We start from the raw sequence: 60,948 nt of genomic DNA, 5'->3' as shown, positions 1-60,948 counted from the left end.
GCACAGGGAATATTTGATAAGGTGACCCACAGCGCAAATGAAGTTGAGACAACCATACTGGTACAGGCAATATTTTGGAAGTTGACCCACAGCACAAATGAAGTTGAGACAACCATACTGGTACAGGGAATATTTGATAAGGTGACCCACAGCACAAATGAAGTTGAGACAACCATACTGATACAAGGAATATTTGATAAGGTGACCCACAGCACAAATGAAGTTGAGACAACCATACTGGTACAGGCAATATTTTGGTAAGTTGACTCACAGCACAAGTGATGTTGAGACGACCATACTGGTACAGGCAATATTTTGGTAAGTTGACTCACAGCACAAGTGATGTTGAGACAACCATACTGGTACAGGCAATATTTTGGTAAGTTGACTCACAGCACAAGTGATGTTGAGACAACCATACTGGTACAGGCAATATTTGATAAGGTGACCCACAGCACAAATGAAGTTGAGACAACCATACTGGTACAGGCAATATTTTGGGAGTTGACCCACAGCACAAATGAAGTTGAGACAACCATACTGGTAGAGGGAATATTTTGGTAAGTTGACTCACAGCACAAGTGATGTTGAGACAACTACACTGGTACAGGCATTTTTAGATAAATTAACCCACAACACAAATGTAGTTGAGACAACAATCCCTCAAAGACTTATTCACATCATCTTATAACCAGTTTTGCAGTTTACTAGTAAACTTAAATTCTCGCCTCTGATTTGACATCATTATACAGATTGGTGAGGGGCACAGTCTCCCTCCAATGAGAATGTAGCTCTTCATTGTTCTTTTCCCTATGCTTGCCTTGAATGAATCATTTAATAATTTATGACAGTGGCCTCTCTTTCAATGTTTATATATTTTATTAACAACTACATATGCTATTACTTGAGATGCAACTTCAGTATTGGTACATGATGTCATTCAATTTGTTAGTATAATCTTTCGCAATGCAATATTAGAAAAGGAAATGTAAGATTCAAATGAATGTCGGAAATCGTTTTTCTACAGAGAATGCTTAACTTAAGATTTTAATAAATCTTCCCTTCTAAATACCTCCCACATCACATGGGACTTTACATACTACACCTTCACCACATGGCACATCGCATAACTGACTGTATCCACATTTTAAATGTGTTCCACCATTCTGACAGGTCGTGGCAGATGTTCCACCATTCTGACAGGTCGTGGCAGATGTTCCACCATTCTGACAGGTCGTGGCAGATGTTCCACCATTCTGACAGGTCGTGGCAGATGTTCCACCATTCTGACAGGTCGTGGCAGATGTTCCACCATTCTTACAGGTCGTGGCAGATGTTCCACCATTCTCACAAGTCACGGCAGATGTTCCACCATTCTCACAAGTCACGGCAGATGTTCCACCATTTTTACAAGTCGTGACAGATGTTCCACCATTCTTACAAGTCACAGCACATGTTCCACCATTCTCACATGTCATGGCAGATGTTCCACCATTCTCACATGTTGTGGCAGATGTTCCACCATTCTCACAGATCGTGGCAGAAGTTCCACCATTCTCACAGGTCATGGCAGAAGTTCCACCATTCTGACAGGTCGTGGCAGATGTTCCACCATTCTGACAGGTCGTGGCAGATGTTCCACCATTCTGACAGGTCGTGGCAGATGTTCCACCATTCTGACAGGTCGTGGCAGATGTTCCACCATTCTGACAGGTCGTGGCAGATGTTCCACCATTCTTACAGGTCGTGGCAGATGTTCCACCATTCTCACAAGTCACGGCAGATGTTCCACCATTCTCACAAGTCACGGCAGATGTTCCACCATTTTTACAAGTCGTGACAGATGTTCCACCATTCTTACAAGTCACAGCACATGTTCCACCATTCTCACATGTCATGGCAGATGTTCCACCATTCTCACATGTTGTGGCAGATGTTCCACCATTCTCACAGATCGTGGCAGAAGTTCCACCATTCTCACAGGTCATGGCAGAAGTTCCACCATTCTCACAGGTCGTGGCAGATGTTCCACCATTCTCACAGGTCGTGGCAGATGTTCCACCATTCTGACAGGTCGTGGCAGATGTTCCACCATTCTGACAGGTCGTGGCAGATGTTCCACCATTCTGACAGGTCGTGGCAGATGTTCCACCATTCTTACAGGTCGTGGCAGATGTTCCACCATTCTCACAAGTCACGGCAGATGTTCCACCATTCTCACAAGTCACGGCAGATGTTCCACCATTTTTACAAGTCGTGACAGATGTTCCACCATTCTTACAAGTCACAGCACATGTTCCACCATTCTCACATGTCATGGCAGATGTTCCACCATTCTCACATGTTGTGGCAGATGTTCCACCATTCTCACAGATCGTGGCAGAAGTTCCACCATTCTCACAGGTCATGGCAGAAGTTCCACCATTCTCACAGGTCGTGGCAGATGTTCCACCATTCTGACAGGTCGTGGCAGATGTTCCACCATTCTCACAGGTCAGGGCAGATGTTCCACCATTATTATATGTAATGGCAGATACAACATGTCCGGTATTTCCTTGTACAGCTGTTACAAACAAAAATAATTATATTTATATCAAGATATATCAAAATATATTTCAAGTCAATATTCATATTCCACAGCAGGTGATATATCTAGACTTACTTTTCTCACAATGTATGCCCTCATAACCAGGTGGACAGATGCAAATGCTGCGTTCAATTGTATTGCCAAAGGTCACTTCGACTTCTACAATAGTAGTATCATTTAATTCCACATCTTCTTCAGTTATTTTCCATTGTTGAAATATGAAAGATGTACTGTCATCTTCATTTTGGTAGAATACATTGCCTGCAGTTATATCTGCATTATAGTTAAACACAGAATATATATTAGTACAATGCATATAATGACATCTAAAATACAAGGTTGAGAGCTGTTTTAGGATAACCAAACCAATAATAATTTGTTGTTCTTCACAAATTTGGCTATGTGTAACTTTCCTAACAATCTCAGAACTACTGAATACAGTACAGTGGGAAGATAAGCTTTTTGCAAATATTTTGTTACTGCTTCGTTAAGGTAGCAGGATAGAAAAATGTAAACACCTATAATCGGAATAAATTTTACAAGAAACCATACAATCTATATATGTTTAGAAAGCTTTTGACTTGTATTTTCCTACTATTAATATTTTGTGAACATTGTGTTTGTTTTAGCGTCACGTGATTCTGAAAATCAGTGGGGCTGATAATTTAACTAACGTGAATAAAATTTGTGTTAATTTGTCATGTAGTGCTATTGATAAAATGTCTGCATTACAGTAGTAATTACTTCTTTATTCAGCTTGATAATTCTATGCTTTGCTATTATAATAAGCCATTCTGTGTGTACAAAACCAGAACAAACGATGGTATAGCATCGTAGTGGCTTCAAAACATCACTTGGGATTCAACAACGTCTAACTATTTTTGAGTTATTTCCACATTTAATAATGTGCTTTACACCTAGGATGATATCTCAAAGTCATAATCCTCTAGAATTGATAAATTGACATCTTGACATTGAACTATGAAATTCAAGTTCAAAATCATTAGATTTTTGTGGCAGATGTTCGAACCACATCATTCACACATTACGTAAGGTCTCACAGTATTTTATTTGCAGAATAGACAATCAATTCCATGATTTGTTTTGTCTTTCAACCAATATTTTTTGTGGTTGATTTACACACTAAACCATATACATTCTTTGTTAAATTATGATGTCCACTATAGAAAATGTTTTAAACAGCAAATGCGTGTGGAAAGGCCTTTTAATGAATAAATTACAGACATACTACTAACATATACCCACACAAAAAGTGAACTCGCCATGAAACACCCAATGTCCAAAAAAGCACAAATGAATGTGTACTACAAGACTAAATATGCAAATATGTGATATCACAGACAATTGTGATATGTATAAGTCCAGGCATTCTATGCTCAGAATGACCTATCCTGCTCGGATTGCCCTTCAGGAAAATTATGTTCACCATGCTGGGAACATAACACATGTACAGTCTCGTGTACTTATAACTACCCCTACAACATTGATTATTGGCACATGGGGAGAGAGAGGGGGGGGGGGGTAATCATCATAATATATTATAATACATCATATAGTCAATCATGAAGTGAATGAGTATTGATGAAACACTTGACAAAGTACATACCTTGAATTTCCTGAGTCTGTAAAACAAACAAATAATATATGCTGCATTAGTTTTAATATTCAATATATTTAATATTAAAGAGTATAATATTAAGAGCAATGATTGATAGTGTGCCATTGTGGCAGGAAGATGTACACAGCCAATGTGTAACGCAGTATTGGAGTATTGGAGTATGGTAAACCGTATCTGTGCCAAAATTCATTATTTGTACCACCAACACTTTTTTTCTGTGATAAAATAAATTTCTCTTTGGGTAATTTGAAATTTAATACAGTGTCGTGTTTCCTTTTTTACTAAAATCCAATGTCTAGCCTTGCGGGCTTAAATTGAATAAAGCTCTGTGCCGTGTGGTTACTTATCGGGATTTGTGGTGGTGTGACAGTTGAAGAATTGAACTAAATCGATCAACACTGAGGACACATTGTGTTTCAAAATATTGCCTAAATTGTGATATAATGGTCGAGAAACTTAAAATAGAATGGGTGACCAAAACAATGGCGCATCGCCATACTTTTCAATTATAGGAGTACCCCCTATTTGACACATCTAGAAAATCAAGCACCCCTATCTCCCGTTCTATTTTTTCAACATGAATCAATTTCCAACAATAGGCTTTCCGTAAATTGCCCCAAAATCAAGATGTTGGATAGTGATATCTACCTGGTGCAGAATTTTCAACTGATTATTGTTTGTTTTGAAAATAGTTTTCTGGAGAGGTCAGAAGTCCACATGGATTTAACCGCCATTTTGACTGTTGTCATTGTATGTTCGATTTGCAAACCATCATATTGTCATGGACTACTAATTAACTATAATTTTATTTGTTTTTAGTGTATGCTTAGATACTTATATTCACTACAGCAGGTATTGCAGGCATTGGGCCCTCATAATTAATTACAGAGTGGGTATTGGTGAATCGTGGACTTTCATTCACATTGATGGTAGGAGAACATCAGCTATTGCAGGCCACAGAAATTGTGACACAAGGTGATAATTTTGGGAGCTCTGATGCCAAGTATATTCTGGCGAGATATTGTGTGTATGGAGGGTACTCTTTTGTGATCATTATGCTGTCAGTTGAGCTGGACACTGAGGCAGCAACAGAATGGGAGTAATTAATTGCAGTGCATAAAGCCATAAAGCTAAATGTTATCATTTTATCAGCAAGAGAAATTGTTTGATCTTAGCAGACAACACAGTGTTACATAAATTGTTAGACACAAACACTACACATTTCTATGACCAATGATATTAGAATGTTGGTGCTCAGTGAAATACTTTCCTGTTGTCTAAGCATGATTCAACACATCACCCAGACGTTTTTGACAAGTCTGTAGACGTGTTTTAGAGGTGCAAATTTCACAAATATGGGTTGTTCCTTACCACTCATTTCCTATTGTGCCATGCTTCTGTTGCATACGACTTATTTACCACTTCCGTGTCATTGAGAATGTTCTAGAACCGTACTGTGTCTGGGTGGAATATTATAGATTTTTTTTAGAAACTGGTTGAATACTGTAAAATGACTAATTTTCACTGGGTTTAAATTTCACTGATTTACCATTTCAGGCATATTCAGTGGGTTTTAAATTCACGGTTTCGTCATTTAGATAATTTGTTCTATGTTAAATTTTACATATTCACTGGTTTTTAATTTAGCGCATTTTCCAGTCAGCGAAATAAGCTAAATTAAAACCCAGTGAATAATTTCCCCCTTTACAGTAGGTAATAGAACACTGTAGGAGGCAATGGAAGGTAATGGAACATTCTAGAAATTTGTAGTAAGTTCCAGACTCATTATGTATGCTGATGTAATGGTCTATTTATAGACAGTGGGGTATATATAGGGGAGTTGTTCAGCACTGAGATCAGATCGAAGATCTCGTTGAATTGTATTGGAGTTTAAGTATCTAGTTATTGGAGTAGTGGAGTTTTACCGCGTTATTGTACTTGATGTTTGCAGAGTATAATAATACCAGTACCAGTTGAAACCTCATCTGTTGGCTCCGTGTTCGTATTTTATCATCGCCGCCAGGGAAGTCTTTCTGTTGCTGTTGCCATTTTGGTATTTGAACCATCACACCTGTACTATACCAATTACGGTAATATTACGTTGCGTGTGACAGCCTCCCAATGTCAATTACCCTACTGTAGGGGTGCTAAAAAGCAGGCAGGTTACACGAGGAACTTGTAAGCAAAGGCCACAGTTTTGTCCGATTCCCTCCCCTTGTGTTACTCTTCAAGTTTTTGGTAGGCAAGAATAATGGAAGGGATTGTGCCCAATCATAAACCTATTAGCCATTTGAATTAGTGCACACAAAAGTAGAATGGGCAGCATAATTCATGGACAATTCAGGGTGTTTTAGACCTCACAGGAAGCGATGGTACACATAAATATATACTGGAGATGTTAGCCCTAATACGGGCACTGGCTTGCATTCTGGACGAGGTCTAGGACAAGAAAGTGCACTGCAACAACTTAACTGCAGTGACTTATGTCACAAGACAGGATGGGCAGGTCGCCCATGGTAAGTTAGCTGTTAGGGGAAATGTTGCTCTGGTGCAGTAGGTGGAAAGCTAAAAGCATGTAACCTGGCTGGAGAGTGGAACAGTGCAACCAGTGTGTCAACAACTTTAGAATGTTGGTGTTAAACATGTCAGATATAGAATCAAAAATAGGCTTTAAATAATGGCATACAGTTTCAACAAGGAGGCAAACCAGTGCTGCCTACCTTGCAACAATAACAGATGAACAACTAACCAGTCTCAGAATCCAGGTATTAGCACTGAACAAGGGTTGGAGAGCGAATTCAACTCTAAAACTTACATGTATATCTTTCAGAAATGTCCACTCCAGTGGTAAGGTCATGGAACAATATTCCTATGCAGTTCTGGTAAAACCAGCTGAACTTTGCTGTTTGCTGTGTGACAACAGGATGTGGTGCATCTGTCCGCTGTCTCTTCCATGTGTGCAAAATCAGGTTTGGCGAATATTATCTGAGATGCAGACACCATTGGCTCAGGTAAAAACGAATTTCTCTAAGCACCGACTGGAGGCGAATTGACACCAATCATGGGTTAGGAGACTTAGCTTGGTCAGGACACGTCCAAGGCTCTGTAGATGTTTTTGACCCACTCTTTGATGCCCCATTTGTCTGATGAAGAAACTAGGGCACCTGAGAGAGCCAACACTATCTACTGATGTGAAAGATCAGGTTCAAAATAAGGCTGATGTTAGTTCATCTCTTCAATATTATATGTTAAGTAAAGAATTACACAGGCAACTTGAGCTTGACGATATAAAAAAGGGGCATGTGAAAGGTGATGTTATTGATCGTAAGAGGGATTATACAAAACAATAACAGAAACATAAAGACCAATGTCATCGTCAATCAGAGTTAAGAAATAAACAAATAAAGAGACAAAATATCTCACAACTGGAGAATGTAAGATATTCAAAGAGATTAAGTAGAAACAATGAGATTAAAAAGGAGAAATATACAAAAACTTGAGAAAGAGCGTAATGCGAAGAGATTAAGTTGAAAAAGTGTAGAACATTTAGCGAATTCTTGGTCTTAACTGAACCAGTTGCAACAACTACATTGTATTCCTTTGCGGGCAAGGTTTCAATAGTTTTGCTATGTTTTATTCAGTATCAATTTTGGTGATCATTTTCTGTGGATTGTACGAGTATATAAGACTTTGGCGACAACTGACTACGGCAACACGTCGTTTGAAAGCAATCTGATCGACCAGCTTTGAACCAAAGAGTCTATCGAAAAATTCACCTGTGAATTTTCATCACCAGAGAGAAAGGCTCGTGCACTGATTGTTAGAGTAGGTCAAACAGTATCTGGAACATACTGCCTGGTGACGAATCAGATTGACGTCATAAGTGATGCTTTATGCCATGTATGAGGCCAGGTTGGGCGCAGCTATGACAAAGATAAGCTATGCTTCAACAATATTCAGGAATAGCCACAATGCTCCTACTGATCCCCTCCCCTCTAGCCATTGCTGGAGGGCGTGGTTTAGAAGGTATTGGTTGTTTTCTTTCATGTTGGCCATGTGCCCAGTTGCACATCATCCAGTTTTAAAACCATATCCTGTTAAATAGTTGGAGCTAAATACAAATATAGATCCTTTTTCTGTGCAGTGATGTCTACACTTTAAGGACATGGAATATACAGTCCATATCACAGGTCAAGCAGACCTTTTTATTTGTCAAGAACCTGAGCTCTAGCTTTCTGACCAAATAAAGTACATGAGACACTTTCATTGTCATGGTGGCTTACATGGTGTCAAAAAGACCAACAAGTGGATTTTTCTGGAATCTGTGGTTATAATGAAAGAATCAATTTGGAGACTCAGTTCGCTACCACTTTAGGTGATACCATGAATAAGTCAGCCTACAAGTCTTTACTACAACCCTTGAGGCTACTAGAAAGGCATTGCAGCCATCAAGAACTGGGACCTGGATCAGACACGTCTCAAGAAGTAAGCCATTTGCCTGCCCCAAGGCTCATTCCACATCCAAAATGTTATGCGAGTACACAAAACGAAGTCAACCAAGCTGATCTTTTTTAGCCATATGACATTGTGACCACAACAAATTCAAATATGAGTGTGGCCTTGTGGTTCATCTAGCTATCATCTTTGTGTTGTCTCATTGATGACCACTTTCTTGTTTCTCACTGCTGCTGGTAGTGGGATATAGGAGTTGTTCCTCAGTGGCCGATACCGAACAATGTCCAGCCAGAGAGTCATAATTCAACCACCCAACCATAGCCTCTCTGATTCCAATTTGTCGCGTGCCTCTTGGATAGTAGAGAAAGCCCCACCTAGTGCATCAATGATCTCATGGACTTGTAGGACTGCCTCCTGCTAGTGACGGGTACACTGGATCTATGTACTCCTCACTGCCATTAGCATTGTCCTTCCAAAGTTGAAACTTGAGAGTGAGTTGAAACATAACTCCAAGAGCCAGAATCTCTTGCATTTTTAGTTGTGACTTCTCCATCATAGCTATGCATATGGTGTGCACTCACAGGATTTGGGTTGGCAGCGCACATCTCATGTAATTGTTCATATAGCAAGAGGGAATACTTTTATATATTTTTAGGTGTATCGCAGATTGGTGACACACAGATATTATTTTTACACTCTTGGATCACACCACCCCCACCAAATTGTTGGGAACGCTCAGAATATCATATACCTCGTACCTCGTCACATCGGGGCAATAATTTTCCGTACCACGCCCGGATTTCATTAATCAAAACAAAACTTGTCATTCTAAATTATATCGTGTATTTGTAGCCAGTCCGTAGTAAACTTGTAATTACACCTACAAGGTGTATGATCAAACCTGTATGGACTGGATAGGGGTGTGTGACCCGGGGTCGTGTGGCGGGAGCGCCAGAGCTTGCGCATCCAGTCCATAATAATATTTATGGACTGGATACGGCCTCATATTCACGATTCAATATGAGCCATTCGACTTATGATTATCTGAAGAGCAAATATTGTCCACCACCAGAGAAAATCTGCTGAGGAAATGTAATATTACAGGCAAACGAACATTTACATAACACAAGACTAAACAAATGTTAGACTGCACATTATGACATTGTACCTTTTGTCCATTCAACTGTGATGTATAGACAGTCAACAGCAAGAAAACATGAATCATATTCATCGCCATTATTACCAGGAATAAAACATGAAATGATGAACGAATCGAGACTCGGTATTGATATACAGTGATACATGTATTGTCATCTGATCACATACCAGCATTTGATATAATATAATCTGTGATAATAAAAAACTGTTTTGCATATAAAACGTAATTTCTAGAAACTGCATGAAAAAATAAAATACAGACATGTAGACAATACATTAATTTACTGGGACTTTTCTGCGATCTGAATCAGAAGGGAGTTTATTGCCTTTAAGTTACTAATCTCGCAAATTACAGCAGTTATAAATGCATCTTGCATTATGTTTACTCAGTTTTGTTGTTGATTGAAACTGTTCATGAATAATTAATTCTAATGACAGAGTCACTGTTGGTTACCAAACAAAACTGAAATGAGTCGGCCATTTTGAATCAAAACATGAAACAAATGACATGTATAATGCAGTTAGAAAGTTTGATTGTGACCAGTCATTGCATGTTACGAGACGTGCATGGCTCAAGAACATAATAATAGTTTGTATAGTGCCTAATATCCATCATGACGATGTCCAATGACACTGTCAGTTCACAAAAATGCTCTCTGAAACCATAGACCCTCTAAAAAATCTTTTAAAGGTTCTATGCTGAAACATACAAGTTTTGAGTTTAGATTTGAAAACTGGATGCAGAACGAACGTCTGTTGGTAACTGATTCCATAATGACGGAGAAGCATGCGAGAATGAGCGATCGTCATATGTAAGTGTAGATGCATTAGGGACGACGTCAAAAGATCGATGTCGGATAAAAAACTTATTTCCTTTAGTTTGGGGGTGGGGGTTTTGACCTCAAAAAGTTTCCATCCTACAAAAACGATTTTATTTTTTAATGAAGTCAAAAAAATCTTGGTATATTTGTAGTTCGTTTTTTTTTTCTATCCAATCATGGACAGAAATAACCGAAAAAGGAAAAAAAACAGAAAAAATGGTTTGGTTCGAGTGTAAATCTGTGTGTCAAATGAGGTGCATTTGTAAAATATTTTTACACCCACCCGACAACCAACTGCTATGCAATACTACTGTCGATTATCAATTTGTATTTAATGGTGAATGTAGTCTGACGCCATGACCAATATTTATCAATTAAGTTTCAGTGGGGGGAAGGGGGGGTTTGGAAAAAAACTAAAGGAATTAAGTTTTTTATCCAACATCGATCTTTTGACGTCGTCCCTTACTTGAACGAAGAGTTCTACCAGGTTGACAGAGTTAAATCAAGTCTGATATGTAGGTTGGTGTTAAACCATGAAGTGCCTTGTATGCCAGTAGTAGGATCTTGAATTGAATTCTGTAAATAACTGGGAGCCAATCATGTAATTGATGTAGAACAGGGGTAATATGGTTGAACTTCTTTGAACATGTGATGAGACGAGCAGCACAATTATGTGCTCTTTGAAGTAGATGAATTTGTGTGTCGGGTAAGCCATATAGTAAGGCATTGCAATAGTCATGAATTTGCATTTAATCATGGCTGCATTATATGTACGAATAGCTGTCCATGAATAACCTAACTGTGGTCAATCCACAAAATATAATAAAAGTGCAAATAACTCCAAAATTCATTGTAAGCCGAATCGTACATCTGATTAAATAAATGTACGTAATAGAGCTATATCTTTGATTTAACCTTTTCATCACAAATTCACAAAATAGTCCCAAATTTGTTGAGTAAAAACTGAAAATTGACTAAAATTTTGTCCTTTGGCTCCGAAATTAGGGTTCATTTCCAGAAATGTTGAAGATAAGAAGAAAGTGCAGACAAATTTGGGCAAGGTCATGAAAAGGTTAAACCTCAAAATAATTTCAGTCACTTAAAGTTCTATTTGATTAGCATCCAAATCCTCCCGACTCAAATGATATCCCAAGTGATTGTGATGACAAGATGTAGTCTATGCAACCAGGCCAATATCTGGGGGATCAACAAACAATTTCCAAATAATTAGGTTTTCACCAATTAATTTATTTTAATTTTATACATTGTATATGCAATTAATGAGATGGACAATGGAATTTAAAAAACAAATTTGTTTTTAATAAATCAAGTTCAATTCGAAAACAATTATAAATGCAAGTAATTACAAATTGAAAAGAAAAGAACACAGAAAAATGGAGATAATTCATATGATATATTAATTATTGAAAAAAAAATAGGCATCACCACAGAACAGTCAGAAATAGGACAAACACCATGCCCATTGGTTTATGTATGTATGACTTGCATGACAACAAACTTCCTTCTAAATAGATATGGGAGACAAATTTCTATGAATACATGAAAGTTACAAACAAAGAGTGTTTTGGTAATCTGGCTCAGATAGGCGTTGACAACTTTGGGTGCATTCCTCTTTTAAAGCTGCCAGACAAGCTAACGATTGTCAAATATTTGTTGTTGTTTACTTCTTGGATAGCTACGAGTTTCACCAATAGAAAGACTGTGAAAGAAATTTAGCTGCTGAACCAAGCCACGATCCTTGTTGCTCCTGCTTACCAGTTCTGACAACAGCTTTGTCAACACCTTTTATCGGACTGTCATCTTCGGGCAAATATTGTGGTAGGGCATTGTTCTCTTTATCGACAGTCGTTGGGTTGGCACCAAAAGATAAAAGCACCTATGTGTAGAATAGATGAATATTAACAAATCTTATACATTTAAATGACACTAATTTTTGATTGATTAGTGAAATGCATAATAAATGGTGCCGAGGTTGTCATACACTGGAACAGTAATTGGTAGTTGTCATACATCGAGACAGGAGGGGGGGCGCTGGCTCACACAAGGATAATATTTTAATGAGATAACAGTCCAAAATGACAACAAAAAACATTTTACCTTGTGCAAACACGTGTTCAGTCTCTGGATTCTATTTCATACCAGATCAAAACTCGTTCATATTCATACTTACCTATGAGAAAACACGAATCCCATACATACATACATACTTTAGAAATAGGTAAATGTTGCCTACCTCTTCCCCACATTCATTTTTCAAGACTTGTTCAGCAGACATTGTCTTAGACTTAGCAATAGCAGCAATCAATGACTAGAAACAAAAAATGTATGCTATCAAGTTTTGCCATGGCAACAAGTTTGAAGAAAATGTCCCAAAATTACAGCAGTTTCCCTTGCAAGATTGCAGTGTTTGTTTTGTCTTTCCAACCCACCAAGCTGACACTCCCTGTCACATTCATTTTCATGCGAGAGATGCAGTGTTTTAAAAAAACAACACCCTCTTCAAACGGTGAGTGAAAGGATTTATGGATTTGGATACAAAAATCATAGTCAGATTTGGAAAGTAAGAAAATGGTAAATTATATTTTAATTTATTCAAGTATAGTGGGACTTTTGTTATATAATTAACACTGGTTGAAGGAAAAGCTACATTCAAAAGTTGACAACAAAACTGATTGCATTTTTTCAATCAAAATTTCTTTGAACCATAGTTTAAAATGTTATGTCAAATTATAATAGTGAACAGCTCACTCAATGTGGAACTCACCTCAGGCTTGAGATCATTCTTTGCTCTCAGCGTGCATCTATGTTTAGAAAGGTCAAAGGTGAAGCTGATAACGCCTTTGACTTTTAGAATGTGTTCTTCACAAATCTTTCTGGATTGCTGAAAGTAATCAACATTTTATATTGTAAAATGGCTGCAAATAAATTCTATGAACTTAATGAATTTTTGTGTGTGTGTACATTTCCAGCAACCAACACATTAAAGCTTACTCAATGAGATTCTACTATCATGTCAACCAATTGCTTTAAAGTGCCTGTGCAATCAATGCCCACCCACACGTTTCCCATTTTAGATCTGTGTCCCACTGAAATGGGCAGTTATTGATTTTTTTGCTGAAAATGATTACTCGTAAGTAAATTTGAGATATTTCTCGTGTTGTAGCCACGCCTACCTATCCTGACTGTTTCCGGATTTCCGACTCTTGCCGAAAGTGCGCCACCAAATGCCAATATACTCCTGAGCCGTCATAACACTGGTCATTCAATACACTTTTAAACGATATACATTTTTTGGTCGGAGTTTCTTTTTTTTTTTGTGGAGAGAGAGAGAGTTTTTAGAAGCTGTTTATGATGGTTAAACGCTGTGTTGTGGGCGGTTGCAGTAATACGTATAGTAATAGTGTAAGTATTCACACGTTTCCAATAGATCCAAAGGTGCAATATCAGTGGATAACTGCCACTATGGTTCTAGAGAATTGGTGACTTTTACTAGTAGGACAGTGGAGTCACAGTAACTACCACTATGGTCCTAGAGAGTTGGTAACTTACTGAGGTTTTAAAGAGTCATTGACTTTCACAGAGGAAATTATAGTGATTTTCAGCTGATTCTGTTACATGAATTGATAAAATGAATGGAACCTGATTTTCCTTGTTGCTCTAGCTGTGCCTTGTTTAATAAGAGGTGTATCCAACACATTTAAAATACATTGTTCACAGGGTTCTCCACGGTTTGAAAATTAAACAGGGCGTGCCAATGTGAAGGTGGAGTGGGCGTGGCACTTGACTCTTGACCTTTTGTAACATGCATCATTCACATGGATGTTGAAAAAAATGGAAACCAAAAATCTATTGTACAATTACCTATGCATAATGTATATATATATATATATATATATATATATATATATATATATATATATATATATATATATATATATATATATATATTAAAATAGTTTCCTTAAATGAATGAGAACATTGAAGAGATATTATTAAGTAAATGTGACGACATACAATCAGCTAATTTTAGCTCCAAAATTCATCACGGCAAATTTATCACGGCTACATTAGTTGTTTACCAATAATGATAGCTTCTAGAAAAAGACTAAACAAGTTTGTTATTGCTGGGAAAAGATTGAGCAGCTTTGTTATTAGTCCAAGAAAATTGTTCAGCTTGGAATGTGTCTGAACCCCTCATTAGTATGCAAGAATGTAGGAGTGTTTCTGGAGTAAATTGTAGTGTATTTTACTTATGAAAGGTCAAAAAGTCCATGGAAATTTTATGAAAATGTGTGGATGTTAGCAGAACGATGTAGTTTGGTCACAGTTGCGCAATAAATGATGGACTATTCTGGGTGTAGCTATAAAATGTGTCACCGAAGTACTCACACGTGTGCATGATTCCAATAGTTTGTGCTGTGAAGAAACTCCATTATAAAATAAGTGTTGTGTAATTTGTAGTGAGAATGTATTCAAATAGATTTATGTTTATGAATCTTGTTTCTTTTCAAATTGTATTTATTTAATAAAAATTGTTTATGAAAATGTTTTTCATACTTTTTCGATGAATTGAATTTACAAATAATGAGTTATTATGTTATACCACCACTCGAATTATATGAATTTCTGATAGTTTAGGCTTTGTGTTCTTGCGAACAGGAAGACATTTACTGGTGTACAGTGGACATCGATACAAGCGAACGTATTTACAAAGTTGTGAAATCATGGTACTGTTTTGGCATTATACAACTTGCAGTTCCCTTTTGATGGATTTTGTGTGACTGGCCGTGTTATCGAGCTGTAGTATTATGTAAATCTGCCCCGTGAAAATCTGCAAGCAAAGTTTAAATTGCCATTTTCTCGCTGCGTTATAACGTGGAGTCGTCATATGAGTATGCACAATTGTTCGTCACCTGTTCCCCAACGCATTTAAAAATCCCTTTTGAATTTGGGGGACTTTGTGTGACTGACGGTGGTGTTTGTAAACTTTAGTCGAACTGAAGTAGTGTGTAAATCTGCCACAACGTGGAGTTGCCATCGTCTCACTCTCTTGTTTACCAACTCATTTAATTACGTTTGTGCCTCAACGAGGACTGAAAAGTGATTTCCATTTATTTCGTCTGTTATAAATCAACTGTATTAGCTTCCTTCGAACTTCCTATTGCCATCGGGATTATGTCTACTACACTTGGCGGTGTAGTGCGTATCGATCTTCTTGTATGAAACGCACCCGAACCCGGAAATCGGGATGGTCTCGCCACGTAATTTCTTACTTTGTTCTTGACCGCAGTACGCTTGGCTATGAACTTCCACACACCCACGCTTATGGGAATAGTGCATTGTGGGTAATACTGTATTGATCAAGGTGAAACAAACATGGCTGCCGTAATGCCTGTTGTTCGACTAATCGCTTGTGTTTCTCTTCCTGTATTAGAGTTCTGTTTTCTATGATTTTTTATTTCAATTAAACAGCGATTTGGCTGTGGCCATGCATTTAGTCATTGTCGACTTTTTTTCTCGAATTGGTTGATTGTCATAGTAACATACGTTATGTACAATTAAACGTCCGGAGTTGAACAGTAGTCTAAGGTTCAGAATAAACCAAAAATGAATATTTAATTTTAAATTAGTTTAATTCCTTCAGTTAAAAATTGAGCTTCCAAAATAAATAAATAACACGTACCCTCATGTATACTTCAAGTTTTCATTAAGGATGCTGTATAGGTTTTTGGTATTGATTTTCTAAACGGGTGTTTCCATATAAAATATTTACTGAACCATACAAAGCTATATATATTGATGGAAAGCTTATTTCACACTGAATGTGAAATTGACAAGATAGTGTGTGTATGGACGTGTAAAGTCACGTGATCTCTGTGTAAACACAGAAGCCATTTTCGGTAAAAAAATAATTGAACCAATGAATAAACGAATTTAGTGGAACATTGGCAACAAAACAGTTTTTCAGACGACGCTCACCACCATTCTGCGTTGATTGAGATATATATCTACATGATAGTTGGAGAAGAAATAATAATTTAGCTATCTTGAAAAAACAATGCGATCTTGTTCTTTTCTGTATTCAGAAATTAGAACGTAATTTCGAAACAAATAGGAAAATAGAAAAATCCCAGCGCCGCTTGAGAGGCAACATATCGAAGAGTGTCTGTGCGAAAAATTAGTATAATTCGTCCACTAGAACTCGAGATCAAAGGCCTGCAGTTGCCGTGAATCGCTGTTTTGTTTAACCGAGAAAACGGCAAAAACAACTTAGCAGCAACGTATCGTTGGCTAACTCGAAATCCGTTTGTCCCTTGGATCAAAACAAACTCATAACGACTAGTCATGGTATCAGTCTGTCATAATCACGCAGATGTGTGGATATGCGTGGTTGCAATTGGTTATAAAGTACGAAATTATGCTTCCGAATCCAATAGGAAACACTGTTTCACGGCGTGACAAAGTCGCGCCAAAATGACGTCATGATTTACATATTCATTATTAAGTTGTGGGAGGAGACACTCCTTTTCTGGAAGACTCATTACCATACATTGCCTTCTATGGAAGGTCATTCTCTTGCTCCGCTGCTGAACCAGTAACCGTGACAGAACGCACCACCAGAGTCAACTACATGTAGTTTTCTTTCCAAGTTTTGTTTTTACAACGCGAGATGTCTCGACTAAGATCTGTATTATCTGATTTGAATGGCAATGGGGGTGAGAGAAGTCACAGCGAGTACTGAACTGAATCGGGAGTTGCGATCGCTTGGGTTTAAAATTGTCTGTCCACCGGGCGGTGAATTTTCAGTTTGTTTGCTTTTGCGTTATTATTTTGTAGATTTGTGAAATAACCTGTTCGCCATAAATCGAGTTTTCCGTTTTTTAGTTCCCAAAACTGTTGTGACAAAATTAGTGTGAAGATTCTTCTTCCATCTTCAACGCGTAATGCATAGTACCGGAACAACCGCTGGCGGGACCACTCCCGGTATCTTACATTCAGTTCACTTTCTATATCATGTACAACAAATCTAACTTAATTGAATCCGTCAAGTTATTTATTGAGAATGTGAAGATTAAGAAAAATAAAACAGGTAAAACAAGGATGCTCACACACACAGACGCGTACATTTTCTTTTACAGCTGATTGTCTCAGGCTTTACGTGTGGCCACATGTTGAGGGACGGTGGTGTGGCCAAGTGTTTCACTTCCGACTCATTGTGGTCGGAGTCCATGACACGTAATTTGGTCACGAAAACTAAGTCTGTCATGTGCTCAAATTTTCTACATTCTGTTTATACCTCCATGGTCTAGTCGATAAAATCGTGGAAGGTACTAACGTTAGTACCTTTCATGATTAAATTTTAATAATAATCGCTTTACATACTGTTAACGTTCTTCTCCAAATTTCTTTGGATTCGTTTTCTTTCGTCACTGTCATAGTCGACCCCAAGACGGTTTCATAATCGACTGTTTGAAGAGCGAGAAATTCAACGAAATTAATACTTGTATTACTAGTCTGAGCTTGTACTGAATGCAAGAGACTGTTTATATTTGCTATGGGTGGTGACTATTATGCAAATTATCTGTCTATTATGTCTTTGGCTGATTAATTAAAACATAGCTTTCAAAACAATGACATGTGCTTTTGTTTTTAATTAACAAAAATTGATTTTTACACCCTATAAAAACATCCAAATCACTTTTTTTCCTACTGAGTGTTTGTTCCTTGTAGTCAAGCATTGAAAAATACAAAAAAGTAGAATTTTGGGTTTCAAAGCAAAAAAACCTACACAGCATCCTTAAAACAAGCTCTTATTTTCCCAGCATCGAGATGGCTCTGCCAACTCTTGTTTTACCAAATAGATGCATACATGCCTTATTTAATTTTAAATTAGTCGCAGAAATTGTGATTTTTAATTATTTGGACAAAGCAATATCAAATTTATGTTGTCGCACAAACGTTCGAAATTGGTTCATTAAAAAACTTGCATTAATGTGCGTCATCGGCACCGAAAAGCAAGATGATCAAATGAAATAAAATCTACACAATAGAAGATTTTCGATCTGCAGTTAAGTTTCTCTCGACAATAATAGCATTATGTATAAAAATACATACTTAAAAGAATAATTTTCATTTGAATCAAAAGTTTGTTGATGTCTGCTTCGTTGAAAACAGCTGACACGGAAACAGTTCATTTTACTGTGTCCACCCTAATACTGTGTAACGACGCATTTGATTGGATAAAGACACGCATTGACACGAAAAACAACCAATCAGAATATTTGTTCCAAGAAGAACACTAGTAAATTTATTTCCTCCACTTATGATGTGAGTTGAAAGCATGGCTGTTTTAACGGGGATTTTAAATCGTGATTTAAAGAAGATTCAACTTTGAATAGTGACGTTCGTCAAAATATAAACATCTACGTGTCTAAGCAAGCATTCTTGGTGGTCAGCAATGTCTGTGATGGTACGTCAGCTGCACTGGTTGTTTACCGATCATGCAAGTGCATGGCTGCCTTTGTTCTGCTCGGCGGTGACGATGTTGCCGCTACATGTCACGGCGTGAACTTGGTTTTAACCATGGACCTTATGTTTTAACGAATGGTTTTACCGATATCAATTTTATATATTTGATGTCACCATGGCAGTAAAAATATGGGTACGGTAATACCTGTTTCTAGGCCACTGTTTAATTTTAATCGTGTTAAAAAACTTGCAACTTTTTGTTCAGTAGTGTTATCACCTCAGGGTGACCTACGATAACAAGCCGAAATTTTCACAGTTGCACCTTAAAACAATGAACCAATTACAATGTATCCTTAGCACGATGAATCAACTTCGGAAGACAATGAGTGATGGTCTGTTTTATAAACTATTCTTTGTCTGGGACCATGCAGGGTGCATAGGAAATATAACAGGGCGCTGACAATTTAAACAGGGCGCCAATTTCAGATACATGTAGCAGATAGCAGGGCGCGGCGCCCTGTTAAAACCCCTGGTTCAGTATGAACATGTGCTGCATGCCATTCATCGTTTTAAATACTCACCTGGTCAACAAGTCCTCGTATTTGAAGTGTAATTAACTTTATTTTCTTGTTCGCATTTCCAACGAAAAAAGATTTGCTATGGCGGCCATTTTTACATGTTGAAGCCTGTCTTCTTGTCTGATTCGCGTGATCTCGCAATGGACTGTGGCTAGCTGGTGATATTCGATGTAAAATTTCCCTGGCTAAATTCAAAATTTTTCGACTTTTCTGCCTGTAAGTAAATTTACATAAATTTACAACATGTACAAGACATTATTATGTTTAATAAAAGTAAATATATTGACATTCTCTTACCGTTGTATAACATCTTGTAACCCATCCATGACGTAGGGTAAATTTGTCATAACCGGTCTGTTTGATGTATTTTCTGATAAGTCGTACAAAGCCTGATACACAATATAGAAAAAGAAATGTTCAACACAGCTGATCACATTACTGAATGCAGAGGTAAAACACAACCATGCATGCGCATAGACGCACACTAATTTGCAAGTGTTTCCTCACCTGGTGCAATTCAACAACATATACTCTTTTTTTTTTATATATCACTACATTGATTATTTTAAAACATTCATTTTCATTTTATTTAATTTATTTAAAAATGTTGTGGGGAAGGGACACAATGTTTTTGGGGAACCACTTGGAAACAAAAAAGGTAGAATCTGTTTTCTTCGATCGCTAGAAGAAAGTTGAGTCATTGTAATGCTAGTTTGCCTCACCTCCAGCGCTGTCATGATGACTTTAGCATCTTTATTGTCCAAGAAATACACCAAGCCTTGCATGGAACCTTGGTCCTACAGAAAAGTAATACAAACGTACACTGTACATGAAGCTCCTTTAGTGATGGAAGAAAAAATATGAAAAAAAAGACATTTATCAATTATTGATAATTTGTCAAGCGGGGTTTGTCATGGGGTTTCTTCGAATAAATGAAAATCAAGCCCATTATTGAAAATTGATCACAATACATACATCTACTGCAGGGTTCTCTCCAGGGCATTGAAGAGTAGGGGTTCCTAACTGTTTTTGTTAAATAATAGTCTAATTAGCTTAACAAGGAATACATTTAGGTGATAAAAATATCACATTGTTATGCGAATACTCTGCTATTTTCCTGGGCAGATCACTGTACTGATATTTGCAAAAATATGGACTACAAGACATTAGATGTAAACTTATTCATTTTGCAATAAACTGTACTCCAAGGCAATATAAGGATATTGACCTAAAAAAAGTTGGGGTCTCCAGCCTTTTTTTCGAGAAAATGATGGTTGTATTTTAGTGGAAAGTCGCCATTACAACACTTTTACCATATGTTCCTATGACAGAGATATTATGCAATATCTTAAAATCCAGCCTGGTGACATAAAGTAGGCTGAAAAAAACATTGTTAATGAAAGAGTACTTTTTGTTGTTCTGAATTATTGTCAAAAAATGCAATTTTTCTTTAACATTGTGTTCTATGAAATTGTTCTAAAAATAGCAATTTTCAAGAAATATCAGGACATGTTTCTCAAAAAGCTTAACTGTAACACACAAAATAATGCTATTTAATTGTACCATGGGACATTAGCTTTATGATTGTACATAATAAACTAATGAACATTGGCATGTGATTTATGACCAATTTTGTCAAAAATTAGGACTAGGCTTCTACCTTAATGAGACCTTGGTTGACATTCTACAGTAATTGGTGTATAAAGAATATTGCAACAAGAATTATGGAAATATATTTTGATGTGTACCTTGACCAGCATTGCCCTATTTTTTGGATCAGCAGCCAATGCTCTCAACTGCGCTACAACAGAAGAGGCATCCATAACAAAGAATTGCAGAATCACAAACAAGAAGGAAGCAAATAACTACGAGAAAATCTGGTGTAGAAAATATATCAGCTGTAATCAATCTGCAAGTAAATAAAAAGATTATATTAGTCTCAGTCGTCACAGCACATGTTCGATATAAAAACAAGGTATTTTACACACGTACATGTATACATCGTCAGGATTCCTATGACGAACAGGACGCAGCACAACGACCATTGCCCTTTATAAGGCACAACAGTCTCCACACCATCAGTCATGTTTGTCATGGGCCGTAATATCGGTTCATGAATAATACTCCCACCATGACACCATGACTCCAACAACAAGTGATATCAGGTGATAACCTCATACGACATGTACATGTATAAAAAAAATAACCACGCCCAGAGTATACCACGTTGAGTGGAAACCCCGGAAAACACTAAACCAGTTGAAAAACACTAAACCTATTGAAAAAGACTAAACCTGTTGAAAAAGACTAAGACTAAACCTAACCCTAACCATAACCCTAACACTGGGCTATATTGGGTATATATCATAAAAAAAAGTCGCCTCGAAAATGACCCTGACCATGCTGGAAATTTTTTAAAAATTCCTCGGAAAACAGCACATAACTAAATGTATTTAACCCAGATTTAATACATATAATAAACTTAATAGTTTAGATTACATTGAGGGCGCCCTTGTGAAATCAGCTGCCGTCGTAGGTTCCGTTTCATGTTTTCGCTTTCTTTTAATCAAATATTCACTGGACGATTATGGTACACCCATAATACACCCTTTACCTCGGGTTTAGTGTTTTTATTGTCAGGTTTAGTGTTTTTCGACAGGTTTAGTGTTTTCCGAGGTTTCCACTCAACGGTATACCACTTAATTTTGGGCAGTAACCTGTACATGACATAGAAGGGAACTGGCCCAAATGAAGGGGTACACATTTGCCTTTGGGGTAACTTCAAAAAAAAACATGTTCAAATGCGATACAGCATGATCAAAATGAGAACATGTTGAATTTCATTGAGACACGTTTGTGAGAGAAATTGCTTGGTTGTCCGATTAAAGGCAACAATTGGATGCACCCTACTGAAAGTAAGTTGTTTTCTCGATTTTTGTAATAAATCTTTGAGATGAACACTGACCGTTTTGAATATTGGGGCGACAACAACAACAACATTCGCAAAGGCCAAAAGAGGACATGTTGAATTTCATTTAGACACGTTTGTGAGAGAAATTTCTTGGCTGCCTGATTAAACGCAACAAAATTGAAAAATTTGTGTAGTTAGTTGTGTAAATTTTCGTTGAAACATAAGAAAAAAATACTAACCGATAATATTGAACGAATAAAACCAGGGGAACGTACAAAGGAGTTCACGCTGCTACGAAGTTCAAGCAATGAAATTTAAAAATGGCGGTGTTTTGAACGTTGGATTGCGATTGGCTGATACCACTTATACGTCACTTTTTTTCGTCGAAGTTGGTCGCTGATTGGTCATTTGAATGCGTGGGTCATTTGTAAAGCAAAGGGTTCAATGTGAACATCGTTGGCACGAGTTCTTGCACATTTTCACTGCGATTTTAACAGGTAAGATTATCCATCATTTTGTCGTGAGAATTTTTCTATATTAACTAACTAACTGGAGGTTATGTTTGTATCGAATAAAATGCAGTTAATCTTCGACAGTACGTCGTCTAATTTTTCTCAAAACCTACGATTTGAAAAAGCCTGTGGGCTGAATAATTTTTGGCTCCAGATTCTATTTTCGAACGCTTGTACACTTTTAGAGAGAATATATTTTTCTATTTTATTTTCGTCGGTAGGGTAGTGAATGTTTTTTTTTTTAAGTTTCCGTTTCCGATCAGTTTCAATGAACGTTTCGTCCAATTACTGTTGCAACACAGTCCCTCAACACATCATTTTCTTCAGATACAGCACTAAGTGCTTTCTTTTGATGGTCAATAAGCTCGTTCAGAGAAAAAACTAGCAACACGTTTCAGGGATCTCGCCAGCCCAACGTGAGTGCAGGTCGGTCTTGAATATTAATGACTATATGAATATTAATTAGCAATGAATATTAACGAGTTCGGTTGCAGTGCAAATATTTTTGGAATTAATTTAGAAGAGTTTGAATTTAAAAATTAAATATATTCGAAATGTGAATGCTGCAGACTAAAAAACAGAAACAAATATATTATTGTTGCAATATTAATGTCTATTGTAAAAAGTTAAATAAAACGCATTTGAAACGTTTCAGCCAGGAATATTTTCAAGATCTTATTTACTCCAAATACATTCTCCTTCAAAAAAAATTGAACACGTAATTATTTAGAGTATTGTTGTAATTTATTTTTCGTACCATCAATTTCTAAAACGTATATATTCACAGTAATGAACAAACAAATAAAACTTCTGAACTTTCATAGTTATGACGTGACATAACTTACTTCGCGATGTTATACACCGATTATACCAATAATTCCTCTTACTCAGTCATAATGCCAAGCAAAAAATGTTACTTCGTTTTTTTGATAAGAAATAAAAGTAAAATTTGACTTAGTTTTATCGGGAGTGGATATTTTTGATTACTCGATCGCTTCGGTGAAAAACAAAGCCCGTCGTGATGTTTGTGACATATTAGTTGACCAGCATGTGTCCTTTGACCCAATGGGTCAATAATTCCATTAACCAAACAGAATGCCGCATGGTAATGCCGGTAGAATCCGAAGTCTTCCGAATCATAAAAATTACATTGTGGAAGTGAAGCGATGTCGTAGCACGATGTGTTGACATCGATTTCAGTTGAAAACTGCACGATGGTTATCGAAAGAGGTGATTAGCAATTTTTAAAAGGTAAAATAGGTCTAAAAAGTTTTTACATGAATCGCGATAACAGTTCAAATGTATTTTACCAAATCACGCAATAACATGTTGTTTTTTTTCTTGGGTAGCGTAAACTGTCAGATCGTGATCTCCACTTTGACCATGTTATATCAGGGTGAAATTGATTTTGAAAGAATTTTAGCTTTCAATCTTAAAGACTGTGTGTGTCTATCGCAGAAAGTATTTACTTACAAAGAGATGCTAGTTTCACAAAATTGATTAGTCGCTACGTATTGTGCGACTAGGTTATTGTTTACAAATTATAATCCACGACTGACAGGATGCATGTCGGTCGGTACATAATCATAACAATCGAACAATAGTCCTGGTCGAAAGCATTTCCGCGGTGGTTGCTAATTTTGAGTGCCGGTCCGGGCCGACCACCGTGACGAGATCCCTGACGTTTATTTGATTCCGCCATTTTAATTTTACCAAGTAATGTGTAGTTTCTTTTGTGAGTTCTGATTGGGTGATGTAAATGAGCTGAAGTGAATCCTATAATCGTTTGAGGGCGTGCAACATACAGTAAATGGTGGTGAAATCTGCCAAGGGTTAATGTTGGCCAAATAATTGGTCCATGACTGGCGAAGATAGTTTTAGCGGTACTGACAAACTTTTAAAAAAATAACTAGTAAAGACAGAAAATTGTAAACGCGCAGGTACTAAGGAATCATCCACCAAACGCCGCCATTTTTATTTTATTTTATTTTACGCGAGAGAATAGTTTGTTTTTAGGGCAAAGTAGTTGATTTCATCAACAATTGGACTCCGAACTAGGAGTGCTGGATATGTGTTACAGCGAGCGCAAGATATTTACATACACCTAACTCCTGCACCCGGTAGGTAATTCAGTGTTCTCCCCAGGCTCAGAGGCAAGCATGGCGGACTAATTTGCATACTAATTTGCATATTTTTCAGGATTCACTCTCACAAAAACAAACATAAAAGAGAGTATTAAAATGTATGAGAGACTTTATTTAAATTACATAATGCTTTACATAATATACCATAATTTGACAAGATCGTCATTTAAAGTTAAAAGTTAGTCTAAACTAATCCTCCTTGACTTTGCTGTGCTCCAAACATTGGCTGCCTTACTGTAGTTAAACTCGTCATAGACGTGCACGGGACTTTATTCCATAAAGAAGACCCACTTTTTGCAATCATGTTGTGCTTTGAGCATAAACTGCACAACATTCCTAGTGGGGAAAAATGAAAAATAAAAAAAAAACACAATGAGGATTGAGGTTCAAATAAATGTAAATATAACGATTGAATCAGTGTTCTCCCCAGACTTCCTGTCAAGCATCACGACCAATTTGCATAACAATGCATCTAATTTGCATAATTTTTATTTGCATATAGTAATCAGTTTTTCCCAACAAATATTGTCAATCTACAATTAAAGACAAGATATTTTTATATCTGATAAATTTTATATCATTTTACTGCATTGTATTTTATGTTTTTGTATCAAGTCAAATAAAGTTTGAAATGGAACATCATAAAAAGGAAAAAAAATTGAAAAACTTGTGTTATTGCCAGTCAGTGAATATACTGTTATCCATGGATGTAACTGGTTCATCTTTGTGTATAAGTTTTTAGAGCCCATGTCAATGTCGGTTCATATAAACGTCGGGGAATACATTTTTTGGTTAAATTTATAAAGTCGGCAAGATATCGAAATATGTTGAAATTAATAAATCAATAATTAAAAAAAAATTCTACAATGGCAGTTCGGCGATTTTTCATTGCAATATACCTTGTGAGTACAACGCTACGATCACCGTAACATTGTCAGCTGGCGGCATTGCGTTGGACGGGTATTCACCGCTGCTATTGCGATCATCGGTATCTGACTTTTTGGTGTGAAATACACAAATTGTTTATTAAAACGATTCATTGACGATTATCATAGGCATTACATCAAAATTGCCAACGAGATGTTTTTAAACATTGTGGAAAATCATGCATTCTACGCCGCCATCTTTGTTACCTCGGTCAGAATCCCTGGTAACCCAGTATGCACCGGTCACAATGTTGCAACGTGCATTATGTCGTCTTAGGGCGGCGTTTTTCTGTACTAAGGCACCCTATGAATGGGTATTTCCAGAGGTCAGAGTTTGTTTTTTCTCGACCCGTCTCGTCTGCTGTTGAATTATTCATACTTTTCTTTCCAATGCGACATAATTTCACTTGTTTTTTTTTTTAATTTTGGGGTAATTAATGTCACCAGTGATTGAGTGATAACAAATCAGAGTGCAGCAAAAATAGGGTTGATCTTCCCGACGTACGCAGTGACTTGTTTTGTCACATTGTTGCCGTTGCGTGCAATGGGCAAATTATTGCTACTCTAGTTAATTTTTTTTTTGATTTGGAGGCTCTGCACCTTTGAAAGACTTCGCAACATATTGCAGACTTCCGTTTTTATCACTGTCTTTGTATGGCTAACAAAAGCGGGATTACTTAAATCGATCAATACATGTTATTGTTTTAAATACGTGCAAGACGAGACTGACACTTGTAAACAAAAACATAAGCATCACGGGCGAGTGACCAAGCATCACGACCGAGTGTCCAAGCGTCACGGTACCGTGTTGCTTCAGAGGCCTGGGGAGAACACTGGATTGAATTGTCGCGATCGGGAACCCAGTGCCGTATGGATAGCATATCGTCTGCAAAACATGTTGTTTACATGTTGGTTTTGTCAGGTCAACGACAAGGACTCGGGGAATTTTGAGGAAAAAAAACATGAGGTCACTATTCAATTAAAATTAAAACGTAACGATAGAATTATGTATAGAAATCGGGATTCCATCGATCATACATGTAGCTCGTGACGATAGCAGCTGTCGTTCGCAAGACGTTGAGTGGCCGCCATCTTGGAAATACCCACACAGGTCAACATGTGACCGGAAGAATACAAAAATTTGGTTTTTTTTTTTGCTTGGACAAATTATAACATGCGCGTACCCATTAATCTATGAAGATATCCATAAATAATCTAAAAAAAAGTTGACAGTAACGAGTGATGTTTTTTTTTCATGCCGTGTCGATACCAGGCTCGCGTCTAAGATGTTGATTGAAATCTGTGTAGGCCTACATTTTGTACCATGTTCGGTGTTATTACGATCGGCAAAACAAACACCTACTGGCATTTTATTTCTAAAATTACGAAATCTTACCTGAACAATCTGAAGTTGACCTTAACCAGGGAAATGTCTTCTTCCACGACTCATCAAAACCAGCCTCACGCCGTTTCTGTGTTTCTACACGCTTCCGTTTCTGTGCTGTGCTGGCGGTGATTGTACGTTTTAACCGGGTGGCATCACCTTTTTTTCCTTTACATGTTTTGTCATATAGCATCCCAGTGGATGTAAACAATGCATCCTATTAGCATGGCGGTGAAGTTGTAAGCATGGCGGTCCGAGCCCAAGCATGGCGGCCGGGTCGCCAAGCATGGCGGTGCGATCGGCAAATTAGTCTGGGGAGAACACTGATATTTCCGAGGCTGGTGAGACTGTCAAAACGTGTTCTGTATTTACGTGTCCCTACATGTAAGTTGAATTTAGTGGGACCATGCAAATCGGACTGTTAATTACCTTTATATACATTAGTTTTTAGAATTGCTGTCAAATCGAGGATTTCATTTGAATGAAAATATGGCTAATGTAAATTGTATTCACAACGTCCACCTGCACGGTCTTGTACCATTCGGACATTCCTCCCTTCCCCCCAACCTAATGTATGTCACATGGTTGCACGATATAGAAAGCTTTGTTACAAACGACTGCCAAAAAAACGCTTATCCCAATTTGAATTTGATTTGCATTTCTGATGTATTCATCTTCGGCATTATTTTTGCTGATATATGTTGCAGTGACACGAGGGTATAACACCTGCTCCTCCACAATACTCAACAGTGGTAACAACACTATTGCCAAGCTTGATTGTCCCAAGGCCAGTAATATTCTTTATGGACATGATATGGCTTTTGTGGCCCGAGGTAGTGTGGCAGAAGCACCCGAGCTTGTGAGTGCGCTTAAGCCGCACGACCAAGGGCAGTAAAAGCTATATCCAGTTCATAAATCTGTTATCATATACCTTATAGGTGTAATTACAATTTTAGCACGGTGTGACCTCAAACACAAGACGTAATTTAGCATGACGCATTTTGTTTTGAATGATGAAAGCCAGGCGTCCATAGTGGTGCGCGTCTTAGCAACACGGAACGTTTTGTGACGTAGCTCTACCTTCAAGATTTTGATAGCTTGGCTAAGCATGTTGATAAAAGAAACAATCTGAATGGCTGTTGATATTCTGATAGTTTTAGTCACATAGTTTTAATGAAATACTTCAAGGTGATAGTGGAATGCTTTTCCGGTACATTCACCTTGAAAATTCAAAATGTATTTATTGAGAAAAAATATTCAAACATGCTAAAAAGTACTGTTACCTTCAACGCTTGCATGATACATATTCACTTGCATTTCCATAGTAACAGATATATTGTTTTTTTTTAGGCAGTGTAAACTCCGTGGTACGTGTAAGTAGAATGATTATGGATTATTTTGGGCTTGATACAGAATTATTTATTCAGGTGAGAAAATAAATGGTATTTTACTTGTTTACATCAGTTGAAAACGTTGTTCTCAACTTGATCTAAGTGTCTATGGTGTAGTAACAATTGTCTTCTATTTATACAGGATTGGGTTCCTGAAGCGTTAATGAAAAAACGTTCAATAGTCAGAGTAATCGGGACGATTCTTCCGCTAAAACCATGTAAAAGAGCTTACTTTAAGGTGAGTGTACCTTATCTACATATTTTGAAATTAGATAGAAGTTTTCCCAGGCATGTTTGATGGTTGCCACGTTAGTGATTGTACTCTCAAAAGAAATGACAGCAAATTTTACAACTGGCCGTCTGGGGTCTGTTTGCATCAGTTGGAATACACATGCTTGTATGTTATCTCCAGAATTATGTTACAAAGGTGCAAACTGATATCAAAAGTATATAAATGATAGTTTGTCAATATTCAATTTGACTCTATGAATGTAAAAACACATTTTATGAAAAGTTTGCGAGGCAACATGGATGACTACAATACAGAATCAATATGGTCAGAGCAAAACTGAAGTTGGTATAGTCAAATAACTATCTACCACAACATTTTTTAATAGAAGTGATTAAAAAGAAAATGGCTGCCCTCCCCATGAAAAGTGGTGAAGTCAGGGTGTGGCTTCTATTGAAGCATTGTCTAAAATCTCAGTGTCTGCATGCGAAATATGCAAATGAGTTAATGATATGCTATTGAGATGCATGCAAATTCCAAACCGCAACAATGTATCAAGTTTTTACTTTAAATCATGGAGCTAAAAATGTTTAAATCAAGGACAATTTTCAGTGATATTCAATAAATATATACTCAAGATACAAACCATTCAATAAATACTATATAACATACAAACACATACACATGGTAGCGGTATAACTTTTTGGAGGATGTGATGGCCCTGAAAAGGGCCGTTTGGTTTGTATGTGGAGAACAACACTTATTGTCGCTATAAAATATCTCAGCGATCTCTTCTCCGGATTGCCTTGTCGTCTGCCTCGAGATCTTCCTACACCATGTCCTCACTGCCATCAAGTGAGTTAGATATGCCCGTCTTCTTGAATGAATTGATGACAGTTTGGGGCAGAACTTTGTTCCACGACGAGACGACCCACTCAAGTACAGTCTTCTTTGCAGGGGCCTTTCTTTTACCATCCGGTGTGAACAGTGCTTCGCCGTCTTCATCCAATTATCCCACTCAGCGTGCATATAGTCTTTGAGAAGTTATGTCAATATTCCTGGAATCATTGCAATGTCCACATTCCGAGAATACAATTTCTCTTTGACAGCGGGTGTACACTACAGGAGTCCCATATCAGTAGCCGCCTAGAGTCATTGTTCCTTCTCGGAAATGCATTTCTAATCCACGGTAAACAAACTGAAATGAAGAATAAAACTACAGGCAAAACATGGAAATAAAAAAAAATACCGTTAAATCTGTGGAATGAATGAAACTAGATAGCAAATAATGATGCGAAAAACAAAAGAAAAACTTAATCACAACGTTTACAAGGTGGCAGCCATCTTGAATGACGCATGCTTTTGGCATGACGTGACTCGTTCTGATCATGCATAATATTTACTGGGAACCACAGAAAACAGATTTAAAAGAAGAATAAAAATATTTTATGTGGAAAACACAGCGGTGGTCATCTTGAATCTTATTGATCACATTTTTAAAGACAACTTTTTTAAATTAAAAAAAAAATACTTAAGAGATTCACTGATGTATCCCTTTTCTTGAACTTCTACTGTTATCTCGACCAGCAATGGCATTTCCATTTTTCCAATGTCCATCAAACCACTGCATAAGGTTGTCGTTCAGCGTGGTACACTTGTTTTTGTTTTTTTTGTAGGATTTTGTGAAAAATAAACCTTTTAATTGTGATTACAGATTACATTGAATGAGTCAGTTCAGTCAATAGCACAGAAACGAGACTGGAAACCTGTGTTTTTTGATGAAGACAGTGATCCATTAGTTGTTCCATCATTGGTTGATTTGAAGTGGATAGTCAATGAGAGTCCAGATAAAAGAATCAGGGGACGGTAAGTATGTTGTCTACATATATAACCAAACTTGAAGAAAAGTGTCACATGTTTTGTTAGAGGTCAAAGTTCATGCATGCAGCTGTACCTTCTATGTATATACATCCCTTCAAATTGTGAATATTTTAAAATTAAAAAAAATATCTAGTTTGCCATTTGACAACCTGAAAATATGACTGTCTAAACATAAGCCAGTGATAAAAGTAATATTTACAGAATATCAACCTCACAACCTGCCACAATACTGTAGAATACTTTATTTTCGCTTGGAATTTATTTTCGCTGAAGGGATGATTCCATGAAAATAAAATCCAGCGAATATACTTTTTTTCCTATATTTCACATTAAACTCACCAAAAATCAGTGAAAATAAATTCCATACAAAACGCCCAAAAAGTTATTTCAGCGAAAATAAAGTATTCCACAGTATTTAAAGTTATCAGGACAGGAAAATGTACAAGTACATAGGACTGGCAGGATAAGGGGTAAATCATTTTGGAGTATAATATATAATCTATTTTACATAAACTGTTGTAGAATACTTTATTTTTCGCTTGGAATTTATTTTCGCTGAAGGGATGATTCCATGAAAATAAAATCCAGTGAATATACCGTAAAAACCCTCAAATAAGAGCCACTTTGTAACACTTTCATTTCTGGGTGGTGCTTATTTGAGGTAACATTTTGACAACTTTGTAGCCAGTGGCTCTTAAACCAGGGTGATCAAACTTTTTCATTGTGAAATGGGGAAGGGATAATTGCAATTAATTTATTCTGTAAAAAATACTGTTATGGGAATAACAAATGTCAAATAAATAAGAACGGCTGCTCGCTGACCGTGCTGCTTAGCGTACACGACGATTCGACGTTTCACCGACAATGTGTAGCGACGCCTGAAGTCATGTTTCACTGACAATGCGTAGCGATGCCTGAAGTCGGATTTGGTAGCACTCTCAGGGTCTGACCCACACTTGTACTTCCGTTGTACAATTGTTTACCAAGTCTGGTACGGCAAACTCCAATTTTTTTCTTGAAAACTGGGAATAACTTGCGTGGCTGTGGCTGGCGTGGTGGTTGATTTGGTGACGATATAAAATAGTTTCGATAGAATTTATCTGACCAGCAGCGACAGGAGCATGGAACGAATGAAAAAAATGATGCCCAATCATTTGTATTTATGGCAAAAACAATAAAGAAAAACACGTTTTTCTATAGATTTTTACAGCTTGGGTACTTGGGCATTGTTTTAATTGCGCTAGACGTCTGAAAGTACAGCTTTGGTTTATATATTTCCTGTTTCATAATCAAGCCAGCTTATAATGATATGTTAATGATATTTACGTACTTCACTGTCCAGGCAAACGGGGTCAAACTATAGCCCCACCCCTATATAACCAAATACGAAACGATACCGAGAAAGTAACAATTACATGTATTGCAAATAATTTCCTGTGACCAATCGGAGAGACTAAATCATTTACGAAAGCCCAGGCCTGTTACAAGGCATTTTCTAATTGGTACAAGTCCAGATTATTTTCAATTCTCACAAATAGCTAATTTAAATATTTGGGTCAGGCGGGTCACGTCGACTTCGCTTTGCTGTAAGACAAGTTGATCGCGCAAGTTTGTGGAACTAATCCATTCGACTTCAATTTTGATTATTTTCGGCAAGAGAGTCCTCTCCAAACTAATGCCAGTTATTTTGTCACTTCCCTGAACATTTTGTCTCGAATCACCCCAAAACGAACGTCTCAAATGAAATGCCAAAAATAACCCAAAATCACGATCAGCGAGAGTGGGCTGCGTAATCATTACATTCTCACAGTCGGAGCTAAGTCACGATCCCTCAAACGTTGCCAGGACCGGATTAACACCTCTGTTTCCCCCCACGCTAACCAAATTTCCCCCACGCTAAGGAAAAAATCTTTTGTTTTCTATTGACTTCCTGTTCCGGTTCGTCTGTGTATTTTCTATACCTCCGATTTTCCGATAAAGGCGTTCTAAAATCGTGACGTTTTTTACTTGGTTATAAAGACAACATTGGCAATGAATATCTCAACGTGTCCTTCGGTGTTTCCGCAAAAAACATAGTTACTACTAAATAGTTTGTGAATTGGTCGATTGTGTGTCAGAAATTTAAAATAGACAAGTTGACAGTCACATTCACGCTCTCAGTGTATTTCTTTCGTCTGTCATTCTTCCGTTCTCAATTATACTGGACATCAGGCAAGCTATGGGGATAATCTTTATTTGTCTCACACCTTCTGTGGGGCAATAAACAATGCAGGGTGGAAGTGAGGCACGACAAGCTTGTGTCTGCCTGATTGTAAACAACCGGGCGGCTGGCGCTTATTTCTGGTTTCTTATTGACAAAACCACTCAAATCTTGGTGGCTCTTAATGGAGGGTCAAATGTAACAAATTTTCACTGAGTGGCTCTTAATTGAGGGTGGCGCTTATTTGCGGATTTTTACGGTACTTTTTTTCCTATATTTCACATTAAACTCATAAAAAATCAGTGAAAAAAAAAATTCCATAAAAAATGCCCAAAACACCTTTTCAGCGAAAATAAAGTAGTCCACAGTATATATGTGAATTGCAGGAATTAATTTGAGATTTCCATGTACTGTCATTTACATACTAGTTATTATCAGTAGTACAAATGTATGATTCTAGTAATTACCATTTCAAATGATTTTCAATCTGATTCAGCAGTGACCATGTGACATTTTGTGTTACATTGTGCAGTACAAGTCATACACACTGCACAATGTTTCGGGTAGAGAGGCAAATACAAAATGCTGTAAACTATCATCATACTGTAGAAGTGTCTGCTGTCCTGTGTGATGTGTATTTTCAGTTAATAAAATTATAAAAAATGGTAAATTTGATATTTATATTTAGAGGTTGAATTGCTTATCTTGACATGTTACACCCAACTCATCAAAGGGTATTGAATATTGTTTCATTAATGATAACCATTTGCTTCCATTTCTCTGACAGATCTGAAATCCGACCGATCAAGTCAAAGCGAAGCAAACGGAAACGCAGACCCAGACCCAGTAATATCATCCTCCCAGCATTAGCAAGCACGCCAATACCCGAACACGACATGCATGTGGTCACTAATTGTTCAATAAACAGCAGTCCGGCTTTGGACGAATCTGCTATTAATTTGTCTTCTTCTACAAGCGTCAATGTATCTTCCGTCAGTTCTGATCCAGGTGCACTACAGAAGATCAACGTTTTGGAGGAGGAGTTGGCAAAACTACGAGCTCAAATTGCACTTATTATAACTGTACAGGCACAGCAACCAGGTAAAAGATTATTATGACAATTATTACCTGCGACTGAAGTGTATAGGAAGATTATTAGTCCCCGTTCGAACGCAGTCCGAAAACAGGGACTTATGTTTTGACCACCGTGTGTGCGTGCATGTGTGCGTGGACCAATCACAATCAAACTTCACACATACATCATACATGATAATATACATATGCACGTCAATTTGTTTCACGATCTGATTCAAGATGGCCGAATGACGGCCATTTTTGTGCTAAAAATCATCAAAATCAAGCATTTCCCAGCTGTTTACAGATGGATTTTGTTCAAACCTTGTTTATACGTTGGACATTATAGGACCTTGATGCACATCATTTTGTTTTACAATCTGATTCAAGATGGCCGACTGGTGGCCATTTTGTTTTTCAATAAATGTGGTTCTCGTGCCATATCTCTGACTTGCTTTCACTGATTATGTTCAAATTTTAAATATTCATTATACATCATGTCATAACTAGACAGATATATTGGTTTGACGATCCTATTCAAAATGGCCAAATGGTGGCCATTTTTGTGCTAAAAAATCATCAAATATCTGGCATTTATGGATGGATTTCGTTCAAACTTGGTATATATATTAGACATTACAGGTTCCTGATGCACATCATTTATTTTTCAGATCGGATTCAAAATGGCTGTCTGGCGGCCATTTTGTTTCAATGAATGGGCTTCTAGACCTATATCTCCGACTTGTTTTGACTGATTATGTTCAAATTTTAAATATTCATTATACATCATGTCATAGATAAACAGATATATTGGTTCGACGATCCTATTCAAAATGGCCGAATGGTGGTCATTTTTGTGCTAAAAAATCATCAAATATCAAGCATTTCTGGCATTTATGGATCGATTTTGTTCAAACTTGGTACATACATTAGACATTACGGGTTCCTGATGCACATCATTTTATTTTTCAGATTGGATTCAAAATGGCTGACTGGCGGCCATTTTGTTTTAATGATTGGGCTTTTAGAGCCATGTCTCTTAAATGCTTTGACTGATTATGTTCAAATTTTATATATTCGTTATACATCATGTTATATATATACATGTATTCAAAATGGTTAATTTTGAATGCTGTTCCAGAGCAATATCTCTCAATATGGACAAGTACTTGTTTGACGATTAGATACAAATGTCAATCATTTTAATGTTAAAAAATCATATTTCTGACATGGTTATATTCCAGCTATATTACTATAAACAAAACTATATATCTTAAATTTGATAACTAACGGGGACTGTGACATGCATGGCTTGTTTATTATGGACTGGATACAGCTTTTGCGACCTGAGGTCGTGCGACGGAAGCACCCTATTCATTGACGATTATCTTAGAAATTACATCAAATTTGTCAACGAGATGTTTTTTTACATCGCGGAAATGCATGCACTCTGCCCCACTATCTGTGTTACCTTGATCAGAATTCCCCTAGTAACCCAGCATGCATTGGTCGCGCTGTCATATTCGGTTCTAAGGCACTCTATGAATGAGGTATTTCCAGAGGTCAGGGTTAGTCTTTCTCCTGCTGTCTCATCTGCAGTTAAATAATTTTTGCTTTGATTTATTAACAGTTTTCTTTCCAGTGCGACTTGATTTCACTTGTTTTTTTAAATATTTGGTAATTAGTGTCACCAGCGATTTTGTATTACACCCCTTTCACCCCTTGATTACACGAAGAACTGCAGTCAGATGTTGATAAGTCGTTACAATTGGTCAGGCAGTTTGTTTTGAAATTTACTTCGTCTGTTCAAAATGTTGGCAACAACCCGGTAATTATCAAAGGCGTGATTGACAGGTCAACAACAACAAAATTAAAATGTAGCAAAAGTTGTGCATTTCGATAGACACCACGGCGGCTCGGTACAAATAAACTGATTGGCCAATATCTTTAGCATTATTGCTAATTTGCATAACAGAACAAATATTCCCAGTTCGTTCCCACACATGCGGAAGGTAAGTTGCCAGTTGTGCCAGACAAATTCAAGATGATGGAAATTCGCGAGCCGGAGATGTTATTCAAAGTACATTATATGTACTATGGAAGTTTACGAATCACCCCAATTTACATCACTGAAACTCGGTTACACCAGATGCCTTTCGAAGATTTTGTTTTGTTTGCTAATCACCAGAGAAATCAAATACCTCGGTCGGATGGGAGCAACACGCATTTAAGTACTCGATGATGAAACCCAAAAGCTGGATTTACCACGGAATGACCGATTTAAACTTCTACTCACTGACAATATAGTGTGCTCAAAAAGTGGGACACTGAAATTACAAATACACGCGGTGGACGGGAAATCCCCAGCGATAAAGTCCTCTGAGACCAAAGAATACGTGAACACCGACAACGACACTTCGATGTCGCGAAAGCGTAGACTTGACTTTGTCACCGATTATTCCAACAGGGTAACACCCGCAAAAATTCCGACGTACAAAGCCCCATCGTTACAGGATCGGGAGAATGAATGAATTAACTGACAAGTTGGACACACTTTCACAAGTAAAGATCTCGGTTGAATGCGAATTGACTGACTTAAAGTCGCCACTCCCGCCGCTACCCCCGTTAGCTTTACCGGGATTAAACGTTGTTGAAGCAACGTGTGCACATTGCCACCATAGAGGACACAAGGAAGCAGGAAATCGAAAAAAGCAGTGTGTGTATATGAAGCTTGTCCAGGCTACATGTATTGTGGACGACTTGACAAGCACCACGTTTCCCAGGAAGAATGCTACCAGTTGCGATGTATCGCTTCACAATAGTGTGATCTGTTTTTTTCGAAACACCGCTCTGTCGACCGATCTCGGTATTTTATTTATTTATTAACACACAACATCCCCCGGAGGGGATGAAAAGGGTTACAAATCAGATATTAGTAAAAGAAAAACAACTACACAAAAAGTAAGGGAACAAAAAAGCATTAAAAAAAGATAAAAATTTGTATACAAGGAATGTGTTACTGGCTTAGTTTATGTAGGTGCTGCTGTCTTGTATTAAAACGTTTTTTTAAATATTGAATAAGACATTGCTCCCAAATAAAGCTGAACTACCCTCTCTCTTATTACAGCGGGTTTTTCCACACCTTGCTTATCCATTGCAACGACCTATAATAGTTGCCTGGATACTGACATGAAACTCAACTGACGGAACTTTTAAATTTTAGTAGCGTCGCCATGGTGTCTATCGAAATGAACAAGCCTTGCTACATTTTAATTTTGTTGTTGTTGACCTGTCAATCACGCCTTTGATAATTACCGGGTTGTTGCCAACATTTTGAACAGATGAAGTAAATTTCAAAACAACTGCCTGACCAATTGTAACGACTTATCAACATCTGACTGCAGTTCTTCGTGTAATTAAGGGGTGAAAGGGGTGTAAAAACTGCAAATAGTCGCAGTGAAGTAAAACGAAATAGATATTTCTGACGTACGCTGTGTTTGTAATTTGTGAGACTAGCTTTGATGCTGTTACGTGCAATGGGCAAATTATTACTACCCTAGCATTAGTTTTTGGTTTTTGAGGCTCTGCACCCTTGAAAGACTTCATAACTTCAATTTGTATCATTGTCTTTGTATGGCTAACAAAAGCAGGATTACCTTTCGATCAATACATGTTATTGTTTTAAATTTGTGCAAGACGAGACTGACACTTGTAAACTAAGCAATAAGCATCACAGGTGTGTGTCCAAGCGCCACTGTACCGTGATGCCTCAGGGAATAGTTGTCGAGCAGGTTCTAATGTAACTTGTAACTGCTAATTATAATTCATGACTCATTTTACTACATACATGTACATGTGGTAAAGTTTGCAATGCAAAAGTATTGATCAATTATATAATTTTTTTTTTAGCCACCCCAATGACTCCTTGTGGAATTCCTACATTGTCAGCCACCTGTATGGACACTCCACCATTGACACCACAGAGCGGAGTGGCAGCTCCACCGCCCCCACCTCCTCCACCACCACCACCACTTCCACTGACACAGTCACGCTTAGTACCAAAAAAGGTGAGTTGGTTTATCTTGAATATATATTTATTGTCATGGTACAGTGCAGTGACGTTTGTCTGCATCATATTGGTGTTCAAAATTGAGTGATATTACCTTACTTGACCACGTTAGTGCCCATGCCCGGCCAAGCGCAATTTTGATAATTTCGTGGTCATATTCGGCATAGCGTCCACCCCTTCAAAATGCAACCAATTTAAAACTTGGTCTTTGATAATTCCGTAGCGAATCTTGGTAATCGTTTTTATATGATACAGCGTAGATATCGATTCAACCTGTTCGTCAGTGGAGATAATGAAGAGAATTTTGACTTTGACTGTGTTCCAACAGATCTCTATATTTTTAATCTCGTAAATTCGCATGGTATGTAAAAGTCAATGATGCTGCAACTAATTTCGTAATTTGATTTTCCCTCAATGACGTAACATCCCCCTCAATTTGTCACATAATGAATTAAAATTTTCATTTGCACTCTTTTCTGAGAGGGGTGCTCGGGTAAGCGCCCACCCCTAAAAAAAATTTGATTTTCTGAGTCACCTACCAGAAAGTCCGTGGAAATAATAAATTTCATTTATTACTCGTAGGCTTAACTACAGATTACAGCCCCAATTGGAAACTATAGGGAATATACCCTGTTCACAAAGAACACCTTAGGGTAGCATTCCCTATGGGAAAAAAAACCTCTCCTAGGGGGCCACCCCACCCCACCCCGCGCGCGCACGTGCACACGGCGGCCACGCAAACGAGCCGTGATCCGATATTCCCTTTCGTTTACGCTGAACAACGGCAGCAATAATTTTACACTCCGTGGTTTTACAAGCAGACGAAAGACAGGTTACAGTTTTCTGACTGAGATTTTCTCGTGTGGTGATACTCATTACAGTAAAGGCTTTCCATTATTAGGAGGCCCTTTTTACCTGTTTTTAGTTGAATTGCCGGCTCAGTTTGCTTCCACCTGATTCTGAATTTTGGCGTGGTGAATTTACTGTTTCTTTTTTCTATCTCACTTCTTAATTTTTGCAGACTCTAATAGAATGCCTAAGTCTCAAAAAAAGTTGAATGTCCCGCCTCAGACGGAACGTAGGACATGCTCTTCCTGCTATACGCTTATGCTCGAGTGGGATCCCCATATGTGCTGTCACTCCTGCCTTAATTGCGTCCGGGACTCCGGGGTTTGCCTTGAGGGTATTTGTGATTAGTGGGACCATAAAATGTGGCTCATGTGCAAAGCAGGGTGGAAGGCGGAAGGCAAGCGATTGATGGCTTGTAGAGATCGCTGAAAGAAGGGGAAATCCCTTACTGCCGCTAGCTCCTGTGTGTTGGTTTGTAGGAGTGAGAAATCTTTTCCTACTACGCTTGGTGGTCACCGCGAGGCTCGCCTACATTCAACAGCCGAGAATTTGGGAGAGTTGTCATGATCTGACTCCCTGCTCGAGGTGGCGGGGTCCTGGAGTGCGACAAGACCGTCTGAACAGTTTACCGTTGAGGTAAGGCTGAGATATTGCCTGTACCCTTACCACCAGGGCTAGGGTCAGGTGTGTCCTTTTCTCCAAGTGATCTCTCCTTTAGAGGGTCAGTGGGGGGACAATTCACATCAGTGAGAAGGGGGCCCTCTCCCCGGAACGGACCGCCTTACATGTCCTTGTCCGTATTCCCCACACCCCCCTCAGGCTCGGGCTAACCAGGCATTGTTTCCTGCGTCTTCCCAAGCAGAGTGTCCTCTCTTATGACTCTGCGAGGGGAGGGGACTCCAGTGTTGGTACCCCTTGACAGGGTGGTATGCTACCCTCTTATGGGGGACAGCGACCACTTCCCCAACAGGAAGGGGGGCGAGCGCTCTGTCGTTTCTCGTCCCCACTTTGGCCGGGCAGTCACAGGATACCCAACCAACCGAAGCCCGGCTGTCCCTTACTAATATGCAGTTAAGGTCACAGCTTGTGAACCGTGCAGTGATGGCCGCGAGACTCTTGTTTCGCACAGGGCCGGTTGTAATCCAACATCCCCACCCCCCCGGATGGGGGAGTCGCCTTTGGACCTGTTTTCATTGGCACTCTCCTCTCCCACTGCCGGCGTGGAGACCACGCCTGCCGGCCAACTCTCCTGGGCACCTCGTGTGACCCAGGCTATGGAGGGGGCTTAGAAGGCGATGGAGGGGGAAAAGGACAAACAGCTTAACCCTGGTTTCGGAGCGGTTATGTCCAATGCCTTCCGTTGGGTCAATCGATACCCCATTTGCCAATCACCAGAACGCCAAGCTCCCAACGTACATGTCACTCCTCCCGGAGACGAGCGCATTTGCCACGGACACTATCGATCTCTTGAAGCCACATAGACGCTTGCGCATTTCCACCCTTCCATCTGGTGCCCCAAGTGTTTGAGAAGTTATGACTCGAGCCCACCTGTATTCTGACATTGGTGGCGCCCAGTTGGCCAGTGAAGGTCTGGTTCTCGTTGTTACTGGAACTTCTAGTCGAGTTGCCAGTGGAGCTGCCGGATCTTCCGGATCTGTTGTCCCAGCCGGACGGCGCTCCCAATGAGCCCCACATTGTTCCATCTTCATGCGTGAAGGCTGTCGACAAACTCTTGCAAGCGCAAGGCTTTTCTGCAGAGTTGTCCAAGTTCCTCGCTTTGGCACAGTCGGACGGCACCAGACGGTTGTACGAATCCAGATGGAAATTGTACTCCGATTGGTGTGATGGAAGGGAGATTGATCACCTCAGTCCCTCTATTAGCGAGGTAGACGAATTTTTTCCTTTATTTGTTTAATCAAGGGAAATCTATATCGACTATTCTTGGATATCGGTCGGTTTTATTCCCAGTTTTATCAGAATCTGCTGGACTGAAACTGGCTTTGAGTTCTATTATGAATCAACTGTTTAAGTCTTTCCGCTCGAAGAGGCCACGTGCCAAGGGACTAACGAATCCTTCCGACTGGGACTTGTCGTTTGTTCTGTCGGCGTTATGACACCCCCTTCGAGCCTATGGATAAGGCAGACATGAAGTATGTCACTATGAAAACAGTTTTTCTTTTGGCTCTGGCATCAGGTAGGCGGCGCTCAGAGATAGGGGCACTGTCCTTTAGTGACGGTTGTGCCTCCTTTATGAACTCGCAAGTTATTCTGAAGACTCGGCTAGGCTTACTTGCCAAGAATCAAATCCCAGGGCGCGACCCTGTGCCGATCGTCATTCCATGCCTCACTAACATGATGGGCAAGGAGCGCTGAGCTGGTAATGCGATCGCACCAAGGTGTCTAGGGGCAGTGAGAAGCGCATGTTTGTCTTTTATGGGCGGGGCAAACAGAGCCACCCTGCTTCGAATATCACCATTTCGCGGTGGATTATTTATACGGGCGGGGTAGCTAACTCATTGACTTTAATGTCTTTGGCCTCATTCGAGCAGGTGCTTTGAGCAGGGTTCTGGAGATCTCAGAATGTCTTCATTAATTATTACCTGAGAGACCTTCAAGCACTGTAGGAGGGCCTCTACAGGTTGGGTCCAGTTGTAACAGGTCAGACTGTGTTCATTGACCCTGCCCGCACCACCAAGGGGCCCTATGCGCGAAAGCGTTAGATATAGTGCTGAAACCAACCTCCTTTGCTTGACGCTACCAGTTTTCGTTCAGCACTATCGAACCCTAGCAATATACTGTTTTGATGCATTAAAATTGTTAGGAGCCTATTTGTTGTTCAGTTGACCGGCTTTAGTAGCCTCCCTAAATTGGGGGGTCCACCCTCGGGCACTTGGTCCCTGAAGAGTCACCTAATTGGTTTTATCCTGGGATTAGACTCTTTGTTGGTGAGTAGCTTTAGATTTCTCAGTTTTTGTTTTTGGACCTACCCTTTTGGGGTCGAAATATATATATATATATATCCAGCCGTCAGAACTTCCCCACCTCCGGTGAGCGTGCTACTCTGCCTACGAGCAATAAATGGAATTTATTATTTCCACGGACAGTCTGGTAGGTGATGTAGTAAACTATTAGGGTTGTACAAACCCGTTTGTTTACTTGATCATACCTACCAGAAAGTCAATGGAAAACCCGCCCACCTCCCCACAAGCTTCTGGCCGCCCGTTGTGGCAGCGGAAACGTTTTGTGGGAATATCGGATCATGCCTCGTTAGTGTGGCCACCACGCGCACGGGGTGGCCCCTTAGGAGAGGCCTTTTTTCCTATAGGGAATGCTACCCTAAGGTGTTCTTTGTGAACAGGGTATATTCCCTAATAGTTTCCGATTGGAATTTATTATTTCCACGGACTTTCTGGTAGGTATGATTAAGTAAACAAACGGGTTTGTACAACCCTAATAGTTGAGGACCCTGGATGCTAACGTGGTAGAGTATGGTACTGACAATTTAGCCATCTTCCAAAAAATACTAAGGTGAGCACTTTGCCGAATGTGACACTGAATATAAAAATTGCGCAAAAGTGGATGGGGCGCCTAATTTCAGCTAAAATAAACTATTTTACAATATGACACAGCATTCTGATTGGTTAATAGCAAACTTGAAAAACATCATTGTCGAAATTACCCATCGTATAATTTGCATGTAATCAAAAACATTTGTCAACAAAGATAATGATCTTGAGTCTGTTTTTCAACAGATCCTACTAATTGTTACACCATACATTCTGTTTGTATATAAATAATATTGTAATAAAATGTGCATATTTTTTCTGTTTCATCATTGTTAAACTGTTGTGAGAATCATTAATGATCATTATTGATTTTATTCATTCATTCCTAAAAAGACGTACTATATTCCAATCTGGCACATGGTTAACTAAAAAATTGTCATTTGGATATTTTTCAAGTGGAGTGATCAACCCCCCCCCCCCCCCCAATATAACGTCAACTTTACCTTGTCATTATTTGTAGAACAAAGCTTGCAATCCAGAGAAGAGGAGCAGACCTGCACCCAGTGTTCCCAGTATGGGTGATTTATTAAAAGGCCTGGGCTCTGTTAAGCTTAGATCTACTGCCAGGTAACACATATGTTAACAGATTTGAGATCATTACTATACATATGTCAGCATCCTCTAAGCAATGATATTGAAAACTTCTTACTTTAGTTATTCAATTTGGTGAAATAAATTCACTTTTACAGTTTTTGACTCCCATGTGCGAAGCACATAATGGGAGTCTTTGCAGTTAGTGCGTCTGTATGTATGTGTGTGTGTGTGTGTGTGTATGTGTGTCAGACTGTTCCACTGCTATCTCAAGAACCATACATCAGTTTTTAATGAAACTTGGTGCATAGATGCTCTGGGCCAATGCGCAGATTGGATTAGGTTTTGGTAAAAATCCATGCTCGTTAATTACCTAATTTGCATGATAATTAGCTAATTTTTAGCTGTTCTATGACTGTTCCACTGATATCTAAAGAACTACTCATTGGATTTTGATGAAACTTGGTACATAGATGCTCTGAACATATGCGCAGATTTGATTAGTTTTTGGTAAAAATCTGTGCATATTAATTACCTAATTTGCATGATAATTAGCTGGTTTTTACCTGTTCCATGATTGTTCCACTGATATCTAAACAACCACTCATTGGATTTTGATGAAACTTGGTACATAGATGCTCTGAACATATGCGCAGATTTGATTAGTTTTTGGTAAAAATCCGTGCATATTAATTACCTAATTTGCATGATAATTAGCTGATTTTTAGCTGTTCCATGATTGTTCCACTGATATCTAAATAACCACTCATTGGATTTTGATGAAACTTTGTACATACATGCTCTGAACAAATGCTAGGTTTTGATTAGTTTTTGGTAATTATCCGTGGATACTCATTACCTAATTTGCATAATGATTAGTCAATTTTCGGTTTTTCCACTGATCTCAAGTACTAATCATCACATTTCAATGAAACTTGGTACATAGATGTCATATGACACTGGACAGACCTGATAGTTTTTATGGTAATATCAGTACATATTAATCACCTAATTTGCATAATTAACCAACTTTCACACTGATATCTCGGGTACTAAACATCACATATCAATGAATGTACATGGATGCTGTAGAACAATAGATAGACCTGGATAATTGTGGGTTAAACTCTGTACATATTAATTACCTAATTTGCATAATTAACCAATTTTAAGCTTTCACATTGATATCTAAAGTACTAATTATTCCATTTCAATGAAACTTAGTACAAAGATGCTCTAGGACAATGTACAAACCTAATTAGTTTGGGGTAAAAATCTGTTCATATTAATTCCCTAATTAGCATAATAATTCATAATTTTTTGGTTCTAATCCATTTCAATTAAACTTGGTACATAGATTTTTTGTTACATTGCGCAGACCTCATTAGTTTTACACTCAAATCTGGTTCATATTAATTTTCTGATTTGCATAATTAGTTTTCAGCTAAGTAATTTCAAATTATATTTAATGTGTCTCCATTACTCTCAGCACATGGGAGTTCTTTCTAAGCTTTCTTTGATTATATTTTCTTTAAAACTCAGCAATCCAGTGAAGAGGAGCAGACCTGCACCCAGTGTTCCCAGTATGGGTGATGTATTAAAAGGCCTGGGCTCTGTTAAGCTTAGATCTACTGCCAGGTAACACATATGTTAACAGATTTGAGATCATTACTATACATATGTCAGCATCCTCTAAGCAATGATATTGAAAACTTCTTACTTTAGTTATTCAATTTGGTGAAATAAATTCACTTTTACAGTCTTTATACTTTCTTGAAAACTCAGCAGTCACCAAACTGAACGAACTTGATTTTTGGAATTCCATTTTGACACCCAACAAAATCTGTTTTCAAAAGTAACTCTGACAAAGTCTACATGGAAACTTGCATGTATATTACATCTGGTCTTGTCCACTTTCACTTACAAGGCTCATTTTGTGTGTGTAAGTGAATCAAAGTGAAACTTGATTACATGAGTACATCTTTTTGTAGTCTGATCATGGATGGTTGGAAGGATAGCTAACTTGCTTATGAATAAAATACACTTGGAGTGTTTTGTAATTTGAGTTACCTGGTATATTAGCCTGGAATCACATGAATCTGGTGTTGAGGCAACATGACCTGCAAGTTGCTGACTGTCTTATGTCCATTCAGTCCAAAATTAACAAAGATTGCAGAAAAATCTCTAACAAATTATGTACAAAAATATTGGTCCGAGTTAGTTTCAAAAATAGACCTCAATATTTCGTCACAGTCAAGTTATATCAATTTTGTTCAAAACAAAAGAATGGATTTCAAGTTAAATGTACAAAAATGTGATAAACTTGTGTGAGATTTTGAGACTTACCCGGTAGTAAATTGCTTGTTTCAAATAGTTGATTTCAAGAATGAACCATGCCTATAAGCATGCTTCACCAACTTGCGTAAAAATGTTGTCAGTGGTTTGTAAAATGCAAGTCTTTCTTGTCTTTTCTCCTGCAGGTCCCCTGGTGGCACACCACTCAGAAGGGCACCTAAACCAGCTGACAACAATGACCCAGCATCACTTATAGCACAGGCACTTCGAAAAAAGTTTGCTCATCGGCGTGCGATGGAAAGTCCTGATAAGGAAAACAGTGTAGGATCAACCCCATCTCCCAAATCAAGTCCAATGTTTTCAAAAAACAGTCCAATAAAGGTATGTATTGAAAAATAAATAAATATTTTCATCAAAATTTTGTTTTTCATGTTGTGTTAGGATGTTCATACTACACAGTGTTTGTAAACGGCACATAGATAGCTGGAAAATTAATTGATGGTTTACCAAAAGATTATTTTCATCCCAGTATAATAAATAAATGTATGTTATGTTACACACTGTCTTATGTTTCCTCATTTGATATCAGTTTTTCAGCGCTCAGTGTTACATGGATTGAAAAGTATAATAAAAAAAGCATCAAAAAACATGACAAAAATCAAATAACCCTGTCGGCCATTTTGAATACTGTATTTGTTCTTACTAATAGAAGTACGGTACACATGAGGAAAAATGTTTGAGAGAATGTGCAGTGTTTAATAAAATACAGTAAATATTTACAAAATACAAAAACAATGATCAAAACTGGTTCAATGACTTGATATTTTCCCAAACCTTTTGTACTGAATTTAAAAAAAAAATATCTGAGTAAAATTCATTGAATTGATGATTCATAAAAATTTCTGGCAGGTACTATGTGTTGTATTTATTAAAAAACAATTGTTTTTATAGAAACGCATCTTAATTTATTTCCTTCATCTTTTCTTGATAGTTTGGTCCGCATCTCTTGAAGCCAGTGTCTCATCATGCCTCCGATAGACAGCGTACAACACCACTCGCTGAAGTTAACATTTAGTGTACCTTTCCTGGTCATTACTGTCTTCTTTTACACTTGCGGACACCTGCTTTTTGTTTGTTCGTTATTTTAAAAAATATTTTGTTTTTTATTCTATTGTTAATGTCTCATACTGTGTTTCTTTATCTGTAAATAAAAAATTAAGGCTTTTTGAAAGATGGTTTGTGATGCAAATATCTAAAAAGCTGGCAAAAAATGCTTTTCTGTAGAAGCATGTGAAGACATGTCATTGTACGAATAGTTCAACGAGCAAGCTTATGATTGGGTAATGACATTGACTTTCCAGTAAAAATGACCACATGTCAAGCCAGAGGGTTTATTTTCAATGTTATGCACGCTATACGCTAGTTTTCAACCCTTTCAATAGAAATTTGACAAAACGTTTAATCTGAAACTGCCTGTATGGTTTAATATTTGACAAAATATGAAGATGTATACACTAAATTTTGGTCCGGGGGAAAAATATCCATTGGTCTAGTTATCTTATTAGCCCTGCAAATTATTCAAACATTGATCAGTATGTCCTCAGCCGATATGGTACACCAGTTACTCAGATTTGTGGTGACGCAACTTGTTATGTTAATAAATGACGAAGCAGAATTCGTATATTGATGTTGTGGTCTTCAAAAACATCTTAGTTACAAAATTTGTAATTTGGTAAATTCACACATCTGGGCCAAAAGTACTTGTAGTTTAGTCTCCTGTGCGTCTGAGGCTATATCTCGGCGTTACGTCCCCGGGGCAAGGTCTAGTTGTCAAATAGAACCAAGCCCCTGAAACTAACGTATGGTACGAGCCCCCACTAACGGTAATGGAAGAATGACACAATAAAATGCTACAAAATTAGATTTATTGTACTAGTCCAATCAGTAGTGACAGTAATAACAGTGAGCATATGCCAGGGTTAATAAATATTTATATTACAAATAATACCTAGTAGTTAATGACAGGTGGTCGTTTTCAATAATAATCACTACAAAAATATATTCAACTATGAGCATGTCTCTAAATCAGTGCCGGTTCGTTGGGTTAACAATTCGGCGAGAGTCTGCGGTCTTGACGAAGTGTATTGTACTCAGTTCGACGAGAAACGACGTTTTGATTAGCAAATAATAAGTATCTTCCGAATTCTTCAATTCACTCGTCAGCCAGTCATAAGACTCCACAAAGAAGAGCACAACCACGTTATCTCAACAACAAAACAGATCCGGCGTACAGCAAGGTCAGCAACCACGTGTGAGGACTCCTTTCATAACACTGCAGCTCGTCTCGTGCTCTGCAACTCCTTTCAAGCTCTGCAATTCTCTGTTTTACGTAGTCAAATCGGACCCCTCAGGTCGATCATGGTTCAGACCCTTGCACGACGTATCTACTCCCTAGCTTGGAGGTAATTTATATGTCATACGCAACGCAGTTCCCAACTCGTAACTTAGCAGCTCTTCAAAACCTGCACAATATATATGCTCAACCAAATTACAATATATTTTAACTTAAATATTTCCATACTCAGTCGGTAAAACACAAAAATTGCAAATCACCATGCCCTAATCTAGTGAGCATTCAACCTTTTGTCCACAAGCCATATTAATTTAATACAAACACTATGAAATCAATCTCTTCAAGTCTCATAAAATTACAGGTACGTAACACTCGGACACACCTTGCACATACTTAAAGCTCAACAGCCGTCATACAAGTATTTGAATTCATTTTACACATATTGTGCATGTTGCTATGGGTCCCATATTGAACACTATGTGATGTAGCCACTGTTGTGCTTTCACACCTAGTCTGATGCATCTGCTGGTGTGATGATTTCATTGAGACAAATATCGCTGGTGATAATTTTTGTTACCTCTAATAAAAGATTACCCATAACAAGTAGTTGTTGCTAGCCACTTTACAGCAAGTCTCAGAAGTATTGGGGCAGCCAATTTGCAAATTCACTAGCAAATTGGCTAACTGCTTGGATTTTGACTAAACAGTTGGCTTTCAAATCTTGCTGGGGCCGAGTCGTGGTCGCGTCTATATTGCATTGGGAACATAGAATGCTTTCACGTAGCCTGGTACATGTCTGGATTCCCCTGACTGATTTGCTTTGCGAAGTGTGATAATGTGAAAGTAGTTTTCCTGGTCAGCCTGAGAATGGCCACAGTCAGCTGGCGTACAAGTGATAATGATAAATGTGATTAAACCACCGATATTTACTATATGGGGGCCATCTTGAACACTAATTGAAACTAAATAAAGAGACAAGTTGAGAAACAGTTGCCTGCAAATCAGGGAGAAAATATATTTTCCCATCCAAAAGATTCGTTGGGGTAACATTAAACCAACCGATCATATGAGGTGTCCTAAATAATGGGGTAAGTTGCAGTAAAATCTAGACCCCAGAACGTCATCTTTATTACGATGTAGCAGAGATATTTTTTTCAAGAAAAGTTTAATTTTATCTTGTTACGATGTAGCAGAGTTTGTTTTTCGAGAAAAATAAAATTTATTTCATAATTATGATGTAGCGAAGTTTGTTTTTCGAGAAAAAAATACTATTACGATGTAGCAGAATTCGTTTTTCAAAGAAAAAAAGCCAGTTTTATGCATTTCGTGTGAGTATTCCGCATGTGCACCATTGCTCAGGCGTGTTGGCGGCGGTTCGTCCAAATCTGGTCCAGTTTCACTTGTTGGCAAGTTTTAATTGGTTGATTATAGTTCCTGGGCTCCCAGTGGACTTAGCAGACGTCTCGCTTGCACGTCAGTCGTGCTTTGAAACAATCAAGACTGCTATTTTTTTCCATCAGTTGTCATATAGACGTATTTTTTCATACTCCCAACCTGTCAAAGCCAAACGTGAATCATGTAGGTATAATACTTACTAATAGTTCTCTAGTCCAATCCCATACTGTTCCGCAACCTAGTTTTTTTTTTTTCAATTGATCTCCGGGAGTCCCATGGACACTTGCGCCTTTCTACTCTTCCCACTAGTGCACCAAGTGTTGGAAAAACTGCGAGACGAGCCCACCTGCCTTCTGACACTGGTGGCACCCAATTGGCCAAGAAGGTCCTATGTTGCTGGACCTTCTAGTTGAATCCACAGGGGCTTGTCGACTGAGCGCGAAAGCCCCTTGGCGAGAACGAAGTAAGAGTCGACAAGCCCCTGTGGTTGAATCCCCAGGGGAGTTGCCGGATCTTCCTGATATGTTGTCCCAGCCGGATGACACTCTCCTGATCAGCCCCACATTGTTCCATCTTCATGCATGAAGGCTGTCGACAAACTCATGCAAGCACAAGGCTTTTCGGCATAGTTATCCAAGTTCCTCACTTTCAGCACAGTCGAACGGCACTAGACGTTTGTATGAGCCCAGTTGGAGACTCTACATCGATTGGTGTAACGGAAGGAAGATTGATCATCTCTGTCCCACTATTAGCGAGGTAGCCAATTTTTCTTTGCATTTTTTGATCAAGGAAAATCTATATCAACGATTCTTAGATATCAGTCGTACTGAAACTGGCCTCGAGTTCAATTATGCATCAACTTTCCGCTCGAAGAGACCGCACACCAAGGGGCTAACGAATCCTCTAGACTGGGACTTGTCGTTGGTTCTAGCAGCATTATGACACCCCTTCGAACCTATGAATCGGCGGACATGCAGTATGTCATTTTCTTTTGTCTCTGGCGTCAGGTCGGCAGCGTTCAGAGATAGGGGCACTGTCCTTCGGTGATGGATGTGCCTCCTTCATGAACTCGCAAGTTATTTTGAAGACTCAAATGGGATTTCTTGCCAAGAATCAATCCCAGGGCATGACCCTGAAACGATCGTCATCCTACGTCTAACTAACTTAGTAGGCACGGAAGACCGACAGGAACAGATTCTATGTCTTGTACAAGCTTTGAGCTGGTACTTCGATCGCACCAAGGTGTCTTGGGGCAGTGAGAAGCGCTTGTTTGTCTGTTATGGGCAGGGCAAGCAAAGCCACCCTGGCTCCAACATCACCATTTCACGGGGGATTGCCGATACGATCGTGGAAGCATATAATTACTGCTTCTTCAACGACCAGTTTGGAACGTAACCTGAAAGTGGTTGCGCGAGTTTTCTTTCTGTTTAAAGCGGGGGTGTCGTCACCTGCGCATGCGTCAGATGGCCATAGCGTGTCATTGTTTACAAACAAGCGTCTACCCATGAGCCTTTGCATTTTTAGCGTGTGTTGTTATCGTCGCTCGGGTCTCGACTCCCGATTCCCACGCGTGCGCAAGTGACGACCCCCCTGCTTTAAATCATTTATTTAATGTTTGCTTGCTTGTTCATTTTTGGTTCGTTTTGGCGGTTTTTTGACTGGTTTTGTTTTATGTTCTTTTTTTTTTTTTTTTTTTTTTATTTTATTTTATTTCACCAGAATGACCATTATAACAGAACTCATAAACAAAATGCAATAGTAGTATTTCCGGCGTGGACCATGGAAATAGTCCTTATGGACTAGTCCAGTCCATGGCCCAGACTGTCAAGTAGATATTTACAATTTACTGGTAAAGGAAAGGAAAATTACTATTTACATAACGAAAATTAAAAGGTAATCTATATGATTTAGATATAAATATGACTCAAAAATTATGTGTAATAATAATATAATCGAACTGCTTGTACAACGAACTTTTATGCAGAAGAAAAGAAAAAATTTTTTTAGGGAAATGGGAGGTAATCGAGGAATTTAACAAAGCAAATAATGTTTCATTTCATATTTAAATTTGTTTCTGTTAGTGATGTTTTTGAGGGAGTCTGGAAGTGAATTCCAGTGTTTTACTGCAGCAAATTTAAAATTATGTTGTGAAACTGTAAGTTGAGCAACAGGAATTGACAAGTTACCGCTAGACACTGAACTTGTGGGATAGCAATGTGGGTAATCATTAACATACTTATTGAGGCTATGTGCATATCTGTTGTGTTTAAGGTCGAAGATAAATAGGCAGGTTTGTAATTTACAAAGTTTGTGAATATCAAGTATGCGTAATTAGATAAAAAGAGGAGCAGAATGTGCGAGAAGGTGATAAGGCGCACAACTTGTTTTTGTAAGCAGAACTGGTTCAAGAAGTGTTGGGTATGTTTCCCCAGATTTCAATACAGTACATTAAGTGTGGGAGAATACGTGTGTTGTATAGTAGGATGAGAATTGATCTGGGAACATCGTGACGAATGCGAGATATAATGCCCACTTTGGGACTAATGGTTTTCACAATTTTTTCAATATGAGAATTCCAATTTAGGCATGGGTCAATGGTTACTCCCAGGTAAGTGGCTTTAGACACGCCTTCTATCAACGTATCATTGATTGCGAGCTGTCCCTCCACTTTTACTTTTCTTTGCGGGGTTTTCAGGATCATATAGTTTGTTTTTTCTACATTAATTGTTAATTTATTAGCATTGCACCACTGTACAACATTTTCAAAATCATTATTAATATTAGAAATATCAATAGAGTTAGTTTGCAGGAATTTAAATAAATTAGTGTCATCCGCAAAGAGGCGGAAATTAAAAGCATCAGTAGAGTGGTTAATATCATTTATGTTGAGAAGAAAAAGTAAAGGCCCTAATATTGATCCCTGGGGCACCCCGTATTGAATCTGTCTGGGTGTGGATGCAGTTCCGTCAATGTTTACTGTTTGGTGTCTATTAGATAGGTAGCTTCGGAACCATGAAAGCGGGAGACCCCTTATCCCATAATAAGCCAGTTTTTTTAAGGAGAATATTGTGGTCAATAGTATCGAATGCTTTTTTTAAGTCAATGAATACCCCAAATGTAACAAAACCGTTGTCCATGTTGGCAGTGATATCAGAAACAAGGTCAACTAGGGCAAGGGCGGTACTGTATTTTTTCCGAAAACCATATTGTGAGGACAAGAGTATGTTGAACTTATTTAGGAAACCAAGTAGCTAATGATTTACAGCTGATTCAAATATTTTACTGAATACGGGTAGAATAGATATGGGCCTATAATTGCCGACATCCAGGGCAGATCCCTTTTTATATACTGGTGTGATTGTGGCGAGTTTGAGAGAGTCAGAATGTGCGCCAGAGGTTTAGAAATATACTTTACAGCATCAATTACAAGTTTAGAATGCACATGATCATGTCCCATTGCTTTGTTGGGGTCTAATCGGTAAATAAATTTCATAATATCCCGTTCTGTGACTGCTTGGAGGAAAAAAGACGACGGAAAATTCCCTGTGAGATAGTGATTAAAATTTACAGATGGGTGAATTTTTCTAGCTAGCTCAGGGCCAATATTTGTAAAGAAATTATTGAATTCATTTGCAATATCGTAACTTCCTGTCAAAACTTTATCGGGAGCATCACGTCGGTGATTTAAGTCTTTGAGGGGTGGTTATATTATTGCATTTATTTAAAATGCTGTTAATTGTTATCCAAATCTTACTCGTATTCCCATTTGCGGAAATAAATTTATATTTAAAATAACGTTTTTTTGCCAATTTTAACAGTTTTGTAAGAATGTTTCGATATTGCTTGTATTTAGCTTTGATATCAGTATTTGTGGGGTTGTTTTTCATACTAGAAAATAATTTGTTTTTAGTCCTGGCTGAATTAACTAGACCCCTGGATACCCAGGGTTTACGTATTGGGGCGTCCCTAGCATTGCGTTCAAAATAGGAGCGTGAGTAGCACAAACCCCATAAAAAATATCATAAAAAGTATTGAAAGCGACATTAGTGTCCGATTTATTATATACTGTCTGCCAAGAAATATTACTCAGATCAGAATGAAAGTTTGTAGAATTATAATGGGAGAAATTGCATTTATATATTTTTTTTTATTATTTTTAAGAACATAATCAAGATTCTTTGCAATAGAAAAAATTGGTAAATGATCACTAATGTCGGTTTCTAAGGTACCACACTCCAAGAAATAACTGGAGATATTAGTGAGAATATGGTCTATAACAGTTTGGGAGTCAGCTGTGGCTCGAGTTGGAGTATTAATTATTTGTGCAAAATTATAACTGTTCAAAAGTTCAATATATCTGCCACTTGTTGAACTGTTCACGCTGGTATCAATATTCATGACCCCTAATATGATACAGTCTCTATTTTTGGAGGAAATGTAGTCAAGACATCGTTCTAGGCTATCAAGAAATTCGGTAATTGGGGTATTTGGTTTCCTATAAACTACACCAACAACGACTCTCTTATTTTGCATGAGGGTGTCAACAAATATTGATTCAGAGTGAACTAGTTCAATTGTACTTAGGTGTGAAAATGGTAATGATTTATGTAAATAAAGCATAGCCCTGCCACCTTGAGAATGTGAGCGGTTTGATGTGATAAATTTATAGCAAGGCAAATTGAAAAGGGAGCAATCAGAGTCATTATGTAACCAAGTTTCAGTCAAAGCGATAATGGAAAAGTTATGTGGTATAATACTTAACAGTGAAACAAGATCTTCAAAATTCTTACCGATGGATCTGATATTTGCATGAAAAGTGGAGAAGTATTTCTTCAGATCAGTGTTATAATTGGAGGTAAATTGTTCCACAGAATATGATTCACAATTAAATTTTATTGGCGATGTAGTGTTATTGATGGAATTCATGAGATTGTTGCAGTACTATCCAAATTATGTTGTAATGTAATCGATGTCATTGACTGACGATATTCGAATCGGCCGCTCTCCTTCCGACTTCTGGACAAGGACTTTCCCGTTAACTGTCCAAATAAATGTCCATTTGCACAACCTTCTCTTTTCATTTGCCTTATGGAATAACTGCCTACTTTCGGGAGTCAGGTTTTCATTTATAAAGATTCGGGTGTTCGTCTTATTGTCAATTTTCAGGTCTTTGGTAGATTTATTTTGCATGTGTTTCCTTGCATTGTATATCTTGTTTCTGACAGATCTACGTACAAACTTGACGATTATAGGAGGAGGGTTGTGATGATTTTGCTGTTGACGTCTTGATGGCAAGCGGTGACTAATATCTATGTCGTGTTCAGATATATCAACTCCAGTAGCTTTAGCAACTGACGTGACAATGACATCAGTATTTTCTTGTTGCTGTTCAGGAATTCCATGAATCTCAAGATTATTACGTCTGGAGTATTGTTGTAGGTCGCGAAGCTCTTTTTGTGTGACGATTACGGTGCTCTGAGCTAATTCGAGTTGCTCGGTTAATAATTTGTTTGACGCCTGAAGTTTGGTCATTTCTTCCTTGTATTCTTCAAAACATTTCCCCATAAACTCTACAGCTTTTTGCAAATCATCAATCTTATCAACTTTCTGGTATAAGGATTTTAAAGTAGACATTATCTCACCCAGCTGGCTTTCTTCTCCGTCGGCCGCCATCTTGGTTATGTCTTTGGTTGTATTATTACTTTTATGCGATCGATTTGATTCACATACTCGGCAAAGGTAGGAATCCTGGCTCAATCGAACATTCCTATTACTGCCACAGTCCGAGCACTTCATTTGCACCAGATAAATAAGAGGAATATGATATAATACAGCAGATTTCGTTGTTTTACTCACAGGCGCTCGGAACGTTTCCTGGATAATAAAAAATGACCTAAAGTGGGATCGGCATAGTTAGTCAGTCGCCGGTAAATTTCCCTACTACTCATATAATTATGTGAGTAGTAGGGGAATTTACCGGCGACTGACTAACTATGCCGATCCCACTTCAGGTCGTTTTTTATTAGCCAAGAAACGTTCCGAGCGCCTGTGGTTTTACTCGGAGCGATGTACCGACACGTCCGCCATTCCTTTACATACTTTACACCCACTACATACATACATTACATACTTTCTTATTTAATATGTTCATTTCATCAGAAAAAAATGAAAGTACAAGTAGTTAATTAGATAAAAAAAAATCTGAGGAGTGTGAAAATAGTTCTCCTGAACTAGTCTAGTCCACAGCCCTGCCATTCTAGTAAACTTGTGTAAAGGTCATTGACAGACAAACTATATTTCTAAATCTGTACTAGGAAACAAAATAGATGAAAATACAATTCATCAATAACTATTAATCAAAAAAATTAACCAAGCAACCAGTTGATATAATAATTAATTAACCTGTTATGAAACAATTAAACGAATCAAACAGCTAATCAAACGAAAATAAATATAAATAATGAATAGGTAGGGGAAATAAACAAAATCTTCCAAGGAACTAACAAATAAACCCTTGTTAGCAAATATAATACAAGTAAAATAAAGTAACTAAAATACTAATAATAGTCAAGAAAGATGGATATGCCAGTTAACTACTTATGAGATGGGTCTGATTTAAATTGATTTCTATTATGTGAACTTTTTAATGAAACTGTGAGGGAGTTCCAATGTGCAACAGCTGCATATTGAAAATTATGCTGGGAAATGGACAAATGTAATTTAGGAATTGACAGGTTTCCTTCAGTTGTCGCTTTAGTAGGGTAGCTATGTGTCGGATTGCTTGCATAATACCTAAGACTACGGGCAAAACGGTCGTATTTGAGGTCAAAAATAAATAAACATGTTTGAAGTTTGCAGAGTTTGTGAATATCGAAAATTCCAAGTTGGCAAAAACGGGGAGCAGAGTGAGCATGAAAGTCGGAAAAAGTGATAAGTCGAACTACCTTTTTTTTTTGTAGACAAAGAATTGGCTCAAGTAAAGTTGGATAATTATTTCCCCAAATTTCAACACAGTATGTTAGATGTGGAAGGATTATTGTATTATATAGTAAAATTAGTATAGAACGAGAAATATAGTGACGAATTCGGGATATACAAATTTTGGAAGTAATAATTTGTCTCGCTTGTTCTATATGAGATTTCCAGGTAAGTGAGGGGTCGATAGAAACACCTAAGTATGTAGCTGACTGTACGCCCTCTATCGGCGTACCCGTCATACTTAGATGACCTGTTATTTGGGTTGGTTTTTGGGGCGTTTTCATAATCATATAATTAGTCTTGTCTACACTCACTGTTAGTTTGTTAGCATTACACTATTCTATCACTTTACCAAAGTCGTTGTTAATGGTGTTAAGGTCAATAGTATGTGCTTTCATGTATTTAAACAGGTTAGTATCATCGGCAAATAAACGAAAAATAAATGCATTAGTGGATTGATTAATATCATTAATATAAAGAAGGAACAGAATTGGCCCTAAAATGAAACCCTGTGGAACCCCGCATTTAATTAGTCGTTGCTATCGATATTTACTGCTTGATGGCGGTTGGAAAGGTGGCTATGAAGCCACTTGAGTGGGAGACCCCTGACCCCATAATATGCTAATTTTTGAAGGAGAATTTGATGGTCAATTGTATCGAAGGTTTTTTTAGATCAATAAAAATACCTAATGTTACAAAGCTTTCATCCATTTTATCTACAATATCAGACACTAAATCGGCAAGGGCAAGTTTTGTATTCAATTTTTTCCGAAACCCATACTGAGATTGCAGAAGAATATTGTATTTATCAAGGAAAGACATTAGTTGTTTGTTAATAATAGACGCTATTATCTTGCTAAGGACAGGTAAAATTGAAATCGGCCTGTGGTTGCTAACATCTAAAGCTGACCCCTTTTTATATAATGCTATAATTTTAAGGACATCTGGGAATATACCTTGTGTTATGGAAAAGTTTGCAATGTGTGCTAGAGGACGAGAAATATGATAAACAGCGTCAATTATAAGCCGGGGGGTGTCCCTGTCCCACAGCTTTATGGGGATCCAAACGAAATATTTCGTTGGCAATGTCATTTTCATTGACTGGGCGCAAAAAATGAGGCTGGATTACTGTCATTGAGATATTGCTCAAAGTCATTGTTAGAGATTATTTTTGCTGCAAGATTGGGGCCAGCAGTTGTAAAATACTCATTGAATTGTTCAGCAACATCGATACTTTTCGATAAAATCTTTTCAGTATTATTATTCGATTTAATGTTTTTGGGGAGGACATATTTTTGTTTTTATTAAGAATTCCGTTAACAGTTTTCCAGATTGCATTGCAATTACCGTTGGCACTAGAAAATTTCGAATAATAATATATGTTTTGGGCCGCTTTTAGAAGTTTTGTCAATAGATTTCGATATCTTTTATACTTATTACCGATTTCGGTATTATCTGGTGACTTTAACATACTACAATATAATTTATTTTTAGAAGTCCAATAATATCAGCTATAGCATGGACATAAATAACTTTATTTGTTTTGGTAGTGTAGCCAAGATGGTGACTGCCACGTTGACCACACATGTCAATGAGTCAATTATTGGCGTTAGTATTTAAAGTTATGTCCATAGTTCCCTGAAAATGTTAGCTGCTTAAAGAGTGGCAGCGTTGATGTGTTTTTGGACTCCGTAGAGGAGGTCTGTACTGTTGGTATACATTTAATTGGTGATTGTTTTGTCTATGTGAAGCCATTAGTCAAACCGTCTGCCAAGGTAATATTAGTAGGTGTACCCCCCGTTTATTTCTAATGCTGAACTTGATTTTGAACTACAGAATTATGGACGTGTTGTGAGTTTGATCAGAATAATACCTCTTGGTTATAAACTTCCAGATCTCAGACACATACGTGAAATTATTCCGCAGACAAGTATATATGCACTGTGACGACAATCTAGATGGTGTTATTAATGTTACACACGAACGATACACGGATGTTTGTGACAGGAAACGTCAAGTCTGACAATATAGACAAGATCGAGTTAGTTGACTCTGATATGTCTGATGTCTCTCAGTTGTTTGCAGATGAAAAGAACAACTTTTACCCGACAATACAGTTAGAGCCTGTATAGAGAGCTCTTATTACTCAAAAAGAATTATTGGACATGCCACATAGTTCTGCCCTGATTTAAGGCTTCTTACACGCTCACTCAATCACATGCGCAAAAACACTTTCCGACCAAAGAAAAACAAATGACCAGCACATTAAACAAAACTTGTTTTTTTGTTCTTTTAAACAATTGTATTCCACATAGTTTCATTACATACATTACAGCGAAAAAGACAAGCAAACAAAAGTAACAGAGAAAAAAAGGATAATTGCTAATGCACTGAAATGAAAAATGTTTACACACTATCAGAGATAATAGACCACTTCCGTAAAATGTAATTACAATTTGTTTTTAGAATAAAACTATTTGGCACTGAATCGTACGAAAACCCTAGGATAGGATAGGAAACATGTGACCAAGCTTAAAAACCACTCACAAGATATATTTCAAGTCTGGTTAGGTTATGTTTAGCAGATAATACAGCAATACTAACAGGTGTGTTATTTGAAAATAAATCACCAATATAACCGATACCCTTATTGGCAATTATAAGGAAAAAGACAGATTTGTTACCAATTAGGATATCCTTGTTATTCCAAATTATATGATGTGAAATTTGATTTTAAATATCTAAATTTTGAAGTGTGGACCAAGCTACCAAGGCTTCACGATAAAATTTGGACAGGTTGATTTTCAAATTTTCAAGTCCGTAGTTACAACTAAATGAGTGGCTCCTTAGGCCATTTAATACCAGAATGTGTTTCTTTTCGATTTTTCCAGGGCCCAAGCCAAAGGACTTCTGTGTTTACTTTAAACCCTCTAAGGTGCGATTATTTTTGTTTCCTAAAGGAAACTCATACTATACCCATTGATGAACCACATTGACATGTTTGGAAAGCACCAATCTATTTTTCACATAATAATACTCATTCCGCCAAGGTTGCTGTACCTTTTAAAAGAAACACAGATATTGATGTGTTAATCGATGTATATGCTCCAACCAATGGGCCAGAGTTTTTAAATGTTTTAAGGTTCTTAAAGGTGTTCTTAACCACTTGAATAATGACCCAGTTATCATTGGATTGCCACAGGCAAATCACCAGGAATAGACAGCCTCTCAGCCGAATTTTCCAAACACTTTTGGCCAACCTTTGGCAATGAATTATTCCAGATGTTCCAAGCATCAATATCATCTGGTGAACTTCCACTCCATAGTAGACGTGTTATTATAACTATTCTTCCTAAAAAAAAGAAATACTAACTTGTTGACAAACTGGCGTCCTGTAAGTCTATTTCCCTTAGATTGAAACCTGCACTAAGTAACATCTTTCACATTGTCCAGAGTTATTGTATCCCTGGCAGACAAATATTTGATAACATCAGTCTAGTGTGCGACGTCATCACGTATGCAAACGACAACAACAACAACAACAATAATAATAATAATAGCAACATCACATTGGGCATCGTATCGTTGGCAAAAAAGGCCTTTTACGTGTGCACCACGAGTACCTGCTGAAAACACTACAGGCACAGGGTTTGGTGAGGGTTTCATCAAATATATAAAACTAATCTACACACAAACAGAATGTCCCATACGTATGAACATTTCACTCCCCTCACCTCACCACTTCCTTTTATGCGTGGCATGCACCAGGGTTGCTTGGGCAAATATATGCCATCGCTATTGAACCTCTCTTACAGAAAATCAGAACGGAAAGTGGTATACATGGTCTAAGGCTTCCCAGTGCAACTCAAACAACAACAAAAAACAATCCCACTGCATTACGCTGATGACGTCAGTTTCTTTCTAAGGAAAATCAAACTTGGTAAATGAACCTAATAAGTTTTAATCGGTACATATTAATTACCCAATGCATAATAATTCACAATTTTTCGGCTTTTCCATTGATATCTCTAATTCAAATCACATTTCAATGGAATTGGTACATGGTTGGTCTGTGACATTCCGCAGACCTTATTAGTTTTACATTAAACTTGTGTGCATATCAATTACAATATTTGCATAATAATTATTCAGTTTTTAGTTTTTCCATCATTATCTCAAGTAGTTATCTTTTTTCAATGAATTTTGGTACATAAATAAGACAATGCAATGATGTAATTAGAATATTTATCCATAATAATTACATAATTTGCATAATAATTTACTTGGTTTTTCACCTATTTTTTAAGAATTAATCATCACATTACAATGAAACATATTTGCCATGTAACAATACAATTTAAAAAAAACAATTATTGCATTTATGCATTAGTTTTGAATTGAAATTCAAGGATATCAGTTGCCAAATTTGCACAATCATCGCATTTCATTGAAATGTGGTTCTCAGATGCTCTGGGGTAATCCAAAGACGTGATTTGTCTAATAATAAAAAACATGCATATTGATTTTGCTGC

At 37.8% G+C, this 60,948-nt stretch overlaps 3 protein-coding genes across 4 annotated transcripts; 1 reads left to right on the top strand and 2 right to left on the bottom strand.

The window, feature by feature from the left end:
- Positions 1-860: 860 nt before the first annotated feature.
- On the bottom strand, positions 861-9,995 carry LOC146731997 (uncharacterized). Its single transcript, XM_085493376.1, has 4 exons — positions 9,850-9,995; positions 4,215-4,230; positions 2,663-2,860; positions 861-2,563 (listed from the first exon to the last, which is right to left on the bottom strand). Exons 1-4 carry the CDS (start codon positions 9,916-9,918, stop codon positions 1,065-1,067), a joined length of 1,782 nt encoding a protein of 593 aa, XP_085349502.1. The 5' UTR covers positions 9,919-9,995; the 3' UTR covers positions 861-1,064.
- Positions 9,996-11,958: 1,963 nt separating this feature from the next.
- On the bottom strand, positions 11,959-22,968 carry LOC100371100 (armadillo repeat-containing protein 1-like). Of its 2 annotated transcripts, none has more exons than XM_085492874.1 (8): positions 22,879-22,968; positions 21,477-21,637; positions 20,451-20,525; positions 20,026-20,117; positions 19,732-19,942; positions 13,446-13,562; positions 12,915-12,989; positions 11,959-12,557 (listed from the first exon to the last, which is right to left on the bottom strand). In XM_085492874.1, exons 2-8 carry the CDS (start codon positions 21,549-21,551, stop codon positions 12,366-12,368), a joined length of 837 nt encoding a protein of 278 aa, XP_085349000.1. In that variant the 5' UTR covers positions 21,552-21,637; positions 22,879-22,968; the 3' UTR covers positions 11,959-12,365. The 2 variants fall into 2 exon arrangements, with proteins under 2 accessions (XP_085349000.1, XP_085348999.1); XM_085492873.1 differs by lacking the exon at positions 22,879-22,968 and adding an exon at positions 21,721-21,815.
- Positions 22,969-23,046: 78 nt separating this feature from the next.
- Positions 23,047-46,921, top strand: LOC100371528 (mitochondrial fission regulator 2-like). Its single transcript, XM_085493274.1, has 10 exons — positions 23,047-23,136; positions 28,956-29,032; positions 29,139-29,234; positions 30,940-31,091; positions 34,094-34,407; positions 38,290-38,447; positions 43,325-43,431; positions 44,938-45,033; positions 45,876-46,071; positions 46,682-46,921. Exons 1-10 carry the CDS (start codon positions 23,052-23,054, stop codon positions 46,763-46,765), a joined length of 1,365 nt encoding a protein of 454 aa, XP_085349400.1. The 5' UTR covers positions 23,047-23,051; the 3' UTR covers positions 46,766-46,921.
- The last annotated feature ends 14,027 nt before the right edge of the window (positions 46,922-60,948 follow it).

Source organism: Saccoglossus kowalevskii, chromosome 18, assembly GCF_978046115.1.
Source record: "Saccoglossus kowalevskii chromosome 18, keSacKowa6.1, whole genome shotgun sequence".
Taxonomy (NCBI): Eukaryota; Metazoa; Hemichordata; class Enteropneusta; family Harrimaniidae; genus Saccoglossus; species Saccoglossus kowalevskii.
This window is presented reverse-complemented; position numbering and strand designations above follow the sequence as displayed.

What these genes read in the sequence shown, in the direction of transcription:
- LOC146731997 (XM_085493376.1), bottom strand. Translation starts at nt 9,918, where the DNA reads ATGGCGATGAATATGATTCATGTTTTCTTGCTGTTGACTGTCTATACA. An exon ending in GGGCATACATTGTGAGAAAA is followed by an intron (nt 2,564 to 2,662) that starts GTAAGTCTAGAT and finishes TGTTTGTAACAG; the next exon opens with CTGTACAAGGAAATACCGGA.
- LOC100371100 (XM_085492874.1), bottom strand. Translation starts at nt 21,551, where the DNA reads ATGGATGCCTCTTCTGTTGTAGCGCAGTTGAGAGCATTGGCTGCTGAT. An exon ending in TTACAAGATGTTATACAACG is followed by an intron (nt 19,943 to 20,025) that starts GTAAGAGAATGT and finishes ATTTACTTACAG; the next exon opens with GCAGAAAAGTCGAAAAATTT. An exon ending in TACGAGGACTTGTTGACCAG is followed by an intron (nt 13,563 to 19,731) that starts GTGAGTATTTAA and finishes GATTACTTTCAG; the next exon opens with CAATCCAGAAAGATTTGTGA.
- LOC100371528 (XM_085493274.1), top strand. Translation starts at nt 23,052, where the DNA reads ATGCGTGGGTCATTTGTAAAGCAAAGGGTTCAATGTGAACATCGTTGG. An exon ending in TGTACAGGCACAGCAACCAG is followed by an intron (nt 34,408 to 38,289) that starts GTAAAAGATTAT and finishes TTTTTTTTTTAG; the next exon opens with CCACCCCAATGACTCCTTGT. An exon ending in CACGCTTAGTACCAAAAAAG is followed by an intron (nt 38,448 to 43,324) that starts GTGAGTTGGTTT and finishes CATTATTTGTAG; the next exon opens with AACAAAGCTTGCAATCCAGA.